General features: G+C 35.2%; 2 protein-coding genes, 1 long non-coding RNA gene and 2 pseudogenes across 5 annotated transcripts; 2 read left to right on the forward strand and 3 right to left on the reverse strand.

Annotated features, from left to right (window-relative positions):
- Positions 1–2,082: 2,082 nt before the first annotated feature.
- LOC143630809 (protein Brevis radix-like 2) lies at positions 2,083–6,987 on the reverse strand. The gene is made up of 4 exons (XM_077099720.1): positions 6,827–6,987; positions 2,596–2,877; positions 2,304–2,441; positions 2,083–2,197 (listed from the first exon to the last, which is right to left on the reverse strand). The coding sequence occupies exons 1-4, from the start codon at positions 6,985–6,987 to the stop codon at positions 2,083–2,085; spliced, it is 696 nt and encodes a 231-aa protein (XP_076955835.1).
- A 14,661-nt stretch (positions 6,988–21,648) lies between these two features.
- On the reverse strand, positions 21,649–22,412 carry LOC143630810 (putative receptor-like protein kinase At5g39000 pseudogene; annotated as a pseudogene).
- Positions 22,413–44,032: 21,620 nt separating this feature from the next.
- Positions 44,033–44,679, forward strand: LOC143630811 (receptor-like protein kinase HERK 1 pseudogene; annotated as a pseudogene).
- A 7,195-nt stretch (positions 44,680–51,874) lies between these two features.
- LOC143630791 (putative serine/threonine-protein kinase PBL28) lies at positions 51,875–54,898 on the forward strand. Of its 2 annotated transcripts, XR_013153239.1 has the most exons (4): positions 51,875–53,138; positions 53,363–53,460; positions 53,555–53,907; positions 54,082–54,898. XR_013153239.1 is itself a non-coding variant. In XM_077099707.1 (3 exons), the coding sequence occupies exons 1-3, from the start codon at positions 52,026–52,028 to the stop codon at positions 53,667–53,669; spliced, it is 1,326 nt and encodes a 441-aa protein (XP_076955822.1). In that variant the 5' UTR covers positions 51,875–52,025; the 3' UTR covers positions 53,670–54,898. The 2 variants fall into 2 exon arrangements, 1 of the variants encoding a protein (XP_076955822.1); XM_077099707.1 differs by having other exon boundaries at positions 53,555–54,898.
- A 243-nt stretch (positions 54,899–55,141) lies between these two features.
- Positions 55,142–58,298, reverse strand: LOC143630774 (uncharacterized). 2 transcript variants are annotated; one of them, XR_013153238.1, is made up of 8 exons: positions 58,185–58,298; positions 56,819–56,891; positions 56,563–56,721; positions 56,154–56,332; positions 55,993–56,070; positions 55,827–55,879; positions 55,672–55,738; positions 55,142–55,498 (listed from the first exon to the last, which is right to left on the reverse strand). It is a non-coding gene; the product is annotated as an uncharacterized LOC143630774 (long non-coding RNA). The 2 variants fall into 2 exon arrangements; XR_013153237.1 differs by having other exon boundaries at positions 55,993–56,332.
- Between the last annotated feature and the right edge of the window lie 13,791 nt (positions 58,299–72,089).

Raw genomic sequence — 72,089 nt, forward strand, 5'->3', positions numbered from 1 at the left:
TTTGTACACCAAGTATTTAGAAAGACTATAATGCCACACTTGAAGCAACCAAAGAAGATGAGGAAGGAACTAAAGCAGGTTCCCCTAGTCATCGGAAGAAACATACATAAGAAGATGTGTATAAACAAACTGAAGATCACTTTGTGCTTTATTTTCATATGAAATGAACGACTAGAAGCTCACGAATTTGAGAAAAGAAGACGCTTTGATTTTGACAAATTAAAGCCAATCTCAATTTATTAATTTATGTATTCTATGAACTCTCGTATTAAGAACACCAAGTTAACAATTACAATTTGTCATTTAACCCTTACTTTGCATTTTTGATATTTCACATTCACTTTATTATATCAACTTAAAAACCATCACTTATTACGTTCCTTCTCTTCAAACCCTCAAATTCCGACATTAGGGATTGAAGCCTTGCCTCGATTACATGTTAAACTCCTTGATGACGTGATCTTATTGCGCCCAACATCTCTTTTATTGTGGTACAACTAGGTATGTACACACTGAGACGCGGTGGTACATTAACATGCATGCAGTTGGTAGAAGTTCATTATGATCACGGTGGGTACATTAAAGTGGATTCGACGCGAGTTAGGTTGATTCTGGTTACGTTCGTTATGACACATAAACTAACAAACAAAACATTGGTTGGTACTCAGTCGTTACGGCGTCGAGTAGGCATAAATTAGGTCGGTTTCGGTTACGTTCGTTACTATACTTAACTAAAAAATAATCAAAATATTGTATGACGCGTCACAAGCTTGTGTTACCACATGACCGGTGATGTTTGTTACTGTTCATCATCATCTGGGTATTACGGCGGAGAGTCGATTCGAATTGGATTGGTTTCGGTTACGTTCGATACGATTTTGAAATTGAAACTAAAAAAATTGGATGATGCGTTAGAAGCTGGTGCCACCACGTGGACCAATTACGGTCTTGCGGCACCAAGCTTCTCAAATATTATATATAATAATTGCATATTTACAAAACTTGCTCCTCAAGTAAACCCAATTATACATAATTCGTGCATCTTTTTAATTTAATGAACCCTAAATTGTTTGCATCTATTTATAATGTTAGATTTAACTTAATAAGAAACATAATAACCCTAACTTGGTCATTAAACAACCAATTAAATAACCCCTATTAATTCTTAGGTCACCATATTCTCGGGCCAACCAACAATTTAGGCATGATTTTATATTCGATTATTTTATATAGATGTCCACGACCACGTTTTTATATTTGAGATAGATTTTTAGATTAAGATTTGGATCGAATGTTCACATCCGTCGCATCCTTTTTTTTTGTTCAAATCGTATGTTCCACTCCATTTAGATGATCCTGGGTTATTAAATCAATGATTGGAGTGATAATGTATTCGAATTTCAATGGAAACATAAGTTGATTTGAATAATTGAATACTGGCAATGCAAATGAAAAATGATTGCATTAACTGACATGGATAATAAAATTGATTTGGAAGTGGATCGAAATTTAACAAAAAAATGATTTATGAAGTGGAATTAAAATTGAGTTAAATGATTTGCAGGTTACTAACGACAATCGGAGGTGAGTGTTTATGTCCATGGGTATTTTGGTAATGTATAAACATTACATTCCAAAAAGGAAGGAATTTTAAGTCATTTGATTAAGGGAATTCATTGGAAGGAATTCCAATTCCTTTCTTAGTCAACCAATCACGTTTTTGGACGGAATGCGCTCGGATTCCAATTCCAATTCCTTGTGTTGTCGAATGTGTTCGTCAAACCTGAACTTTCGCACACAGTGACCAATTAATGATGATCGCACCCTACCTGGACTTGTACACTCTCTCGATCAAGCTTCCTTAATCTCTCATACCAATTGAAAGATAACTGACACTAAGATTTAACGTTAACGAACAACAGAAAATAACTCAAAAACTTCGATTATTATTGATCGTTTTTATCATAATGAATAAGTTTACAATGTCCCTTTATTTTACATGCCAAGGAAACTTAGTCAACAAACAATCCTATTTAAATAAACTAAAGTAAAAGCTAACAACCTCTCGACTTTTAAGCCCGGTCACTTTTCACCCGAACTTGATAAATTAGGCAAACAAATATTATATCTTTTATAAACCTTATCAAAGTTTTCTGACCACCATCTCTCTGCTTTGTGCTCGCTAAATATACTACTCCTGCACATACACACAATATTAAAACTTGGTATTACAAATATCGGTCAAGTGTCTTTGTAATGCATAATCATTTTGGAAAGGGAATAAGATTATCAAAGAAATATACCTGAAGCGAACTCTTTTGAGAACATTAATTCCATTGGGTAAAGCCGAAAGGTTTATATACACGCCAGCCTCATATTGTTCAACCCATTCAGCCTCAACATCAACAGTGACATTATTAGCACTATCGTATGCTTCCTTGCTGTATCGGGCCCATTATTTTTCCCTTCTTGTGAAGGCACATGCCCCAACATATACGTATATCCCAATTCTACCCCTTTGTCAAGAGAACTTGAAACTGAGCGTCCATCATCCCTATTAGAAATTCATATTAATTTCTTAATTTCAGGAGTTACAGATGGTCCAATGTAGAAGGAGATGATAACATGTCAATTAGAGAGATTATGTAAGGAGTGATGACTTGGTTTGATTTTGGCTGAATGTCATCTTGACCTTGAAGTTTAACTTCATTTACATTAGCTGGAACCGGTATGCTAACATTCTCACTGATGGTTGTTATTTCTTTACTTTCAGGTGGTGATAGCGGCAAACGACCATAAATATTATATCTTTTATAAACCTTTTCACGTTTTTTCGACCACAATCTGCCATCTTCGTGCTCACTAAATCTCCTACATCTGCACATAAGATAAGCACAATATTGAATGTTTAGTATTGCAAATTAGCTTAGGTGTGTTTATAATGGATAACATCTCTTAAATCATTTTGGGAAGGAAATAAGATTATTAATGTGGAAGGGGTGTTTTACTCGCACCCATTGGGAGTAGCCAAGTAGACCTGACATACCGCCCCAGGTGTGATGAGTTCCCTAAGCGAGTTAAGAATCCGGGTAGTGGAACTTTGAATGTGGTTGACGAATTTGAATGTTTACCAATAGATTTACTAGGGTTTTGTGTTGAGTTTGCTTGTTTTAATCTTCATGTTTGCAACTAATTTCATTAAGTTGTTACTGTTAAACATGATTGTTGGCTAAAACCCTAGTTATCTAGGCTTGGATGATGCTTTGTTGATTGTTTGGTGTTTTAACGGGTTTTCAGGAATTATTTAAGGGAGTTTTGATTAATTAAAAATTTTAATCAGCTTGTTGGATGTTATTGATGCTTATTTACTAATGATTTGTTATTTGAATGAACGTTTCACATGTTGCTTGATTGAATGTCGTTTTATTATAGGTTCATGTTAGGTTATTGATGGTGTGTTTAGCATTCAATTGGGAGTTTATATTATTACTTGATTAGGTATCCGACGGGTGATAAGTTGTCAGGTTAATTTGTCCGTGTTGTTTGGATTTTAGGTTATACAATCTGATATGATGTTTGCCTATTGATGTATATAAATTTATACATCTTTTCTGCATTAAAATATCTCCAAACAAGCATAATATCAATAATAATACCAGAATAAATAAAAAGTAATGCTTAAATTTCTATCTCTAGGTAATTATAGCCTTAAAAAAATAAAACAAGCTGATATACGAAGAAAAAAAGGAAAAAACTGTGAAAACAAACTCAACTCATCCGATGTTGAAGTAAGGCATGACCTATGTTGCAAGCTTACATCCCCCCCGTGTAGCTCAGCTAGTTAAGGAGGCGTAAGACTTGGAACAATGTTGCAAGCTTACGAGGAAAAGACAAAATTCAGAAGTCCGAATGATGCCACCACACCCCATGGTGAAAGTACAAGAGAAAAAAAACAAAAACTGATGAAAACACGGGCCATGTTGATACCAATACGCCCCATGGTGATAGTACAAGAGAAAAGTCAAATGGAAGCTTCTGAAACTTACTACGGGCCGTGCCCAGACCCAACGTGGGCCGTGTTCTCTCCCCTGACTTACTTTCCGATAGCAGACAATTAACGTTATCCAACAAAACCCTCAACAAGGGTCGTGTTCACTCAACACAGGTCGTGAAGAGACGCCCTGATCAACCTATAAATACATTGTCTTTCTTCATTGAATGAAGAGGCTTGAACACCATAGATACTCAATTAATTCACTTCACCCATCTCCTTCCACCACCATTAATAAGAGAATTATCTCATTCATCCATCTTTTGAAGATCAAGGAGATTACGCTCTTGGAATAAGTCATTAACATAAAAGATTAGTCATCCAAATTGGTTAGATTGTTTCAATTTGATCATGTTTGTATCTATTACTTTAATGTATAACACTATGCATATTATTGGCTAAACTTTAATGGTACTATCTTGGTTTATAATGATTCTTAACTAAGGTTTAATAATATTGGTTAAACATGTGATTGGTTTATAAAAAGTAAAGATTATGTTGTAATTATCACTTGATGAGGAATGTTATATCACCCTTAAAAGATACACCAAGTGCCGATCTTGATGATAAGCCGGGGAATTTCCATTCTTGTGAGGCATTTGTTGATAAAACATAAATCATAATATGAACATGGACCAAACTAAGTATTGCTAGTAATTAATTATTTTTAAAATGGCAACGCTAACAATGATTTGAAAACGGGTTGTTAAGGTTAATCCACTAAAGTTGGTTAGTTACTTGTCAAGTGAGTGTACAACATAATCTATTTTAAACAACTCGTGGGTGGTTATTACAAAGTTTAATAATTGTCCAAGAGTTGTGCGGGTTAATACTTGGTAACTAAAGGTTAATTCTTTACAACTTAACTAATCTTAATTGGTATTTAAAGTATAATACAAATGTTATGTTTCCTAAAGTATGAAGGAAAATTCACTTAGTAATTTAAGGGGTTGTCTCATCTTTTAAGTAAGTTATCTTATAAATACTTAATATAAACCAATTGCTTACATAATATAATGTTTTAGTATGAATTTATGCATATCTCTTTCTTTAACTATCATGAAATAATATGACTTATGAATAAGGTGTTATTCCCACATTTAATTACGAAATTAAGAAAGTTTATATCACATGTTTACTAACTAATTGTTAAACCAAGTTAAGATGAGTTTTAACCCTAATGGTACACTTTTATCCTTGATCATCTCTATAAAAATATAAAATCAAAAAATATTGTCTTTAATTTATGCTTTTATATTCCTTTGAAATTTACTTGTTAAACCAAAACCACTATGATGTTTACTTCCGGTTAACATAAATACGACGATTTAGTAGTAAAAATTAAACAATTGTGTACGTGAATCGATACTTGGTTTTTACCCATACTATACTACATATACGATAAGTACACTTGCCTATTTGTGTGTTATATAGTTAAGATAAAAATTATTTTTTAAATTTAAAACTCAATTTTGTGTGAAACAAAACCCTCTTGAAAAATTAACACTTTTTCTGCCACTCCACTACCGCATCACCTGTTTTTGCCTTTTTCATTGTTTACCCAGTCCTTTAGACTGTTTATAGACCACCTCGTGTACTTAGGTGCATCGAGATAATGAAATCGACGGGTTATCTATATGATTTTCTCTTAGGTGACACATTGAGAGTGATTGAGGATCCATTAGGTTTCTTAGGATTTCGTTTCTTTAGATCTCGATTCCCGTTGCAGTTTCCCGTAAGCGATAGAAGCCCGAGCCGTCACAATTCGGATTCTTTGCCTAGGTGACCTTTTCCTACATTTGAATTTGTTAAAGTCTTATATTCGGTAATTTATTTTTCTAGTGTAATTAATTATTAGTTTAAATAAAATATATACAAATCAAAATATAATATTTTTCTCAATTATTAGTTAGCTTTTAGATATAGTTCTCTACGGTTCGATACTTCCGACTTCCCATAGTTATTCAGCACCCTATAGGTTCACTTGTCTGTTGCTAGTGGTTTATTTTAGGGTGGTATTCTAGGTTTTTATTACTCGTTGGGTTTGGCTATATATAAATCAATTTTTATTTATCACTTTGTGCAGATCATATTTTTACACGACGAGTAGTCATGTGTCCACATGAGTAAGCTTTTAAATATGTGAGATGTTGGAATATTACAAATGTGACACTAAAATTTAGCATGTGTTATTTCACCTCCACCATTAATTTAGAGCTAAACATGTGTACTTCTCATGATTATAGGAGAATATATATTTTCTTGTAATGATCTTTTCATAATATAATCTCTTGGTTAAATATCTCATAACTTTGAACGATCATTTTTCCATCAAGAAGATTATTTAACCAAAATATTTTTATTTTTATATTATGAAACAACCATATCTTATATTTACACTTTAGCCCCTCAACTTTTAAAAGTTGGCATTTCAACACGAAAACTTGACGGGTGTTAAAGGATGATGTTTAACAAGCAGATTAAAATATTAAAGATAGTAAAAATTGCATTGACCCTCATTTAAGGTTAGAAAGTTAATGTAATTAGTGGAAAAATGAAAATGGCAGATTTAGAAACTTCAAAAAATAATAATAATAATAATAATAATAATAATAATAATAATAATAATTTGTAACTAGTAACTACTGTAATTGTTTTTTTATTGTTTTCTTTTTTAATTAGTGAAAATGTGTTTTTATTATTTATCTTAATTAAAAATGATTTTGTAAGTAAGGTAGAGCTAAATTGGATGTTAACCATCCATGGAAATAATACCTTAAGCGAATTCTTGTGATGCCATTGGTTCCATTCTCGTATTGTTTTACCCGGTCAACCTCAACATCATCGGTGGCACTATTATTAGCACTCTCGTATGCTTCCTTTCTGGTATCGGGCCAGTTATTTTCCCCTTCTTGTGAAGGCACATGATTCGACATATACTTATTTCCCAATTCTACCCCTCTGTCAAGAGAACTTGAACTTGAACATCAATCATCTTTATTAGAAATCCAGATTGATTCCTTAATTTCATGAGTTGCAAATGTGTCCAATGTAGAAGGAGATGTTAACATATCAATTTGAGAGATTATGTAAGGAGGGATGACTTGGTTTGGTTTTGGTTGAATGTCATCTTGACCTTCTGGTTCAACTTCAGTTACAATATCTGGAACTGGTATGTTAACATTCTCACTGATAGTTATAATTTCTTTACTTTCACGCAGTGGTAGCGGCGAACGAGAATAAATATTATATCTTTTATAAACTTTTTCGCGGTTTTCTGAACTGCATAAATCAGCTTCGTGCTCACTAAATCTCCTATGTCTGTACATAAAACAAGCACAATATTGCATGGTTAGTATTGCAAGTTAGATCAAGTGTGTTTATTATGAATAACATTTGTTGAATCATTTTGGTAAGGGAATAAGATTATTAGGGTGGGAGGGGTGTTTTACTGCCAACCATCGGTAGTGGCAGAGTAGACCTAGCATACCGCCCCGAGTGTGGTGAGTTCCCCAAGCGAGTAAAGCATCTGGGTAGTGGAACCCTGAATAAGGTCGAGGAATTTGAATATTTACCAATTGATTTACTACCGTTTAGTTTAAAAAAGATGTAGTAAATACCTCTTTTTTATTATACACATAATCACATACATATTTTACAATTTTTACCGCTATCATATTTCTCATCTTCAAACCATTTAGGGCGAAGGTTCAAAGTAGCAAATCATCAACCCAACCAACGCAATATACAAAATACTACCCACAACCTCCATGGCTCCACCTATGCACAACATTCCATCCTGAATCGCACCAGGTAATTTCACATATGTGTGTCGTGATCAAGCAAACCTACAATATGAACACCAATAATACACGTACCCAAGACATGTCGATGCTAACTTGGATGACAAAGAAGAACAAGAAGCAGAAGAACAAGAAGATGGCGAGACCCCATCTCAAATAGAAGAATTAGACCCACTTGGATGAAAAATGTAGAAATCAACAAATAACGACTTGTTTTGGCTGGTCGTCAATCATTTTAACTATATACTTGGTGAAACCAACCAAAAAATGGACCAAGTCAACCGGAAATGAAAAGATTTAAATAAAAAAAAATGATCCAATTCAATGGAATCCACCTTCAAGCGTATATTTTTATCTAAGTTATTAAATTTTATTATTTATATCTAATATTGATACTTAACATTAAATAGTGGCACTGTTAACCAAGTGGAAGTTTGGAATTTGGATGCAGATACTATCAGGTCGGCCCTAAGTAAATGTACAAAAAGTATACACCGAGAAAGGTTTCACCAACTACAACGTATGAGAGATTGTAAGAAACCATACCAAATGAAGGTCGTCCTAAAAATAGAACTAAATATTCATGTTAGGGAAGTACAAAAGTTGAACGGATGGTTTAACCAACAATTTTCCCAACCTCAACAAACATACTAACATACTGTAACAGCCTAGCTATCGCCGAACAATATTATTGTCCACTTTAGCCAGGACGTACCACCAACGACTCACGGATTTACTTTTGGTTGCCCATGTGAGGATTTCCCAAGAGATCACTAATCCTGATACTACTTCCACCTGAGCACACTTAATTGTGGAGTTCAACACTTATCCACTACATTAAGCGACCAAAACGCGTTATGATAAAGAATGTATCTACCTCCCTATAAACAAGGTTTCATTCTCCTCCCCAACCGATGTGGATGTAATAACTCACCCCCTTAGGGGTCCAGCGTCCACGTGAGACTTGGCACCACCGGTCTGACCCTGGATTTGATACCATTTGTAACAGCCCAGCTACCACTGCACCATCATATTGTCCGCTTTGACAGGGCCGTACAACCATCGCCTCACAAATTTTCTTTTCGTTGACCATTTGAAGTTTCTGATGGTTTAACCAACAATTTTCCCAACCTCAACAAACATACTAACATACTGTAACAGCCTAGCTACCGCCACACCATAATATTGTCCACCTTGGCCAGGACGTACCACCAACCCCTCACGGATTTGCTTTTGGTTGCCCAGGTGAGGATTTCCCAAGAGATCACTAATCCTGATACTACTTCCACCTGAGCACACTAAAATGTGGAGTTCTCCACTTATCCACTACATTAAGCGACCAAAACGCTTATGATGAAGAATGTATCTACCTCCCTATAAACAAGGTTTCATTCTCCTCCCCAACCGATGTGGATGTCACAACTCACCCCTTGGGCGTCCAGCGTCCTCGCGAGACTTGGCACCACCGGTCTGACCCTGGATTTGATACCATCTGTAACAGCCCAGCTAACCCTGCACCATCATATTGTCCGCTTTGACAAGGACGTACAACCATCGCCTCACAATTTTCTTTTGGTTGACCATGTGAAGTTTCCGATGGTTTAACCAACAATTTTCCCAACCTCAACAAACATACTAACATACTATAACAGCATAGCTACCGCCACACCATAATGTTGTCCAATTTGGCCAGGACGTATCACAAACGCCGCACGGATTTGCTTTTGGTTGCCCAGGTGAGGATTTCCCAAGAGATCACTCATCATGATACTACTTCCACCTGAGCACACTTAATTGTGGAGTTCTCCACTTATCCACTACATTAAGCGACCAAAACGCTTATGATGAAAAATGTATCTACCTCCCTATAAACAAGGTTTCATTCTCCTCCCCAACCAATGTGGATGTCACAACTCACCCCTTAGGCGTCCAGCGTCCTCGCGAGACTTGGCACCACCGGTCTGACCCTGAATTTGATACCATCTGTAACAGCCCAGCTACCACTGCACCATCATATTGTCCGCTTTGACAAGGACGTACAACCATCGTCTCACAAATTTTCTTTTGGTTGACCATGTGAAGTTTCCGATGGTTTAACCAACAATTTTCCCAACCTCAACAAACATACTAACATACTGTAACAGCATAGCTACCGCCGCACCATAATATTGTCCACTTTGGCCAGGACGTACCACAAACGCCTCACGGATTTGCTTTTGGTTGCCCAGGTGAGGATTTCCCAAGAGTTAACTCATCCTGATACTACTTCCACCTGAGCACACTTAATAGTGGAGTTCTCCACTTATCCACTACATTAAGAGACCAAAACGCGTTATGATAAAGAATGTATCTACCGACCTATAAACAAGGTTTCATTCTCATCCCCAACCGATGTGGATGTCATAACTCACCCCCTTAGGGGTCCAGCGTTCTCGCGAGACTTGGTACCACCGGTCTGACTCTTGATTTGGTACCATCTATAACAGCCCAGCTACCGCTGCACTATCATATTGTCCGCTTTGACAGGGACGTATAACCATCGCCTCACAAATTTTCTTTTCGTTAACTATGTGAAGTTTCCGATGGTTTAACCAACAATATTCCCAACCTCAACAAACATACTAACATACTGTGACAGCCTAGCTACCGCCGCACCATAATATTGTACACCTTGGCCAGGACGTACCACCAACCCCTCACGGATTTGCTTTTGGTTGCCCAGGTGAGGATTTCCCAAGAGATCACTAATCCTTATACTACTTCCACCTGAGCAAACTTAATTGTGGAGTTCTCCACTTATACACTACTTTAGGCGACCAAAACGCATTAGATAAAGAATGTATCTACCGACCTATAAACAAGGTTTCATTCTCCTCCCCAACCGATGTGGATGTCATAACTCACCCCCTTAGGGGTCCAGCGTCCTCACGAGACTTGGCACCACCGGTATGACTCTTGATTTGGTACCATATGTAACAGCCCAGCTACCGCTGCACCATCATATTTTCCGCTTTGACATGGACGTACAACCATCGCCTCACAAATTATCTTTTGGTTGACCATGTTATGTTTCCGATGGTTTAACCAACAATTTTCCCAACCTCAACAAACATACTAACATACTGTAATAGCATAGCTACCGCCGCACCATAATATTGTCCACTTTGGCCAGGACGTACCACCAACCCCTCTCGGATTTGCTTTTGGTTGCCCAGGTGAGGATTTCCCAAGAGATCACTAATCCTGATACTACTTCCACCTGAGCACACTTAATTGTGGAGTTTTCCACTTATCCACTACATTAAGCGACCATAACGCTTATGATGAATAATGTATCTACCTCCGTATAAACAAGGTTTCATTCTCCTCCCCAACCAATGTGGATGTCATAACTCACCCCTTAGGCGTCCAGTGTCCTCGCGAGACTTGGCACCACCGGTCTGACCCTAGATTTGATACCATCTGTAACAGCCCAGCTACCACTGCACCATCATATTGTCCGCTTTGACAAGGACGCACAACCATCGCCTCACAAATTTTCTTTTGGTTGACCATGTGAAGTTTTCGATGGTTTAACCAACAATTTTCCCAACCTCAACAAACATACTAACATACTGTAACAGCATAGCTACCGTCGCACCATAATATTGTCTATTTTGGCCAAGACGTACCACAAACGCCTCACGGATTAGCTTTTGGTTGCCCAAGAGAGGATTTCCCAAGAGATCACTCATCCTTATACTACTTCCACATGAGTACACTTAATTGTGGAGTTCTCCACTTATCCAATAAATTAAGCGACCAAAACGCGTTACGATAAAGAATGTATCTACCGACCTATAAATAAGGTTTCATTCTCCTCCCCAACCGATGTGGATGTCATAACTCACCCTTTTAGGGGTCCAGAGTCCTCGCGAGACTAGGCACCACCGGTCTGACTCTTGATTTGGTACCATCTGTAACAGCCCAGCTACCGCTGCAGTATCATATTAACCGCTTTGACAGGGACGTACAACCTTCGCCTCAAAAATTTTCTTTTCGTTGACTATGTGTAGTTTCCGATTGTTTAACCAACAATATTCCCAACCTCAACAAACATACTAACATACTGTGACAGCCTAGCTACCGCCGCACCATAATATTGTCCACCTTGGCCAGGACGTACCACCAACCCCTCACGGATTTGATTTGGTTGCGCAGGTGAGGATTTCCCAAAAGATCAATAATCCTGATACTACTTCCACCTGAGCACACTTAATTGTGGAATTCTCCACTTATCAACTATATTAAGCGACCAAAACGCGTTATGATGAAGAATGTATCTACCTCCCTATAAACAAGGTTTCATTCTCCTCCCCAACCGATGTGGATGTCATAACTCACCCCCTAAGGGGTCCAGCGTCCTCTCGAGACTTGGCACCACCGGTCTGACTCTGGATTTGATACCATCTGTAACAGCCCAGCTAACGCTGCACCATCATATTTTCCGCTTTGACAGGGACGTACAACCATCGCCTCACAAATTTTCTTTTAGTTGACCATGTGAAGTTTCCGATGGTTTAACCAACAATTTTCCCAACCTCAACAAACATACTAACATACTATAACAGCTTAGCTACCGCCGCACCATAATATTGTCCACTTTGGCCAGGACGTACCACCAACGCCTCACGGATTTGCTTTTAGTTGCCCAGGTGAGGATTTCCCAATAGATCACTCATCCTGATACAACTTCCACCTGAGCACACTTAATTGTGGTGTTCTCCACTTATCCACTACATTAAGCGACAAGAACGCTTATGATGAAGAATGTATCGACCTCCCTATAAAGAAGGTTCCATTCTCCTCCCCAACCGATGTGGATGTCATAACTCACCCCTTAGGCGTCCAACGTCCTCGCGAGATTTGGCACCACCGGTCTGACCATGGATTTGATACCATCTGTAACAGCCCAGCTACCACTGCTCCATCATATTGTCCGCTTTGACACGGACGTACAACCATCGCCTCACAAATTTTCTTTTGGTTGACCATGTGAAGTTTCTGATGGTTTAACCAATAATTTTCCCACCCTCAACAAACATACTAACATACTGTAACAACATAGCTACCGCCGCACCAAAATATTGTCCACTTTGGCCATGACGTACCACAAACGCCTCACGGATTTGCTTTTGGTTGCCCAGGTGAGGATTCCCCAACAGATCACTAATCCTGATACTACTTCCACCTGAGCACACTTAATTGTGGAGTTCTCCACTTATCCACTACTTTAAGCGACCAGAACGCGTTACGATAAAGAATGTATCTACCGACCAATAAACAAGGTTTCATTCTCCTCCCCAACCGATGTGGATGTCATAACTCACCCCCTTAGGGGTCCAGCGTCCTCGCGAGACTTGGCACCACCGGTCGGACTCTTGATTTGGTACCATATGTAACAGGCCAGCTACCGCTGCACTATCATATTGACCACTTTGACAGGGACGTACAACCTTCGCCTCAAAAATTTTCTTTTCGTTGACTATGTGTAGTTTCCGATGGTTTAACCAACAATATTCCCAACCTCAACAAACATACAAACATAATGTGACAGCCTAGCTACCGCCGCACCATAATATTGTCCACCTTGGCCAGGACGTACCACCAACCCCTCACGGATTTGATTTGGTTGCGCAGGTGAGGATTTCCCAAGAGATCACTAATCCTGATACTACTTCCACCTGAGCACACTTAATTGTGGAGTTCTCCACTTATCAACTATATTAAGCGACCAAAACGCGTTATAATGAAGAATGTATATACCTCCCTATAAACAATGTTTCATTATCCTCCCCAACCGATGTGGATGTCATAACTCACCCCCTTAGGGGTCCAGCGTCCTCGCGAGACTTGGCACCACCGGTCTGACTCTTGATTTGATACCATCTATAACAGCCCAGCTACCCCTGCACCATCATATTGTCCGCTTTGACAAGGACGTACAACCATCGGCTCACAAATTTTCTTTTGGTTGACCGTGTGAAGTTTCCGATGGTTTAACTAACAATTTTCCCAACCTCAACAAACATACTAACATATTGTAACATCCTAGCTCCGCCGCACCATAATATTGTCCACCTTGGCCAGGACGTACCACCAACCCCTCACGAATTTGCTTTTGGTTGCCCAGGTGAGGATTTCCCAAGAGATCACTCATCCTGATACTACTTCCACCTGAGCACACTTAATTGTGGAGTTCTCCACTTATCAACTACATTAAGCGACCAAAACGCGATATGATGAAGGTCTGTCTCTTAATTTGGTACCATCTGTAACAGCCCAGCTACCACTGCAATATTATATTGTCCGCTTTGACAGTGGGGTACAACCGTCGCCTCACAAATTTTCTTTTGGTTGACCATATGATGTTTCCGATGATTTAACCAACAATTTTCCCAACCTCAACAAACATACTAACATACTGTAACAGCATAGCTACCTACGCACCATAATATTGTCCACTTTGGCCAGGACGTACCACAAACGCCTCACATATTTGCTTTTGGTTGCCCAGGAGAGGATTTCCCAAGAAATAACTCATCCAGATACTACTTCCACCTGAGCACACTTAATTATGGAGTTCTCCACTTATCCACTACATTAAGCGACCAAAACGCGTTATGATAAAGAATGTATCTATCGACCTATAAACAAGGTTTCATTCTCCTCCCCAACCGATGTGGATGTCATAACTCACCCACTTAGGGGTCCAGCGTCCTCGCGAGACTTCGCACCACCGGTCTGACTCTTGATTTGGTAACATCTGTAACAGCCCAGCTACCGCTGCACTATCATATTGTCCGCTTTGACAGGGACGTACAACCATCGCCTCACAAATTTTCTTTTTGTTGACTATGTGAAGTTTCCGATGGTTTAACCAACAATATTCCCAACCTCAACAAACATACTAACATACTGTGACAACCTAGCTACCGCCGCACCATAATATTGTCCACCTTGGCCAGGACGTACCACCAACCCCTCACGGATTTGCCTTTGGTTGCCCAGGTGAGGATTTACCAAGAGATCACTAATCCTGATACTACTTCCTCCTGAGCACACTTAATTGTGGAGTTCTCCACTTATCAACTACATTAAGCGACCAAAACGCGTTATGATGAAGAATGTATCTTCCTCCATATAAAGAGGGTTCCATTCTCCTCCCCAACCGATGTGGATGTCATAACTCACCCCCGTAGGGATCCAACGTTCTCGCGAGACTTGGTACCACCGGTCTGACCTTGGATTTGATACCATTTGTACCAGCCCAGCTACCGCTGCACCATCATATTGTCTGCTTTGATAGGGACGTACAACCATCGCCTCACAAATTTTCTTTTGGTTGACCATGTGATGTTTCCGATGGTTTAACCAACAATTTTCCCAACCTCAACAAAAATACTAACTTACTGTACTAGTCTAGCTACCGCCGCACCATAATGTTGTCCACCTTGGCCAGGACGTACCACCAATGCCTCGCGGATTTGCTTTTGGTTGTCCAGGTGAGGATTTCCCACGAGATAACTCATCCTGATACTACTTCCACCTGAGCACACTTAATTGTGGAGTTCTCCACTTATCCACTACATTAAGCGACCAAAACGCTTATGATGAAGAATGTATCTACCTCCCTAAAAACAAGGTTTCATTCTCCTCCCCAACCGATGTGGATGTCATAACTCACCTCCATAGGGGTCCAGCGTCCTCGCGAGACTTGGCACCACCGGTCTGAATCTTGATTTGGTACCATCTGTAACAGCCCAGCTACCGCTGCACTACCATATTGTCCGCTTTGACAGGGACGTACAACCATCGCCTCACAAATTTTCTTTTCGTTGACTATGTGAAGTTTCCGATGGTTTAACCAACAATATTCCCAAACTTAACAAACATACTCACATACTGTGACAGCCTAACTACCGCCGCACCATAATATTGTCCACCTTGGCCAGGACGTACCACCTACCCCTCACGGATTTGCTTTTGGTTGCCCAGGTGAGGATTTCCCAAGAGATCACTAATCCTGATACTACTTCCACCTAAGCACACTTAATTGGAGTTCTACACTTATCTACTACATTAAGCGACCAAAACGTGTTATGATGAAGAATGTATCTACCTCCCTATAAAGAGGGTTCCATTCTCCTCCCCAACCGATGTGGATGTCATAACTCACCCCCTTAGGGATCCAACGTCCTCGCGAGACTTGGCACCACCGGTCTGGCCCTGGATTTGATACCATCTGTAACAGCCCAGCTACCGCTGCACCATCATATTGTCCGCTTTGACAGGGACGTACAACCATCACCTCACAAATTTTCTTTTGGTTGACCATGTGAAGTTTCCGATGGTTTAACCAACAATATTCCCAACCTTAACAAACATACAAACATACTGCGACAGCCTAGCTACCGCCGCACCATAATATTGTCCACCTTGGCCAGGACGTACCACCAACCCCTCACGGATTTGCTTTTGGTTGTCTAGGTGAGGATTTCCCAAGAGATCACTAATCCTGATATTACTTCCACCTGAGCACACTTAATTCTGGAGTTCTACACTTATCCTCTACATTAAGCGACCAAAACACGTTATGATGAAGAATGTATCTACCTCCCTATAAAGAAGGTTTCATTCTCCTCCCCAACCGATGTGGATGTCATAACTCACCCCCTTAGGGGTCCAGCGTCCTCGCGAGACTTGGCACCACCGGTCTGACCCTGGATTTGATACCATCTGTAACAGTCCAGCTACCGCTGCACCATCATATTGTCCGCTTTGACAGGGACGTACAACCATCGGCTCACAAATTTTCTTTTGGTTGACCATGTGAAGTTTCCGATGGTTTAACCAACAATTTTCCCAACCTCAACAAACATACTAACTTATTGTAACAGTCTTGCTACCATCGCACCATAATATTGTCCACCATGGCCAGGACGTACCACCAATGCCTCACGGATTTGCTTTTGGTTGCCTAGGTGAGGATTTCTCAAGAGATCACTCATCCTGATACTACTTCCACCTGAGCACACTTAAATGCGGAGTTCTCCATTTATCCACTACATTAAGCGACCAAAACGCTGATGATGAAGAATGTATCTACCTCCCTGTTAACAAGGTTTCATTCTCCTCCCCAACCGATGTGGATGTCATAACTCACCCCTTAGGCGTCCAGCGTCCTCGCGAGACTTGGCACCACCGGTCTTACCCTAGATTTGATACCATCTGTAACAGCCCAGCTACCGCTGCACCATCATATTGTCCGCTTTGACAGGGAGGTACACAATCGCCTCACAAATTTTCTTTTCGTTGACCATGTGATGTTTCCGATGGTTTAACCAACAATTTTCCCAACCTTAACAAACATACTAACATACTGTAATAGCCTAGCCACCGCCGCACCATAATAATGTCCACTTTGGCTAGGACGTACCACCAACGCCTCACGAATTTGCTTTTAGTTGCCCAGGTGAGGATTTCCCAAGAGATCACTCATCCTGATACTACTTCCACCTGAGCACACTTAATTGTTGAGTTCTACACTTATCCACTACATTGAGCGACTAAAACACGTTATGATGAAGAATGTATCTACCTCCCTATAAAGAAGGTTTCATTCTCCTCCCCAACCTATGTGGATATCATAACTCACCCCCTTAGGGATCCAGCGTCCTCGCTAGACTTGGCACCACCGGTCGGACCCTGGATTTGATACCATCTGTAACAGCCCAGCTACGCTGCACCATCATATTGTCCGCTTTGACAGGGAGGTACAACCATCGCCTCACAAATTTTCTTTTCGTTGACCATGTGAAGTTTTCGATGGTTTAACCAACAATTTTCCCCACCTCAACAGACATACTAACATACTGTAACAGCCTAGCTACCGCCGGACCATAATATTGTCCACTTTGGCCAGGACGTACCACCAAACCCTCACGGATTTGCTTTTGGTTGCCCAGATGAGGATTTCCCAAGAGATCACTCATCCTGATACAACTTCCACCTGAGCACACTTAATTGTGGAGTTCTCCACTTATCCACTATATTAAGCGACCAAAACGCGTTATGATGAAGAATGTATCTACCTCCCTATAAAGAAGGTTTCGTTCTCCTCCCCAACCGATATGGATGTCATAACTCACCCCCTTAGGGATCCAGCGTCCTCGCGAGACATGGCACCACCGGTCCGACCCTGGATTTGATACCATCTAATAGCCCAGCTACCGCTGCACCATCATATTGTCCGCTTTGACAGGTACGTACAACCATCGCCTCACAAATTTTCTTTTGGTTGACCATGTGAAGTTTCCGATGGTTTAATCAACAATTTTCCCAACCTCAACAAACATACTAACTTACTGTAATAGTCTAACTACTGCCGCACCATAATGTTGTCCACTTTGGCAAGGACGTACCACCAACGCCTCACGGATTTGCTTTTGGTTGCACAGGTGAGGATTTCTCAAGAGATCACTCATCCTGATACTACTTCCACCTGAGCACACTTAATTGTGGAGTTCTTCACTTATCCACTACATTAAGCGACTAAAACTCTTATGATGAAGAATGTATCTACCTCCTTATAAACATGGTTCCATTCTCCTCCCCAACCGATGTGGATGTCATAACTCAACCCCTTAGGGGTCCAGCGTCCTCGCGAGACATGGCACCACTTGTCCGACCCTGGATTTGATACCATCTAACAGCCCAGCTACCAATGTACCATCATATTGTCCGCTTTGACAGGGACGTACAACCATCGCCTCATAAATTTTCTTTCGGTTGACCATGTGAAGTTTCCGATGGTTTAACCAACAATTTTCCCAACCTCAACATACATACTAACATACTGTAACAGCCTAGCTACCGCCGCACCATAATATTGTCCACATTGGCCAGGAAGTACCACCAATGCCTCACGGATTTGCTTTTGGTTGCCCAGGTGAGGGTTTCCAAAGAGATCACTCATCCTGATACTACTTCCACCTGAGCACACTTAATTGTGTAGTTCTCCACTTATCCACTACATTAAGCGACCAAAACGCGTTATGATGAAGAATGTATCTACCTCCCTATATACAAGGTTTCATTCTCCTCCCCAACCGATGTGGATGTCATAACTCACCCCCTTAGGGGTCCAGCGTCCTCGCGAGACTTGGCACCACCGGTCTTACCATGGATTTGATACCATTTGTAACAGCCCAGCTACCGATGCACCATGATATTGTCCGCTTTGACAGGGACGTATAACCATCGCCTCACAAATTTTCTTTTCGTTAACTATGTGAAGTTTCCGATGGTTTAACCAACAATATTCCCAACCTCAACAAACATACTAACATACTGTGACAGCCTAGCTACCGCCGCACCATAATATTGTCCACTTTGGCCATAACGTACCACCAACGCCTCACGGATTTGATTTTGGTTGCCCATGTGAGGATTTCTCAAGAGATCACTCATCCTGATACTACTTCCACCTGAGCACACCTAATTATGGAGTTCTCCACTTATCCACTACATTAAGCGACCAAAACTTGTTATGATGAAGAATGTATCTACCTTCCTATAAAGAAGGTTTCATTCTCCTCCCCAACCGATGTGGATGTCATAACTCACCCCCTTAGGGGTCCAGCGTCCTCGCGAGACTTGGCACCACCGGTCTGACCCTGGATTTGAAACCATCTGTAACAGCCTAGCTACCGCTGCACCATCATATTGTCCGCTTTGACAGGGATGTACAACCATCTCCTCACAAATTTTCTTTTGGTTGACCATGTGAAGTTTCTGATGGTTTAACCAACAATTTTCCCAACCTCAACAAACATACTAACATACCGTAACAACCTAGATACCGCCGCACCATAATATTGTCCACTTTGGCCAGGACGTACCACCAATGCCTCACGGATTTGCTTTTGGTTGGCTAGGTGAGGATTTCCCAAGAGATCACTAATCCTGATACTACTTCCTCCTGAGAACACTTGATTGTGGAGTTCTCCACTTATCCACTACATTAAGTGACCAAAACGCGTAATGATGAAGAATGTATCTACCTCCCTATAAAGAAGGGTTCATTCTCCTTCCCAACCGATGTGGATGTCATAACTCACCCCCTTAGGGGTCCAACGCCCTCGCGAGACTTGGCACCACCGGTCTGACCCTGAATTTGATACCATCTGTAACTGCCTAGCTACCGTTGCACCATCATATTGTCCGCTTTGACAGGGACGTACCACCATCGCCTCACAAATTTTCTTTTGGTTGACCGATCATCATATTACTTCCACATGAGTGCTTTTAACTGTGGAGTTCTCCTCTCATCCACTACCATTAAGGGCTCCAAACGCGTAATGATGGGGAAGATACCTACCTCATTATAAAGTATGTTTCATCCTCCTCCCAAATGATGTGGGAAGTCACAAAATAGTAAGGCAAAATTGAAGAACATAAAATCGTTGATGGTAGAAACGAATTTCAAAATCACAAACGAAATTATGGTGAACAATGAACCAGATGTGTCCGGCGAGGATACCGAACTATCTATTCCCTACATGGGTGAACCTATGCACACCCTTACCGTTTTTTTGCTCATTTGTATAAATTTACCCATTTTGGTCTGAAAATTTTTATACGTAGTGTAATTTTACAAGTTTTCAACTGAAAATTTGTGCCACCTCCCTTCCTAGTTTATGATACTTTTTATACGTATTAAGTCCCCCCTCCCTCCACGATTTTTCGTTCAAGCTTCGTCACTTCTCTCTGTCAATCTATTATCATCTCCCCCTCTCACCAATAGAATCCAATTTTGTCAGTTTCTGTTGCCGAAAACTTAGATGTCGTCGACGATGGTAAGTGGTGGTGGTGGTAATTGGCTCAACTTGCATATTCGATGTGGCAAGCTGCTTAACGATGAAGATGGCGATAGTGAAATAGGGGTTGGGAGGTAAGGAGTGAAGAGGGAAGCTTGGGTAGCCTTGGCTATGGAAGAAATGCGGAGGAGGGTGAGGTTTAACAGGCAGAAAAAAGTATTAAAGATAGTAAAAAAAATTGTATTGCCCCTCATTTAACACGTAATTTGTGAAATGAACGAAAATGGCATATTTAGAAACCTCAAGGAGTAAAAGAAAAAATTTTAACTATTGTAATTGTTTCTTTTTTTATTAATTAGTGAAAATGTGTTTTTAGTTATTCTTTATTTCAATTAAAAAAGGTTTTATAAGCAAGGTAGAGCTAAATTGGATGCCAACCGACCATGGAAATAATACCTTATGTGAACTCTTGTCATTGGTTCCATTCTCGTGTTGTTCAGCCCATTCAGCCTCAACATCACCAGTGGCATTATTAGCACTATCGTATGCTTCCTTTCTAGTATCGGGCCCACTAATTTCCCCTTCTTGTGAAGGCACATGATCCAACATATACTTACTTCCCAGTTCTACCCCTCTATCAAGAGAACTTGAACCTGAGAATCCTTCATCTCTATTAGAAATCCAGATTGATTTCTTAATATCAGGAGCTACAGATGTTGAAGCATATGACTTGGTTTGATTTTGGCTGAAGGTCAGGTTCAACTTCAGTTGCAATTGCTGGAACTGGTATTCTAACATTCTCACTGACAGTTATTATTTCTTTACTTTCAGGTGTAACTGAGCTTCCAATTTTGAAATGTTCTTTAAGTGAAAACAATGACCTTACATTCTTGATGGTGAGCCCTCCCTAGGAAGAATCAGTCTCTCTTTCTTGTTATAACAATGCCTGTTCAAGACTGCCTACAACCTGAGTCATTGTTGGCCGCTGTTTTCGATGACTAAACAAACATTGAACTGCAATTTGTGTGAACTCCTTCAAAGAGCTCTTTGAAATGCGGTTCCTTAATCTAGAATCAATAATCTGAGTGAATTTTCCTTGTTTAATCAGTTTTCGAGACCATATTGCTAAACCATCATCCAGACTCTCTTCCAAAACAGGTTTACCACACAACACCTCAAGCAATACGACCCCATAGGAATAAACATCCGATTTTCTTGTCAATTTGGCAGTGTAAAGATAACTAGGATCCATATACCCAAAGGAGCCCTTGACCTCGGTTCTAACATGTGTATGTGTCAGATTTATCGGCCCTAGTTTAGCCAATCCAAAGTCTGTAATCTTTGCATCATAATTCTGGTCCAACAAAATGTTGGTGCTTTAACATCACGATGTATAACTCCTTGTCGTGTGCCAGTACCAGTGTGTAAGTAGTCCAAACCACGTGCAACTCCTAAGCATATATTGAGCCACTAAGACCAAGTCAGAACCGTACCTTTCTTGTGAAGATGATCATAAAGGGTTCCATTTGGCATGTACTCATAAACAAGGGCCATATCTTTCACCTCTTTGCAATAACCAATCAAAGGCACAATGTTACAATGCCGCAGCCTTGAAAACGTCTCGACTTCAACCCAAAACTCAGGTGCTCCTTGACCGGACATGGAATACAGCCACTTAACCGCGTAGATATTGGCCATTGGAGATCATTCCTTTGTACACCTTACCAGACCCCCCCCCCCCCCCCCCCGTGACTAATGCACCATTTATCATCAAAGTTATCAGTTGCCAAACTAAGCTCAGACATTGAAAAGCAGCGGCATGGTTGCTCCAGGGCAGGTGGTAATATCTTCGTTTCTTTAGTAGTTGTGTTTAACATCATATTGAATACTTATTCACAAATATGAATATAGTTGATCGATCTCTCAGCCTGGAAAGGATCAAAGAATGTTCACTACTAGAAAATAGACCTTTAATGACGCGCCATGCGCGTCATGAAAGGGGTAGATGACACGATATCACGTGTCAAGTAAGGTCATGTCATAAAGAAAAAATGACGCAAATTCGTGTGTCATCTTTTTATTACAAACATTTATGACACATTATTGACAACTTTATTTTACACGCTTTTGCGTGTCATGGTTTTAAGTATTATAAAAAAGAAATTTTTTGATAGATTTATAATTTCCACATTAAATAATGACAATTAACATCTCATAATAAAACTAAAATTCATATATAGCAAAATAATCTATTTCATATAATATTACATAACATACTAACAAACATTCAAAATTAACAATATTTCAAAGTTAACATTTCATTAACATCGATACGAACATTCACGGGTAAATAAAAAATGTCACAAAAGTCAACCATTCTTCACGAATTCCATCAATATCAGCATCCGTGTGTTCATTATTCTCTCCCTCAACATGAGAAAAAAATTAGATTACTTAAACATCAAGTTCAAATTATTTGTCAACAAAAAATTATATTTTGAATGATAATCTGATTTTTTTGAATTAAAGGGTTTAAGAAGTTTCAGAAAGAATACAATTCATGCAGCTTCTAGTTTGTTTCTAAGATAGTGCTTTTTAACCGGTTTGAACTATTATATATAAAAACATAACCTGAATTTGATTACCTCTAAAGTGCCATCTTCTTTATAAAGAGAATCATTTTGCCCGTTTTCATTAATCTTGTCTGATACAATAGGATATTTTGTCACAGGTATGAGAACAATGTCCTTAGCATCATAATATGATATATATATATATATATATATATATATATATATATATATATATATATATATTCTTCCAACATGCCATGTAAACTGATTTTTTAACAAAAGGAAAGAGTATATAAAACCGGCAATGTAGATTCTTTTGAGACATATGTTGACTGTTGCAAAAAAAAGGCAGTTACCCGAAAGGATGAAAACTCAACTGCCCATGAAGAATTTAACTCGATGAGACTATATGCAATCACATCACCTTCCTGCAAATTATTGAGAATATTATAATCATCCATTTGTGTGTGTGTGCGCGTGTGTGCGTGATTAATTACTTACTAGTCCCTTTGACTGATCTTTAGCCCATTTATTTTTAGGCTAATTAGTTGTTTCGGGCTTTGAATAGGCTTTTGCTTCTCTAAGTTACGTGCGCAGTGAGCATAGTGCAGATCGATATTTGAAGACGGGATATCTCTCTCACTGCAAACACAACCACTCAAAAATAAAAAACTTTAAAGTAATATGCAGCAGGGTCTATAAACTGGAAAACATTATGTGAAAAAAGAAACCAATAAAGGCCATATGATATAAGATTGACCGTAAAAATATACGCTAGATTCATACTGAAAAGAACACATATCAATATATAAATAATATACGCTACTTTTAAGAATTAATTGAACAGTAATCACTAGAATGCGACTGTGCCTATATGAAGGAGATGGTTCCTCACAATATGCATGCAAATTTATTTGACTTGTAGAGTACAAATGAATAGCTAATTTAATCATGAAACACAGCTATTAATATAATACGAGGACGTTAGTTTTGTATTTATCAAATGAACAAATAACAAAATTAATTCATAGCACCATTTCGTATGTTCCGAGTTTCCAGGGGCGAATCTTCATTGGGGCCAGGGCCCTGCCCCTGTTTTTTTGCGCAGTAGTGTAAATTTACCCGTTTTCGGCCGAAAATTTTTATACGTAGTGTAAATTTAGCCTTTTTTGATCGAAAATTTGAGTCCAACCCCCACGTTTGTGAATTTTTGTATACATTTTGAGCTCGTTCCCCCGGTGCCTCAGTCCACGTTTCGCCACTGCGAGTTTCTTTTATTTTTTAATGAAATTTTATGTAAAACAGAACACCTTATTGTAGTACCTGTAAACGGGGTACTTAAGCCGACCAGGTGAAAATAATATTACTATGATCAAGTAAAGGTTGTAGCAAAACATGTTAAGATAAACCAAGAGGAAAATCGAAGCTCTATATTTTCGTGGTACATTTGCTGTTTGCACGGCTGATATAACAATTTCATGTTTTTATACATTTATTCAGAAACCTAGATCAAAATTATGCCACTGATCTGATCACATGAAATCAACTAATTAGAGTCAAAGTTGACTTGATTAATTTGGTGATTGCATCATGAGAGAGATTATGGAATTTATATTAACAATAATAATAGATATGAGTGACTAGGAGGACTAAGTATCGAAAAACGTACCGAGTGTAGATTATGAAGGGAGACCAAATACTAAGAAACAAAAGCAGTTCTTTTCCATTTATTTTCCCTCCATGTTAGTTTGTTGACTTTCCAATGGTGAGTGTGCCAATAACCATATCTACTATCATCATTACACTTTGTTACTGGTTGGGTGTCCGCGTAATGCGGCGGTGTGCGGCCGCAACTCGACATTGAATGCATGATTAGTGTAGGTATATACGTCACCTGATGACAGTGAGCACATAACCGGAAACTGGACGTGTAACTCGTGTAAAGCTAGTACGCGTGTAACCGAAGATTGAACACGCGTAACTGGCACCGGAATGCACGTTACCAACATTAAACATGCTTAGCTGACTCGACAGTGTTCTAACTTGACTCTTTCGACTCGAACCCGAACCGACTTGAACTAAATTAACCATTTTTTTGTATAGACTCGTTCTACTTCTAATCCAGTATTACAGATGACCCAAGCTTGCCCGACTCGACCCGTCACCGGTTCGAACTGACATTCTTGTTAAATATTAACTGTTTAAAACTAAAAAAATATAGCAATATCATACTCAAATTAAAGAGAATAAAATGCCCGTTTTATAGTGCAATTTAAAAATATATACATACATATTAACGTGCGAAAAAGTTATGACCGTTAAAAAATGGTGGGGGTAGTTGGTTTTGAATTATGGGATATGTGTAAATATTCTTTAAATTAACAATAAGGGAGTGAAGTTGAGGAACCAAAGTTGTAACTGTGTTTTGAAAAAATGAAATGACTTAATTACCCTAAAAATTTATATTTTGGATGCATTATATGTTGTAACTAAAGCATTAAGTATTGTACCTCTTAAAATTAAGAGGTCCCTAACTAATGCTTTATATATATAGTATAGATATAGATATAATCATTTACCAAGAACCAATCTCAAACATCACAACTGCTCAAAACGAAGAGAGTGAGGGTATGTTTGGTTGAAAAGGATGGAATGAAGGGGGAATGGAATGGGAGGAGGAATAGAATGGACAAAGGAATGAAATGGATCATTACCATTCCTTTGTCTTGTTTGGTTAACATATGGGAATGAAATGAATAATTACTTTATGTTGTTTGGTATCCGAAAAAAATTTTAGAAATGAAATAGAAATAACAAAAATATTCTTATCCCAAAATATATATTTCTTTACAAAAAAAATAAAAAATAAAAAAACTGAAATGGCGACGGTGGTGGTAGCTCTGGAGATGAAAATGGTGGCGACGGTGGTGGTGGTGGTGGTGGCGGTCAGGCGGCGTGGGTGGTGGTTGTGGTGGTGGTGGTCAAGCGATGGTAGCATTGGTAGTGATGGCGGTGGTAGGGTGGTGATGACGGTGGTGGTTGCCAGACAGTGATAATGGTGGTGACGGTTATAGTCGGGTGGCGATGGTGACAATGGTTGTCGTGGTTATGACGACGATGGTGGCGGTGATAGCTTTAGTGGTAAGGTGGCGATCAGGTGGTGGTGGCGGCAACGGTGATGGCGGCGGAGGTGGTGGTGGTGACGGTGGCTGTCAGGTGGTGGTGGCGGCGACGGTGGTGGCAGCGGAGGTGGTGGTGGTCACGGTGGCGGTCAGGTGGTGGTGGCGGCGACGGAGGTGGTGGTGGTGACGATGGCGGTAATGGTCAGATGATGGTGGTGGCTATGGTAGTGGTGGTGGTGGTGGTGTTGGCGATGGTTGTTGTTAGATGATGGTGTTGTTGAGAAAGTAGGTTGAAGGAGGAATTGAATGAAAAAAAAAAAAGAAGGGAGGTGGGAAGGAATGGTTTTGATGGAATGGGATTCCATGTGTAATGAATGATTCCATTCTATTGTGTAACCAAACACCTCTTATTTCATTCCTACATAATGAACCATTCCATTTCGCCTGTCAGTACTGCATAACAAACGCTACCTGACTGTTTTTGTTTATTAAACTCTCAAAAATAAACGAACTCTAAAAATAAATCAAGTACATAATCTCCAAAAAGAATAAGTGTTAATATAGGCCCGTTATTTGAATTTAATGAATAAAATTAATTGTAAAAATTAAAGGAAATATATATAGTACTAACGATAAGAAGTCTAGACACTCAAATTTATTGTTTTTACAAGTATAACCATCGTCACCAAATATTAGCAATTTTAGATCATGTATGTTAGTTAGCATGGATAACACAATATATAAGCGGTGTTTGTTTTCTGAAAAAGCTCTACGGGAGCTATTCTGTCTGCACCGCGCATACCACGCCCGTAAAAGAGCTTATGCAAAGTGTTTGTTTTCTCGCAGATGTTCATTAAAAAACATCTACTCGGGCTCTTTGAGGTGCAGATATAACATAGCCTTTTCTTTTAACGTCTTTCTAACATCATAAACCACCATTCTCCTTCACAAACTCTCAACCCTAGCCACCACCCTCGCTCCAGCACCGTTTGTCGTACCTCCACCGCCTCTACTCTACCGATCAAAATCCAGAACTCGAGTTACAAAATTATGATACCCTGCTTCGCTAGCTCTCATCCCTGATGTCCTCGGCCACCACCACCGCCACCGCCACCGCCTGTCGTCTCTTCAAACTTCAACGTCAACTATAAGTGAAATTAACAGCCTTCAAATTTTTTATTTGCAAAAAATTATCGTGATGAGATTGAAATTAGTCATTTGGTTTTCGTGTATTTGAAAGTTGAAATCAATGTAAATAGAATTTGATAACTTATATTAAAATTACCTATGTATATTTTTGCTTGAGGAGATTGAATAATTAACCCTAAACTAGAGAAGTTTAAGCCAAAAGGAATTGCCATATTAGATGACGGTCAATGTGAGCATTTATTGATTTTATCTTTAAATAATATTAAATCAATACAATGTGGACACATGGCCTTCTTCTAGGCTATCCACATGTGCAATCCAATCACCATATTTCCATTCTCATGTGCTCTAATATTATGCCATGTGTCATGTTGACCATACACAAAAAAACTTATTTAAACCTTAATATTTTCCATAAAAAACATTTTAATCTCTCTCTCTTTCTCTCTCTCTCTCGACTTACTAACTCCACCATCCACCATCTTCTATATTCTGATAATGTAGATCGGGATTAATCGTTTTCCGGTAAGGTTATATATTATACTCTAATGGCCAACAATGTTATTTGATTTTCCGGCAAGGTAATATCTTTTTCCGATATGGTTTTATATTTATTTTAATTGTTATATGATTTTGTAATAATCTCTTTAGGTTGTATATCAAAATCCAAGATTGAATTGATATTTTGAAGTTATTACGGTTTTCCGGTAAGATTTTTGTTTTCCGTTTTTGTTTGTATTTAATCTCTCTCTCTCTCTCTCTTTAACTCCACCATCCACCATCTTCTATATTCCGGTAATGTAGATCGAGATTAATCGTTTTCCGGTAAGGTTATATATTATACTTTAATGGCCAACAATGTTATAATATTTTTCCGGCAAAGTTATATCTTTTTCCGGCAACATCATATTTTCTTCCGGTTATTGTAGATCTAACCTTTTTATCTTTATTTTCGTTGTTAACTGATTTTTGTAAAATCAGTTTAGGTTCTAAATCAAAAACGGCGATTAAGCTAATATTTCTACGTTTTTACGTTTTTCCGGTAAGTTTTTCGGTTCATGTGTTATACCTATAATAATGGTTGTTTTATATTTATTTGAAGTTTTATATTTTTTCTGTATTTTTCTTTTACATGTTGTTCTTCTAGGTTCTACATTAAAAGTTTCATCCATGGACATTATCATTATTCTTTTTCCGGTAAGTCCAATGATAAATTGTAAATCAGTGGTTTAACATTCCATAACATGTAGCATTAACGCGATTAAATTTTTTTTTCTAAAACGATTACAATTACGAATTTTAAATTCCAAATTTAAGTTAAATTTGAAATTTGTAAATGGTAAGTCAATATTCCATAACGTCTAAACTTACCATCATTACAATTTATTATTTTCTAAAACGATTTGATTTAAAAAGTTTAAATTTCCAAATTTAAATTAAAGTTGATTTTTTTATTTAATTGTTGGTCAAACGTTTAAGTTGGTAAGTTAAACGATTTGATTTAAAAAGTCTAAATTTCGAAACGATTTGATTTAAAAAGTTTAAAGTTCCAAATTTAAATTAAAGTTGATTTTTTTATTTAACTGTTGGTCAAACGTTTAAGTTGGTAAGTTAAACGATTTGATTTAAAAAGTTTAAATTTCCAAATTTAAATTAAAGTTGATTTTTTTATTTAATTGCTGGTCAAACGTTTAAGTTGGTAAGTTAAACGATTTGATTTAAAAAGTTTAAATTTCTAAACGATTTAATTTAAAAAGTTTAAATTTCCAAATTTAAATAAAAGTTGATTTTTTTATTTAATTGCTGGTCAAACGTTTAAGTTGGTAAGTTAAACGACTTGATTTAAAAAGTTTAAATTTCCAAAAGATTTGATTTAAGAAGTTTAAATTTCCAAATTTAAATTAAAGTTGATTTTTTTATTTAATTTCTGGTCAAACGTTTAAGTTAGTAAGTTAAACGATTTGATTTAAAAAGTTTAAATTTTCAAATTTAAATTAAAGTTGATTTTTTTATATAATTGCTGGTCATACGTTTAAGTTGGTCAAACATTTTTAAATTGTCTGGTCAAACATTAAAGTTGAATTTAACTTTTAGTTGAACTTTTTAAATGGCTGATTAAACAAACATTCATAATGTCTAAAATTACCATCACTAAAATTTATTATTTCTAAAACGATGTAATTTAAAATTTATAAATTTCCAAATTTAAATTAAAGTTGAATTTTATGAATTACTGGGTAAATATTTCATAACATGTAACATTACCACGACTAAAATTTATTATTTGTAAAATGAATATTAATATTTAATTTTCTCATTTCATGTTATGTTCCCAATTTGATATAGCTAATTTCATGGGTTGAAGATTTATTGAAAAGATATCTTGTTTTTTGTTTAATATTGATGTATATTTTTGTTATTATTCATATATTTATGTATTTTTCACAATTCATGTAATTTATTTGATTTTTATATAATCAATCATATATAGTTGTTGGTTTTGTCTATTTAATATATTTTAATCAGAACCGATGTATTAAAGAAAATTTTATTTTTGTATCTTATATTTATCTATTTATTAATGATAATCTCTATAATTTATAATAATTATTATAATTTTAGTAATTTTGTTATTATTAATTTAATACATTTTCTAATTAGTTGTTACATCTTATTTTGATAGAAATAATAACATTTACTCCTTACCATTTTTATATTTCAATATATTTGACTTAAAACATTATTATTTTATTATATTGTAAGATACATTATATTTTCTATATATAACCAATTACATTATATATGGAAAACCCAATATACAAGTTAAAGTTTTCATGAGTTTAATTACAAGATATGTAAACTTCTTTTAAATTTGGAAATTGACCAATATTTCAACAAATTTTTAAAGGTTTTAATACTCTCCATAATTTTAAACTCATTTCAAAATCTTTCCATAATTTTTTGAGGTTTTCAAATTAACCGAATTAATTTGACTTTCCTTATTTGTTAAAAAAAACCGTAAGTTATAATTTAAGTATCCCATTAATACAATTTATTGAGTTTGACTATCCTTATTTGTTTAAATAACTAATAAGGATACTTAAACTCAATAAATTGTATTAATGGTTTTAATACAATTTAATTAACATATTTAAACTCCTTTTAAATTCGAAATTTGACCAATCTTTCAACAAAGTTTTAAAGCTTTTAATACTCTCCATAATTTTAAACTCATTTCAAAATTTTTTCATAATTTTTTGAAGTTTTCAAATTAACCGATTTGATTTTCATTTTTGTAATTATTTCTAAATTAATTAGTTATATTTTTTCACCTTTAATTATTTTCAAAGTCAACATAAAATTTTTTAATCTTTCCAAATTTATTTGAAAATTCATTTATTGTAAAATGTTTTCAAGTTTTCCAATTTTAACAATATATTAATGTCAGCGATTTAAAAGTTTGTTGCAAGATTGGTCAAAAATCAAACAAAATTTCATAATTTTTTAAAGTTGACTAATTCCAATTTTTTTATATTTTGTAACTATTTTGAAAATATTTCAAAACAATTTGTTTTAAAAGAGTATAAAATTTGTTAGGTATAAAATGACGGCCAAAAAAGGTTTTTATTGATATATCTTTTTGGTTTAATGGTTTAAGTTAAAGATATTTTATGTTGTCATTTTACTTTGTTTGTTGTTGTATGTTATTTTGTTTAAATAAAAACAAAAATTTAATAAAAATAAGTTTATTAATGTTCAAATGTTACTCATTATTAAATATGTTATTATGGTATATTTAATTGGATACTATTGTTTTATTATATTTTTCAGGTGGTGAAACAACATGAGTTTCTTTTGATAGAATGTTTGAAGAAGTTGATGGTGGTTTAATATGAAAGTACATGTTTATGTGTTTTGTTGATGTTTTTTGGTTGTTCGATGTACATTAACTTATTGTAACTTTTAACTTTTAAGATCTAAACAATGTAAATGGTTAATGTTTTGGTCCGAAAGTTTGAAGAAGTATTGTGTTGTTTGAATTTGTTATTTAAATTAATTATGTTTGTTATGTTCAAATTAACTTCCTGTAATTTGGAAGTTTTAATATTAAGACAACGTAAATCTATTACTTTTTTGTTGGTATGGTGATGTGTTAAGTGACAATATAAATGTATCAAGTTTTAATAGTTAAAGAAATATTATGTTTATTTAAATTGATATTTAAGTTAATTATATTTAGTGACAAGTTATTCCACCCACGTGTCATGCGGGCATATACCCTAGTTTTGCACTATTGTAGTGCAAAATAGAGTTTAGACTAAAGGGTTCATGCGGTGATGGTTAATGTAAGCATTTGTTGATTTCTTGTGGCTGGTGCAAAATACAGTTTATCTTGCTTCTTGACTTTGGTCAAGTTCATTTAAATCTTAATTTGTTTTAGCAGGTCAATGTGAGCATTTATTGATTTTATTTTGCACTATTGTAGTGCAAAATAGAGTTTAGACTAAAGGTTTCATGCGGTGATGGTTAATGTAAGCATTTGTTGATTTCTTGTTGCTTGTGCAAAATACAGTTTCTCTTGCTTCTTGATTTTGGTCAAGTTCATTTAAATCTTAATTTGTTTTAGCAGTCTGCAAAAATAAAAAAATAAACAGTCTTTTAATTAGGACTGCAGAGCTTTAGTCCACATCTTCTTCTACAGAGGTCTGTAGATGTGAAATGCAGATTGTAGACATTTTACATTTTAAAAAACAAACGGCACCAGAGTATGCGGGCTGGAAAAAAACTAAAAATCAAAGGAACAAACCTACCCTAGAAAAAGATTGTTCATGACTATTTTCTACTTGTTTAGCTTTCATATTTCTAATTGTTTGATTTCCAATCAATATTTACTTTTAATTGCATGACTATTTTTAAACCCAATTTTTAAAATGGTTTTAACCCATTATCCATAGATAGCTATGATGAATGAAATGAAAGATTATAAGATTAGGAGAAAATTAATTATGTTATAACCTAGCTAATAGTCAAAATGGTTTTAGCATGACGTCGTATATGTGTGTGTATGTATTAAAGCTAATTGCTTTTCACACTAGATTGGGTTTAAATTCAATAAAATGGTGCTCATTCGTGATGTTGAACGAATCACTGGTCATTCGTTAGAAAACCATAGCGAATAGGATACATTCGCGTGTCTTCATGACGAATGAACCCTTCATTCATCTTAATGAATTCACGAATGGCACTCATCATTCGTTATTACCCATTCTCCATAATTAGGACAACGAATCAAGTCATTCGTTACATCCGTATGCTCCAGTAACGAATGAGCCTCCCATTCGTTGTATGGTAAGAACGAATGGCCTTAGCCATTCGTTGTGCACTCATTCGTCCCACGTCAACCATTCGTTATAACGAATGGAACCAGTTATCATAGCGAATGGGATAACGAATGAGGCTTAATCAGAGGTCATTCGTTATAATGAATGAGTTAGCGAATAATAATAATTTAAGAATTTGTTATAACCATTCGACCCCAGCCAGGGGCTCTGCTCCTTGGACCCTGCTATAAGGGGCGCTGCCCCCGGACCCCTGTTTGTTGAGGGTTATATTAAACTAGAAGTATGATATGGATAGTGACATTAAATTGATACGTGTAATTGTTATACAGTTAGCCGCCCCCAGTTAAAAAGGAGTTACTATTAACTCAGAAAGGAACCGAGCTCAAGTGAGTTTCAAGCCTCATTTCCTTGTTATGTTTTTGGGGCTGTGTGCATACTCAATGTGATTAGTTAATACACTTACCTTGAGTGCTAAGTGTATGCATGGATGATATATGTGATAGATATTATATTAAGAATATGAATGAAAGATTGTCGGTACGTGAACGATCTTCGGATATTGCACATATCGCCAAGGAAGGTAAGTGTTAGAATATATAATTGTGTATGTATGAATGATAAAGTAGGGTATGCAGGACATTGTATGAATGATAGCATGAAAATATGGTAGAGAGAATGTAGGGAACATACCCTAATAATATCTGCGAATGTAGGGAACAGACCCTAATAATGTCTGCAAATGTAGGGAAAAGACCTTAATAATATATGCGAATGTAGAGAACAAATCCTAATAATATCTGCGAAGGTTATAGGACGAAATGTATGTATATATGTATATATGAAAGAAAGAATGAAAGTATGAAAGTACGAAGGAAGGTAAAAATCTAAGTATGTATATATGTATCTTCAGACACGTATATAAGTATGCATATGGATGTATTGTATGTTACCTGTATTAACTAGAATTCACTCAGCGTAACTGACTTTTAGTATCTAAGTATGTATATGTATCTTCGGACCCCGCTGCCAGAGACGCTGCCCCCGGACCCCCGTTCGTTGAGGGTTATATTAAACTAAAATATGATATGCGTAGTGATAGTAAATTGATACGTGTAATTGTTATACAGTTAGCACCGCCCCCCCCCCCCCCCCGCCTAGTTAAAAAAAAAGGAGTTACTATTAACTTAGAAAGAAACCGAGCTTAGGTGAGTTTCTAGCCCCATTTCCTTGTTATGTTTTCGGGGCTGTGTGCATACTCAATGTGATTAGTTAATACACTTACCTTGAGTGGTAAGTGTATGATATATGATTGTTTCATGAATGGTGTATGAAGGATATATGAAAGTTATATAAAAAAGTAACTGTATGTGTGAAATTACATAAATATAAATGTAAAGAAGATAAGGTATGGTGGTATGGTTGTATGGCGGAAGGTTACCGGGTGGCAAACCCTAATAATATCTGCGAAGGTTACCGGGTTGCAGACCTTACTAATATCTGCGAAGGTTACCGGGTTGCATACCCTAATAATATTTGCGAAGGTTAAGGGTTGCAGGCCCTAATAATATATGCGAAGGTTACAGGGTTGCAGACCCTAATAATATCTACGAAGGTTATAGGGCGAAATGCTCTTTAAAACGTATAAGTAAATAAGTAAAGAAAGATTAAAATATGATAGTATGAAAGAAAGAAAGAAGGAAGAAAAGAAAGAATGAAAGTATATACTTATGTATGTACGAAAGAAAGATGAACAGGTTAAGTATGTATTATGTATCTTCGGATACGTATAAGTAAGTATGTGAATGTATTGTATGTTGCCTAATTAACTAGAAGTCACTCAGCGTAGCTGACTTCTAGTATTCACGCATGGTAATAGACTGAAGCAGCTAGCTTGAGGGAGACACATTGCAGGATCTGAAGAAGCTGGCATCTGCAGAAGGATTCGTCATGATGTTAAATAAGATGTTTTATGTTATGTTTCTAAAAACAAGTTTGAATGTTTGTAACGAATGATTGAAGTTTTATTTATTCCGCGAATGTTTTAATTAACTCTGATATTTAGAATTGTGTTTATGAGTAAATCCAACGCAAATGTAGGGCACCGGGATCAGAGGCGTACATCGATCCACCTTCAAATTGCATTGCTACGTGTCTACGCTCTGATACCAATAGTTGGATTTGGTTGGATTGAGCAACACGAACAACACCGATATTTTTGTGAGAACTCCACACAACTCTTTCAATATTATTAAGAACGAAAACCACACAAAATATAATGACCCTAAACCATCTATTCATAGTATAACTATGACTTGCAAACCAATAAACCTAATTAGAGAAATCACAATACTCCTCTATAATTTTGTGAGAGGGATTTAGGGCTGTCACTTTTACCCGAAACCCGAAACCCAACCCGAGAAAACTGTACCTGAACTCGAACTAACCCGACCCGAGAAACTATAATCCGTTAAAAGCCTAACCCGAACTTGAACCAAAGTAATTTGGGTTGGTTCTTAGGTCCAGATTCTAGGTTTCGGTTCAACCCGAAAGACCCGAATGAACTTTTAATTTTAAAACCATGTATATTTTTAGGATTATAGGCTAAGCCTTAGCCGCCAACGTTATTAGAATTTAGTCCAAATCGACTATTCTCATTCACATATTATAAATCGATTGTTTATTGTTTATTAATGCATCAATTTATGACTAAAAGTAACTAAAACTAATCACGACATATTGAAGACGATTATGTCGGTGATGTTCTTATGATGGTTGAACTTTGTTAAACTTTACCTTTTTAGGATGTTTTATCGGTTTATTTTGTTTTGTTATTGATTTATTTACATTAGGAGTAAAAAAGAATATACAACAACAACAACAAACATAACTAGTAGAAATCCCACAAATAGCAGGGTATGGGGAGGGTGAGATGTAGGTAAACCTTACCTTTATCTCGAAAAATAAAGAGGTTACTTGCAGAAAGACCCCCAGCTCAAAACCAAAAGAAATGTCACATTCAACCACTATGCATCTAAGCAGTAGAAAAAACAAAACAAAATAATATAATAAAAATGGGTAGTATTAATAATAATAATAATAATAACGACAACAACAATAGTCATAGAAATAAGTAGATAAATAAATTAGTGATAATAGTAATGAATAATCAGGAATAAAATAATCATTTAGTTCTAAAGAAACGGTTGAGACAAGTCCCTTAGACCCAATTTTAACGAAGAACTATGTATTTCCTCTAAAAGTCATTAACTTTAATTATACGTCTCCAATAATTCATATTCTCAACCATGTCCTCAGAGACGGACAGTCTATCAAATCATGACTTATCCTTTCATCCCAAGTCAATTTAGGTCGGCTTCTACCGCTCCCCCTATATAGTAATGTTTTCTACACATCTACATGTGTCGTAGTATGTCTTCTCTTAACATGTTCAAACCATCTCAATCTCCCCTCTCTAATCTTATCTGAAATGCAAGCCACTCCTAATCTCTCCCGGAAAACATAATGTCTCTATGAATGTAGTTTTTTCCTCTACGATCCTCGAAACATGGTTAAACCAACCCGAAAAAACCCGAACCCAAATTACCCGAATCCGAACAAACCGTGAGAGATTTGGGGTGGTTTTCGGGTCAGCATTTAAAACTTTGAAATCCCAAAAAACCGAAACCCGAAAAACTAACCCGAAGAACACTCCTATAGAGATCTTTAAATTTTTATAGAGGGTTGTAAGTGGAGGAGAGAAAATTTTTTAAACAGATGAGTATATTTGGAGTAAGTTTGAAGGAACACTGTTTATCATATATTCATTTTTTAATATATTTAAAAGTGGTTGTGAGTGAATGAGAGAAAAAAATAATAGTAAAGATGTAAAAATAATATTATCTTAAATATATATAAACGAAACCTCCCTACATTCTCTCAAGCCATCAGATTGCTTTATTTGTAAATTGAGGATTCTTATGCATTTGACTCGAATTCACGGGTATGAGTCTCATCAAATCCAGATTGCCCTTAAACAGGTTTTAACATCCTATTAAATTAAAAAGTTATCTCCCCAAATAATTGATATAAAAATCCTACAAAATAGAGAAATACTAAAAATTAATATCCAATTAAAAAAAATATATTATTTATAATTAAGAAACAATTTTATACTACAAAAAAGGGTTCATGGGTCTCACCAAACCCTAATAGCTTTTAAACCGAGTTATAACATCTCTTTTATCTGTGAAACTATTAATCATGAAATCCTAAGTATATTATTAACTTTTTTACAATAATAAAATTAAAATCCAAAACAATTATATAAATATTATAAACGAATAATGTAAAACAACCCCCGTAATACGGGGGATAAAAACTAGTATATATATATGATAATTAATATAATTTTATCATAATTATATATAATAACTGTTAATATATATGTGTGTGTGTGTGTGTGTGTGTAGTTACTATACTAAGTTATAGAATAATAATAATAATAATAATAATAATAATAATTAATAAGCCGGTTTAGGAACACGCGCCAACTAGATTTTTCGAGATTTTTTTAAGAAATAGGAAGACGGTGGAAATATTTTTGTATATTTTACATTTTTTATTAGAATTTGAGTTATGATGTTTTTTTATTAGCTTTTTATTATTTTTAGGGGATTTTTTTGTGGCTACAAATCCTTCTTATCCTTCTCATTTTTGTTCCTTTATGTTAAGCAGTGTATTAGGAATGTGGTCGATGGGCACTTCACGACCGCTCTTAAATTTTACACCCCCTCATTCATCGGGTTCGAGATGGTACAAGCTACTTTTTCCATGCACGGTACTTAGATGATGACACAATTATAGGAGATCCATTGATGTGGGTAAAGCCTTGGATATTATTAAGTCCGAGGGGCGATGTTTGGGGCTCGAGCTCAATATTGAAAAAACTGAAGTTTTTTAGCCCTTTTGCAATGGGATAAAAACAAAAAAAAGTTTATTTCCTAGCAAGATTGGGAGGCCAAAGCTGAGTGTGAAACTCCTTGGGTGCGGTTAGCCGGGATGTCGATTTTATCACTAGATTGGCATTTAATAGAGCTTCAAATGCAATGGACCTACTGAGATGTATTACTTGTCTGCGTGACCCTCAATGTGAGCTCCTCTTGCTTCGCTCCTGTATGGGGGTTGCTAAATTGTTATTTGGTCTCCGAACATGCCAGCCTAGGTTTGTTAAGGATGCCATCTCGATTTTTGATAACGGGCTCCGAGAGGTGATCGAGTACATTGTGGTATATATGTGGGGGGTCCATTTTTTTAGGATTTTCAATGGAGGCTAGACTCTCTCCCGATCTGTTTTGAGGGCTTATGTTTATATTTAGCTGAGGATGTTTTCACATATTCTTTCATAGACTCGATAGCACAATCTTGGAAGTTACAGGACCACATTTTGCGGGATTGTGGTATAGTTCAATTCCCGATCTTGATCTTGGCGGGTTCGCTAATGAGCACCCCCCCCCCCCCCTAAAGTCCAACATGCTTTGGCAAGTGCCCTTTATAGTAAAATCGTCCAAATTTTAGGAGAGGAGTTTAAGTTATCAACTCGCCAAAGAGCGGTGTTAGAATGCTTTCAGGCTCCCCATGCTCAAGATTTCTTGAACGTCATCCCCTTCGAAGGGTTAGGGCAACACATGTCAGTAGTGGAGTATCGAGCCATTCTTAAATATCGTTTAATGATCCCATTGTTCCCAGTTGATGAGTCATGTCCTGTGTGCCGTAGAGTTTGTTTGGATAATTTAGGTGAACATGTCGTTCATTGCAATGAGCTTTCGGGTTTGAAATATATACATAATTTGGTCAGAGGTGTCCTTTATGATGTGATAAAACGAACAGGAATCTCAGAAAAAAAGAAGTTCCTGTTAATTTCCTGTCGGATCCCCTTGAAGGTGGTCTACTCTCCGGCCAGCATATGCTCTTGTGTTTGGATGCGCAGGGGAAGCACGCTTGTATAGACCTTACTGGAGTATCCCCTTGTTGGGCTTATGGATATCGGGTTTGTTGTTTAGCAGGCTGTGTTGAAGGCGGAATCAGGAAAAATTGCTAAGCATGAGAAAACATGTACCGCGAATCTACACGTCTTAATTCCTTTTTCTTTTGATATATTTGGGTCTCTTGCCCCCGAAGCTATTACGTTTCTTAAAAGAGTTCAACAGGTCGTGTACAGTAACTTATTAATGCCAAAGAACTTTAACTTTGTTTTCAGTAGGATCGAGTTTGTTATTCAAAAGGGCGTGGCGGCGCAACATGTTGCCTGCTTACCCACCTATCTATTGTAATTGGATCTTTTTATTTAATATATGAAGACAAGTTTATTTAAAAAATTAATTTAATTGTATATAAATGAGAAAATATAGTATTTTTGGGTAATTATAGAAATAGAGAAGCTGCCAGAAATGCTCTTACACTCATACTAAGAAACCAAATAAATTAATAATAATAATCAAAATTTATTCTTAATTAATAAAATTAACCGACTTAAATTCAAACACTTAAAACTTTAAACATTTATAAAGGTTAATACTTGTAAGTGATAACCACTTGCATCCTTTTTATGCTATAACAGCCTGAACTTCTTATTTTATTTATATACGACATGTGATTATGGGCTGGTGCACATGTCGAGAGGGTTGACTTTGCTTAGACTAAGGGGTGTGGGGGGCTTTAGTGGGGGTTCCAACCAATAATATTATGACGTGTGGCAGAGAGAGAAACTGGATAAGGGGGGTGTTGGAGCCCTAGCCCCTGGTGTGGAGGGGCTCCAGCAGGGGCTCCAGCGAAATTTTTTTTTAATTTTTTTATAAATATATTCAAACAACGTATTATTAAAAAAACCCATAAATTATTAAAAAAAACACATATTAATAAAAAAACACATTAATATCTAAAAATAAAATAAAAATTAAAGTACTAAAAAGAAACATTCTTTTTATTCTTCGGCTTGGTCTTCTTCGATCAACCTCTTTCGGATACGTTCCTTTTGCTTTTCCATTAGCATTTGATCGACCGGATTTAGGTTAATGAAGTCTCTAGTAAGAAACTCCAAATCTCTCATTCGACTTTTTTCCTTTTTGTCATAAGAGACCACCTCCATGGTTTTGTTGAATTTATTGAGGGATTCAACAAGATTGGTGATGTTTACGGCTTCCCCCTCAGCCGGTTTTTTCCCCTTGGCGTCCCTTCCCAATGGCCGCCTCCTCGGTGGTGAAGACGTTTCCTCCTCTGCAATGTTTAGGTCGAATCTAACGCGGCAATCCGACCCAGTTGAAGTGCTATACGCTCAAGACGAACTAGTTTTAGTTCGTTTCGGCCCTACTTCCGCATCAAAGTCCGGCGCCACCAGCTCAACCCACTTGGAACACCTTTTCAACCTGTCCCACAACTTTAAATCGTCCCACGTCTTCACCATCCCATACCTCCGCAAACACTCCTGCTTCCACTCTTCGACCGTGAAATTGTAAACCGCCAAATCATCACTGCCACTTGGTCTCATACGACCGCTGTTCCTGTTGAAAAGATTAGTAAACAAGCCGACAAATTTTCTGATTTCGGACCACCGACCCGAAATCATATCGGGGTTCCGCTCTGTACTCCCAACGAGCATGTAGAACGTCTCCCTAACCTTTGTCCAAAAAATCTTTCTCTGTTGGTAGTCGGCTGCAAAATGAATAAATAAATTAGATTTCCATTTAACTTTTTTATTTAACTTTTTTATTAAAAATCTTTTTTAAAAACGTTAAAACAATTACCGCAACGCCGATCCTCAGAAATGACTATCCAAGCCCGACACAAGGCTTCCTTCTCATCCGATGACCACGGAGTGGCTTTCCGTTTCGTCCTCAGAGTCGAAGCCGGTCCCGACCCGTCCGTTGCAACTGGTTTTTTCCGGTGGACGCGTCTTTTTGGTCCCGTAGCTTCACCGTGTGATTCTTGTGTCTCCGGAACAACAAAGTTGGGAGACGGTTGTGTGTTGGATGGTTGAAAGCCGGATGATTCTTGCGGCTCCGAATAAAACATCGGTTGGTGCGGTGACGACCATAAATCGTCATCAAGATAATCTGAATCAAGGTTTGGGAACCAATTTCCAGCCATTTTTTTAAAAAAAAGTTGAAAAGATGAATTGATTTTGGGTGAAGGTTTGAAGTTTTGGTATAAAAATGGGTGAAATGGGGTATAATTATATAGGAAAAATATTTTTTTTTGTTTGTTCGGCTCCCAACGGTCAAAAAATCAACAAAAGTTGTGCAGCTCTCTCTCTTCTCCCGCTAACCGGCTCACGCCTGCCTTGTTTTTCGCGTTACGCCCCGTTAGCGCCCTGGTGGTGTGGTGTTAGCGCCTGGGGGCGCGAGCGGAGGGGCTCTAGCGCCCCCGTTGAAGCCCACACCCCTCAGTCTTATTACATTGTAACTTCAACTGGTGGGCTGGTGCACATGTTTCAGAGGGTTGACTTTGCTCATTTTGCTTCTTTTTTTTTGAAAAAATAACTTACATTTAACATAAAAAGTACATACATAAGATTGCTTGGAATACTAGTTAAAAGTGTCAGCATGCCTTATGTCAATCAAGAATCATGTGATGAGGGGCGTTTGGGCCGGTACAAATAGATGGTTGACTATGAAACCTTTATAATATAAAAAGATAATTTAGTAGACCACTTGAACAAAATAAAAGAAGTTTAATTTAAATGATAAATTTAAAGGGATTAAAAAAAAGAAACATGGCTACATAGAAAATTTAATTAGTAGACCACTTGAAAAAAAAAAGAAGTTTAGTATACCACTTGAACCAAAAAAAAAAAAAAGAGAAGTTAAACTTAACGTCTTTTTCTTGAGCTTTTTCAACCAACGAAAGAATATGAAAGTAGAGAGAAGGATAAGAAAGGGAAAAGAAGTGAATGAATTTTTTTTAATCATGTGTGTTCCTGTATTGGAAGGAAATTAGAGGAAATGAAAGGATAACCGTAATCAGCCCATTTTTTAGAGGATAATTTATTGGGAAAAAACATCAATTTAATCCCTCCTAACTTCTCCGACTCATTTCCTTTCCATCCTAAAAAAAACTTAAAAACATCCATTTTTTAACTATACTTAGTTTTCCTTTTCCTCCTTCAAAGAAACTCAAGAACAGTGCAAAGGGATTAATAAAGAGAAACATATCTACATTGATAATTTAATAGACCACTTGGAAAAAAAAAAGTTACACTTAACTATCTGGGCCGGTATAAATAGACGGTTGACTTCAAATCTTTATAATATAAAAAGAAGTGACTGCAGTTTTAAAATATATGGTTTTAGTCAAATAGTTTTAAATTGCGATTTTCGTCCCCGTGGTTTCATTTCACTTGCAATTAAACTTGAATTCACTAATTCCGTTAAGTCTGGTCGTTAAACCAATCAACGTGCCATTCACGTGAGGGCAGTTTGTCCTTTTTTTCCCCCTAAATACAGGGGGTTTGCGAATTAGGAGTGTGGTTATTTATGAGGAGAAAAAGGACAAAAATGCCCCTTCATGTGAGGGGCACGCTGATTGGTTTAATGACCAGACTTTACAAGGTTAATGAATTCGGGTCTAATTGTAAGTGAAATGAAACCAGAAACGAAAACCGTAAATTTGAAACTATTTGATTAAAACCGCAGATTTATACAAATCATATGGGCGAAAACCTCAGTTTACTCTGTAAAATAATAATTTAGTAGACCACATAAACAAAACAAAAAAGATGTTAAACTTAAATGATAAATTTAAATGGATTAAAAAAGAGAAACATGGCTAAATAGATAATTTAGTAGACCATTTGAAAAAAAAAAAGAAGTTAAACTTAAATGACAAATTTAAATGGATTAAAAAAGAGAAACATGGCTACATAGATAATTTAATAAACCACTTGAACAACAATGAAGTTAAACTTAAATGACAAATTTAAAGGGATTAAAAAACAGAAAACATGGCTACATACACAAACATGTGATTAAAAATAGATGATATATTATGCTATTGAAATTGCATCCAATAAAAATGAAATTTAGAGTTATTATTGATCAAAATGTATGTACACGGTCAATAGGTCATGGTTAAAATTGTTAAATACTATAAAAGAAGAGATAAAAGTTTATAAAATATAATAATACAATATTCAAATAAAAATAAAAAAAAAGCTCTGTTTTGTGGGTTTTTTTTACATGAAGTTAAAAGAAAAATGGAATTTATTCAAACGTAGTACACCTTCTGTGCATTTTAAGGTAATGTTTGACGACTGACTTAATCACGTTTTATTTTTAATTAATTAATATAATGTAACTATTAAAGTGGAGTAGGGTCGTTCAAAATTTGATTCGAATTCGAAACATTTGAAATTCGACTCGATTCGAATTCGAATATGAAGATTCGAATTCGATTTCAATATATTCGAATTCGATTCGATTCGTATTCGAGTATAGTAATCGAATACGAATTCATGATTTTTTATTCTATTCGATTCGAAATTCGAATTCAAATTATATAATATATTAATATATATTTAATTATTAATTTTGATCAAATTCGTAATAATAAATGTCCAAAACATAATAATTAATCCCAATAACCCATACTGGTATTTCTTAATTTTTTCAGAACTTAATTTTGAACTTATTATCATGTGGTATTATAGCTACTTCAAACTTATAATTATGTGCTTTACATTGATGCTTATGGTTTTTGAAGTTTTTGACATAGGTAAACTTGAATCAATTCGAATTCGATTCGAATTCGAGTTTCAAATACGAATATAATCGAATTTCGAATATTGTATATAATACGAATACGAATACAAATCGAATAATCCAACTTTTAAATGAATACGAATCGAATACGAATACCAACAAAAAAAAATAAATTATTCGAATTATTCGATTCGATTAACTTGAAAATTCGTTATTCGATTTGATGAACACCCTAAAGTGGAGTAATCCTCTCCATTCCTATAAAAAGGCAATGCTTTTCATTCTTAACCATACATATCTTTCAATTCCATTATTGAAATTACAATCATCTTTTTGTCTTGGTTCTTTACACATATCCTCTCAAGCTGTGCACTTGCAAACATGGATAAAGTCTTGCAGAGGTTTCAAAATCTTAAAATCCAACTGGAAGAAATTAAATCAGCCACCAACAACTTCGACCATAAGAATTATATTGGAGTTGGTGGCTTTGGGGAAGTCTATAAAGGAGAAATGTCTCTCTCCGAGGGCCTACGCATGGTTGCAATTAAGCGGGACCAAGGAGACGCTGAGTTCTTGAAAGAGATAACAGCGCTTTCCCGTTACAATCATGAAAATCTTATCTCTCTTCTGGGATTTTGTTACCAAGAGGATGAGGCAATCCTGGTGTACCAGTTTGCATCTCGTGGAAGCCTTGAGGAACATTTAGGTTCCCGTGATCTCACGTGGTCAAGACGTATCAAGATATGCCTTGATGCGGCGAAGGGACTAAGATACCTTCATGATCCAAGGGGCACACATCAGAGACTTATCCACTGTGATGTGAAAAGTGGCAACATCCTACTTGATGACCAGTGGGATGCTAAGGTTGCTGACTTCGGGTTCTCAATAATGGGCCAGGCTAATGAGCTGCAGTCGACTGTTATCAACTTAGCAGCCGGTACTCGTGGGTACTGTGATCCGCAGTACTCAATGACGAACACCTTGACGAAAGAGTCGGACGTGTACTCTTTTGGTGTGGTGTTAGTTGAAGTTTTATGTGGGGCACTATGCTATACATATACCAATAACTTAGTGGCCACATGGATTAAAAGCTACGAAGAGAAGAAGTTAAATGATATCATCTTTAAAAGTCCAACCACTCAACCACTGTATCAGAGCTCTTTAGAAACGTTTTCAGCAATTGCATATCGATGTTTGAAGGAATCTCGTGAAGATCGCCCTAAGATGTCTGAGGTTGTGACAGAACTTGAGACTGCATTTGAAATTCAAGAGTTTAAAAGTTCTAGCTACGACGATGTATTAAAAAGTGCAGAAACTCCTCTGAACTACAAATCCGAAGATCAATTTATGATGCTTTTGTCCAAAGGGGTCCTTCTTAATGGCGGCAAAACGGTAATTTGCTGCTGCATATGCCTATTTTAAATTATATACACGGCCTGATCAGTCTTTGAACTTGTATATGCTCAAGTGAAGCATATTCATTAGTAATTTGATCAACCAAGCTTGAATCGAGCCAAGGGTCTCACCCTCTCTACTCTACATCTTACCTTCCTCATATCCTACCATAGCCTTTTGCTATTTATGGGATTTACCGAGTAAGATAATGATGATAACGATGATCAACCAATTTCTTGGAAATATGATATAATTAACATGCAGGAACTAACTTGAATTTGTTTGCTGGCCATACAGTGGTTTTCATTAAATAAGAAGGGAGAACACTGTGAGATGATATCTATTGCAGAGTGTTCAGGTTCAGAATTTGAGAGTGGAGAATATAGTTCAAGGTGACTATTCTTGTTTGTACCTAGCTTTTGAGAATATATATATATATATATATATATATATATATATATATATATATATATATTTGATAAATATATAAAAAGCAATGCATTATTCTTTGCTACCTACTAATCATGCAGATTTCCTAAAGGCACCTACCATTCAGAAAATGGAATATTCAAAACACGTGTAAGAACTCAATTCTTGTCACTTGGAATTACATACACAGTCAACCTTGTGTTCAAGTTTAGGTGCAATGAGAAGGTGAGAAGACGTGTAGATATATACCTCAAATACAAATTACAAAGAGTGACAGAAACTTCAATTTCAAACCATGCATATGAGAGAGAGGATGGATGGCTAAATTGCATCAGTTTACTTGTGACCACAAAACTGTTGATCTTCAATTATTGTTTGACGGCTTCCAAAGTGATACTAGGATAGAAGCAGAGGGCATTGAATTTCGGCCCTTGGAGAAAGTAAGACGACAAATAAAAGTTCAATTACTCATGTACATGTACATTGTTAATTAATTATATACACCTGTTGAACTTGCATATGTTCAATAAAAGCATATTAATTAGTAATTTGATCAAACAAGATTGAACTAACTTGAATTTGTTTAATGGACACACAGTGGTTTTCAGTAAATAAGAAGGGGAAAACTGTGAAATGATATCTATTGCAGAATGTAAAGGTAGATTGTGGGCTAAAGATAATTCAAGGTTATATGACTAAACCTGTATGTAGCTTTTGAGAATATATATTTGATTAGTATATATAACGCAATGTATCATTCTTTGTTATGTAATTCACGCAGACTTCCTGAAGACACCTACCTTTCAAGTGATGGAATATTCAAAACACATGTAAAAACTCAATTCTTGTCACCCGGAATCACATACACCGTGAACCTTGTGTTCAAATTTATAAACAGAAAGATGGTGAGAAGATGTGAGCCGATATCCATTAAATACAAATTACAAGGGGAGGCAGAAACTTCAGTTTCATACCTTGCATATGAGAGAGAAGATGGATGGTTTATGGCTGAATTGTACCAGTTTACTTGTGACAATGCAATTGTTCATCTTAAAATTATGTTTGAGGGCTTTGTACTTCGTCGTTATGGTACCATAGAAGTTGAAGGCATTGAATTCTTGCCCTTGGAGAACGTAAGATTACAAATAAAAGTTTATTTATTCATGTACATTTACATCATTAATTAATTAATATCCTTTAGTGTTCTTTTTGTGTTGTAAATTAACTTTCTAGGAAAGAGATCAGCCACAATAACGTTATGTATTCTCAACGTTAGATAAACAATATTAGTCATTATTATGGTTGTTTTCTTTTATAGGTGGAGCATAAAGAAGATGAGAAGCAACCCATATCAGATGCAAATTGGGAAGAAAATTTGCCAGTTGATTATGAAGACATTATGAAAAGGTCAAAAAAACAGTGGACAACCAAGGAGGAAGCGTACCCAATAATGCGCAATGGGTTCTTATTCAATGATGACAAGACGAAGAGAGGCATTGTAAGTCCACTTTTTTTTCTCATATTGTGTTGTCGTGGAGCCTATGGATATGGTTCAAAGGGAGGGAAGAATTACGTAACAAGGGATGTTGGGTATTATTTTTAATCACAAGAGGGGTTTTCGGGATCACTATTGGCGAAATATGGGAACACATAGGGGTGTAGGAGAGATAAAAATTGTAAACCACTTATTCGCCATTACCATTGACAATTTAACTCTTATTAACCTCTAACAATGGCATTTTAACTCTTATCCGCCACTATCAATGACAATTAACTCTTATTTGTCACTAGCGATGACAAGTTTAGTCTTACTTTTACATAAAACTTTTCCATTATCTGATTACTCTCTTATTCGACAATACTAACCCCAAAAACCTCTCTTGTGATTGAAACCCAACACTTGTTATCAAATGTTTGAAAGAAGCCCCACTACTAAAAAAAATTCCGTAATAAGTACTAATTACATGTTTGTATTATTGTTTGATAGTGGTTTTCTCTTGACAAAAATGGAAAGAAATGTCATATGCCATCAACGACTTGCAGACAGAATATGTCCCCTCTCATATCTTTACCAGAATCAAGGTTCTTTTATATCTTCCTGTTAGCTTTCTTGCAGAAATTACCACCTATTGCAAATCTGTGCAACATATGTGAATAAACAAATTTATAAATTCTTTCACATGAGAGATGACTTTCTAAGATTTTTCAGATTTGGAGAAGCCTTTCTGATTGATCGTTGGAAAGTCATACTTGAAAATAATGTCCAGCCCCAACTAGTATCCTCTCAAACAACGTACGCAGTTTACCTTGTCTACAAAGTATCAAAAGACCAATCCGGATTTGAGGCTCCCATGGAAGTGGTGAATTTACGCTCGGAAGATATTAAGTATTGGTATATCTATTTAGTAAGTCCTTATCAAATCCCAGTTATCAAACCAAAGGCTGATCAAAACACTCACAACACACCTACACCTAATAAGCTGATACAAACAAGCCTTCCACAACAGAGAAACGATGGTTGGATGGAGGTACAACTTTTGGAATTCTCGCCTGTTACAACCACCGAAGTGATTAGCATGCATCTTTTGATGAAAACTACTGATGACTATAAGAATAAGATGTTTAGGGGGCTTATTGTTGAAGGCTTTGAGTTTAGACCCATATAATTCTCTATTTGTTTTTTTTACAACGAGAACAAAACTGTTAACCCGATATTTGTTTCTTTTTCTATTTATTTGAAGCACATTTTGAATCCTATTTTGATTGAAACAAGTCTTTTTCTACACTCTCATTTCGCTTTGTCTGATGTAGTAACTATTTGTAATGCTACTCTATAATAACAAAATAATGATAAAAATTATAACGACTATCACTTTGATACAAAAATGATAAAAATTAATGTAAATATAAAAAAAACTTGGTTGATATCGGTTCGGCTCATTACGGATGTGCTAATGCACTTCCTATATAACTTACAATACAAAAATATATTCTTTTGTGAATACAATTACGTTTTCAACTAAATTTATATACTTTATTGCGAATACACCTTCGTTTTAAAAGCGCGGCGTATATAAAATGAATATGTCGTAATGGCATACTAAAAAATCTAAAAAACTTCATATGGTGATCATTAAAAACATGCCATAACGACATACTAAAAAACTTCGTATGGTGGTCGTTAAAAAAGATCAGTAACTTAAATATAAATATAAACGTATATAATAACAAATTAGAGAACATATTAAAACCATGAATACTTTAAGGGGGAAATTGTAAAGTAGACAATGTTTTGCAAAAGAGATTGTTTGAGAATCAAATGAAAACAATTTAGAATTTTGAAGTGACTAATTTGGAAGAATTTAAAAGTTAAGGGAGTAAATTTACAAGAGAGTTTACTTCATTGTAGCAATTCAGCTTTATTTTAATACTAGGTTATTGACCTGTGGGCGTCACGGGTGGAAAAATATAAATCATGTAACATCCACACGTTTCTAGCATCACCTGATATATAAATCATATAAGAACATAACATTCAACTAAAATAACATCCATTTTACAATTATAAATTAGTAAATAATTCTTTATAAACATTTGTAGTTTTATTTGTAATTTTACCTTCCTTGTCTTGTATAAGTATTTTAACACCGTCTCTACTCTTCACTCATGATAAAGCCACATATAGTAGACCATGTGTAGATACCGGTTCTCGCAGGTATATGCCAACTTTTGCTAATGATTGGCCTTGACTTTTATTAATAGCCATTGCAAAACAAACCACAACAGAAAACTGTCTCTCGTTTCAATATGAATGGCAGTTTCTTATCTGAAGGAGCTAGACCACTACAAGTTATATAAGTGCGAAAGCCAATGTTAGTACTTGAAATAACCTTTACTTCGATAAAACGCCTCCCCAGGTTAATTACTTGTAATCTGGTTCCGTTGCATAACCGTTCTTCTGTCAATATTCCTTAGTAACATTACTGGCACACCAACTTTCAGAACCAATCTATGATTAGGCATCCCAGACATCTTTAAACCATTTAGAAAATCCGGTGAGTGTAATGCTGGATCGAAACCAGGACCAACACTATCATACTTGTCTATACTATCATAATTGAGATATTCAACTTCTTCTTCGGGAAACAAAGACAAAAATTTGTCATTAATATCTTGGACAACCTCATTTAAAGGTGCAAGTATGACCCTTTCTTGAAAATATGAAATGTGATTAAAATTTTTCAATAATGTTGGATATACAAAAGCAGCAATCAGATCAGAAGTAGAATCGGATGAATCACCAATCAAAAGATCATCTGGTATATCTATAATAACGTTGTTGTGTTTATAAATAATGAAATGAAAATATTGTATTTATAAATAAATGATAATTTACATTAATTATAAGACATCATAACTTATTTGAATCAAATACAAAAACATACAAAGACTAACAAAGATAAATAAAAATTTAAAATATTTTATAACTTATATCAAAAGTATAATAATAAGCAAATAAAGAAATTAATCTTCAAATCAACATAACAATTTTACAATTTTGTATCAACAAAACTTCTATCTCAATGTTGATTCCAAAGATGAACTTTATCTAAGACATTTATTACACATCAGTAACCTTAATGTTTATTACTCTAAGATAGTACCCCTATTTATTTACATATCAATTTAAATATTTGTTGCACATCAATGTTAAAAGATGAATAATATTTAAGACATTTCTTTTTATAAGTATATTTTAAATTTATGTTACAAAACAAACTGTTATGACAATCTAAAACCTAAATTTAGTCTTTTATAATACTATAATTATTTGATCTTCAAAATAAAGTCTTAATCAATATTCAATAACATATTAATTTTTATTCAAGTACAATTGACATATAGTTGATTCCTAATATATATCATTTAAGAAATTAGGCAAAGCTTTCTCATCCATTTTTTTATAACTTCTTTATTGATAAATTATGTTAAATAATTATTAAATATATATAATAATAATAATAATCTAATATTGTTTTAATAGATTGTGCTCTTTAGCTTTTAAGCTTCTTTCATTGTGTATCCGTTTAGTTTTGTTAAAACTTGAACATAGAAATAATTAGAAATTGTTTTTTTCATTATGGGAATAATATGAATAAACTAAGAAAACATTTCATGTTCACTAATGGTTATTTACGAAGAAAAATGTATAAATTAAGGAGAAAACGTGTTTTAATTTTTAGCAACCACTATTTGTTCGACAATTATGTTAAAATCATTTTATGCATTACTTTTAGGTGTTTAAAAATATAAGATTTAATGTAAATTAATGTTTGTCAACTTAGGAATTGATTTAAAATCAAAACTTATATTGGGTCAAAAAAGTATTATAATTTTGTACAATAAAAATAGTGATTGTAATACGAATTAAAACATAAATTAGTAGATTATGTATATAAATATGGTTGATGACTATTAAATAAACTTTATAATTAATTTTATTTAAACGAATATAAGTTGAAGTTACAAATACGTTTTATTTCTAGTTAGGAATAAGGTATTGATATATTTTGATACCATAATTAAAAGTGTAACAAGTACAAAATAAATAATTAATTAATACCAATCAATAAGTAAGTGTATTCAATAACATATTATTTTTACCTATATACTAAAAAAAGTAAATTCCGATAGCAAAACAAACCGACTCGCTACTGACCAAATTCTCGTTGCATCCCGTCGCATCTCGCGGGCTCTTTTACAGTTATATTTTAATTGGGTTTTTAAATAGTAGTCCAGCCAGCCCATTTTTAACGTGTTTTTTGTTTATAATTTTATTTAAGTTAATACGGTCAAAAGTCGTCTTTGACAACTATTAATCGATCAAGTTCAATGTAAAGAATAGCCGACGGCCTTACCGTCATATTTGCAATTTGCAAGCATTTCAAGGTTTCACCTCAAAAGCCCGTCAACTATAAAGACATAAAAAATGTACCACCCCTAAAGAAATAGCTCGTGGTTTTTCAAAGACCATGACTTTCCTTGTAGGCGTCTAGGCATTTGCTGTTAATAATAAAGAAAGACTACTTTTTGATATTTTCTCATTAAACAAAGTGTCTCCGAATGCAAGTTGCTGAGTATTTAATTTGTACTAATAGAGACATGATAACCATCCCTAATTTATTTATTCAGAATATTATTATATGCAATAATAGAGGCTTGACTTTTATCTAACTACATGCTCGAATGTACGTACAACACCTTTATGCCTTTGTGGTAGATGTTGACTGCTAATCAGTTGGTACGTTTAATTATATTTCATTTCAGAGTAACAAAAAGTAATTGTTGAAGTGGTATATATGATAAATTCTAATTTCTACTCTTCTAATCCTATATAAAGTCATTGCTTTTCATTGAGCTCGTTAAAACAAATTAATCTTCATTCTTAACCATCTTTCATTCCACTGATCACACCAAATTAATCTCGTGTGTCCTTCCATTCATTCTTATCCCATCTTTCAGTATTATAGTTATTACTTAATCCACAAATATGAAGACTAGTTATATGCAGGCAAATATTGATGCATTCTTGCAACAGTTTCAACATCTTCATATCCAACTGGAAGAGATAAAATCCGCCACCAACAACTTTGACGATGACAAGTGTATTGGAGGTGGTGGTTTTGGGAAAGTTTATATAGGAGAAGTGTCTCACTCTAAAGGCCGAAGCACGGCTGCTATTAAGCGCCTGGATCGTAGGTATGGACAAGGAACACCTGAGTTCTTGAAAGAGATCACCATGCTTTACCATTACAGGCATGAAAATCTTATATCTCTTCTAGGATTTTGTTACCAAGGGGATGAGATGATAATAGTTTACGAGCATGCATCTCATGGAAGCCTTGACCGCCAATTAAATTCACGTGATCTCACATGGCCACAGCGTCTGAAGATATGCATTGATGCAGCGAAGGGACTTAGCTACCTTCATGATCCAAAGGAGACACACCAGCGACTTATCCACTGTGATATGAAAAGCGCCAACATCCTACTTGATGACCAATGGAATGCTAAAGTTTCTGACTTTGGGTTATCAATAATGGGTCCAGCTAATGAGCAATATTCGGTTATTATAACCTTTGCAGCAGGTACCCTTGGGTACTGTGATCCACAGTACGCGATGATGCACACCCTAACAAAGGAGTCGGACGTTTACTCTTTTGGCGTGGTACTTTTCGAAGTTTTATGTGGGACGTTATGCATTACTGGTGATGTTGAGAAGAATTTAGTGCCCACATGGATAAAAAGCTATGAAGAGAAGAAGTTACCTGATATTATCTTTAAAAGCCCGGCCATTGAGCCATTGGAACAAAGTGCTTTAGAAATATTTTCAGACATTGCGTATCGATGTTTGAAGGAATCTCGTGGAGATCGGCCAGAACTGGCAGAGGTTGTGGCAGAACTTGAAAGTGCACTCGAAAGTCAAGAGTTCCACGAAAGTCAAAAGCTACAAGAAAATCAAGAGTTTAAACGTGAATGGAACAAACAACGTTCTTACTACGAAAAGATATCTAAGACTGCAGAACCTCCTCTTAACTACAGATCCGAAGTTGAGTTGATGAAGCTTTTCTCCAAAGGGGTCCTCCTTAATGGCGGCAAAATGGTAAATAGCTCTTCTATATATGTTTATATTACTTATAATCATAACCCATGCCGTCGTCAATTACTCTCACAAGTAACACTTACATACACCTTAGTTCTTGAACCGGTGTATGTTCAGTTAAAGCATTGTGTTTAGTAATTTGATCAACCAATTTAGATTGAAAAGATGTTATAATTTGAACACACATGACCTAACTTGAATTTGTTTATGGGATCGATGTACAGTGGTTTTCATTAAATAAGAAGGGGGAACATTGTGAGATGATATCTTTTGCAGAATGTTTGGGTTCAAAATTCCCTCGTACATCTGAATTCAATTCAAGGTGACTATTCTTGTTTCTAGGTTTTGAGAATATTTGATAAGTATATACTTTTATAAAGCAATGTATCATTTTTTGCTATGTACTATTCACACAGATTTCCTAAAGGGACCATCAGTTCATGGTATAAGACAGTACGTTCAAGCACATGTAAACACTCAATTCTTGTCACCAGGAGTCACATACACAGTGAACCTTGTGTTCAAACTTAGACCATACGGGCACACCCTTGGGGAGCTAACTACTTATCCTGTAGTCCTTAAATACAAATTACCAGGGGAGACTGAGAGTTCAATTACATACCTTGCATACAAGAGAGAAGACGAATGGTGGATGTGTGAATTGTATCAGTATTCTAGTGACCGCAAAATTGTTGATTTTCAAATTCTGTTTGTCGAGGCTTTTCGTGACACAGAAGTTGAAGGCATCGAGTTTCGGCCGTTGGAGAAAGTAAGACGACAAACAAAGGTTTAAGTATTCATGTACATCAATAAATATATATGTCCTTTATTTTGCTTTAATTCCTGGATAATAGGTGATCTGCATTATTTTCAATCTAAGAAAACCGAATCCATATTGGTGATTAGATCAAAGTCTTACTAATATGGTTATGTTCTTCAATAGGTGGATGAAAAGCAACCCATATCATATTCAGATTCAGATGCAAATTGGAATGGAAAATTGCCAACTGATTATGAAAACATTATGAAAAGGTCTAGAAATAGCTTGCAATGGACAACCAAGGAGGAGGCGTACTTAATTATGAGTAAAGGGTTCTTAATTGGTGATAAAATGATGAAGAGAGGCTATGTAAGCCATTTGTATTTTCTATGTTTTTAAATCTTATAATAATTAGCATGGTCGTTCGAAGGAAGGGAATAGCAGATACTAATTGCATTATTATTGTTTGATAGTGGGTTTTCGTTGACAAAAACGGGAAGCAATGCCTTACGCTATCAGCTGTTGATATATCATCTCAAGAGTATTCGGGCGTGATAGGTGGAGGGTATCGGGGCGCGTTGCCTTTACCTGAATCAAGGTTCTTGTATATCTTGTCATCAACTTTCTTGTAGAAGTTACTATCTATGGAAAATCTGTGCACCATATTTGAATTTAACAAACTTATAAAATCTTTTCAGATTTGGAGAAGCCTATCAATGTAATGATTATGAGACTATTGCATTCAAAAAGGAAGTGTCCCACCTAGTATCCTCTCAAACAACATATGCAGTTTACCTTGTCTACAAGTTACCAGAAGACCTATCCAAATTTATGGTTCCTGTGAAAAGGAAAGATTATAATTATCATTATGCCTCACCAGATTATCATCAGTATATCCATTTAGTAGTTCCTCAAACCCCAGTTCTTAAACCAAAGGCTGCTCAAAACACCCACAACCCACACAGTAAGGAGATAAAAAAAAGCCTTCCACAACAGAGAAAGGATGCACTACAAATAAAAAGTCATTTAATGGCACACACAAAAAAACAAAGAAGTGTCACTAAAGAATCATGTTGGAATGAATGACACACAAAAAAAGTGTCACTAGAAGCACTACCACTAAAACCTATTAGTGACACTTTTTTTGACTGCCACTACAAACTTTTGGGCGTTTTGCGGCACTTTCTTGTATTTTGTATGCCATTAATTTTTTTTTACTTTTAGTGGCACATTTTTCGTCTGCCGCTACAAACCTTTGGATTTTTAGTGACACATTTTTCATCTGCCAATACAACTTTTGACTTTTGGTGGCATTTTTTTGTGCTGCCGCTACAAACTTTTAAACTTTTAGTGGCACTTTTTTTTACTACCATAACTTTTGGGCTTAGTAACGATTTTTTTCAACTACCAGTAAAAACTTTGAATATAGAAATCATAATATCTTCACCATAATTAAAAGCTCGATCGCATTCCAAACACATACCGAATATCTAGTAACTCTAAAATCAAGATAAATATATAAAGAAAAGTTGAATAAAAACTATAAACATCTCCGTGCCCATTAACCTCTTTCACCATCTTCAATTTTCATGCAAGGTACCTAATAAGAAAACAAAGAGTTTTCAATATGTAAACAATATGACCACTAACTTTAGTAACCGGCTTAATTTATTAACCTAAAACCGTTCATAACCAATTGAAATAAACCATATTAACACTAGCTATATTTAAGGAAACAAACGAGCTGAGTGGTTTTATTATTTTAACACTTACATGTAACGTCATGAGGCTTTTTCTTTTGTAATTTTTCCAGAATCAGCCCGCAAAATAGTCCTGTTTTCTAACTCACATAAAAAAGAAAGTAGTTAGTAATTATGATGAATAAACTCATAAACAAAGTTCGCACATTTGAATTTTGTAGAACTTACAACATCCCAGTGAATATTCCGGCTCTAGTTCATGGAAATAGTTCATTCCCGTACTAACATGACAACAGTTTAGATTTAAGAATCATGACTTCAATTCTAATTATGTCTAGATACTAAGTATTGAACATTAGTATTTATATTAGCAAACATGGAAATTTATAAGTACCTTGCTATATCCATGGAAAATTTCAAAGCTGTTATTGGCTTTTAGTGCTTCTTTCCGCTTTAAAATTTAAAACGCACCCTAAAATATACATAAACTTATATGAATGAAAATAATGCCAACTTAAAAAATTAACCTAGAAAGTAATGGTCACAGTTTATAACCTTTGGCCAATACTCTTTTATTATTATTGGAATACTTTGAGTCAAAGCACCCAAAAATTGGACCGCATTCAGATGTCGGCAATCAAACAACCAACACGTTTTCCTTATCTGTAAAAAGATCGTCTCCAAGTTTTTTAACCACGAATTTTTCCAGGTTATGAAGCTATCGTAAAGGTACCCTGAAACATTCCAACAAAATGATTCATTTAGCAGTATACTTTTAGACAGTTTAAAATGATTCATATGATATCTTATTAAATCTTAAAGAAACAATTAGTTTAACATTCTTACCTTGAGAGTTTTAGATGATTGACCGACTAAAACAACCAAACAATCCAAATTGCATGATATTATAAACAAAACAAGCTAAAAGATATTACAATTCAATAAAAAAGATTAAAATACTCACTTTAGGAGCTCAAAAATCTTGGTGACACATTCGCTTCAATTACAGCTTTGATTTTTATCATTTGTACCATCTGAAATATACGAAAGTGCCCAACAAGCATCGGCTAAAACTTATTCATCGTTTGAATGATTAAGTTGTTGAATATCCAGAAACGCAGGTCTTGTATGTTGAAACAAATGAAAATTAGTATTAACAATTTAAGTTAGTGAAACGGAAGCCTATAGGGATAATAAAATACAGTTTTTTAAAGACCAACCTAATCAAAAGAAACTCCAATCTCAACAAAGCGAGTAACAACACCAGCTTGAAAAATTTCTTTTATGGGCGGGCTGTAATTATATCTAGAAACTCAAATTAAAACCGTCAATTTCATATCAACAAATATGAATATTCATAAATTCATAATCTAACATGTTTTAGTGAAATTGGGGAGATTAGTCTCTCACATTCGTAAGGATTCTTGACAACGTCCTCACACGAGTTGCAACATTCCCCATATGACTGTAAAAATCCGAGATGATTTTTACAAGAAATGAAAAAAATATATAAGTTTTTGAGCAAAATATAAACAGTTTATCTTTTTTTTTTTTGAATTAGCAATATTAGTTTATTAGCCGTGTATTATCTTTACAAGAAATGAACAAAATATATAAGTTTTTGAGCAAAATATAAACATTTTATCTTTTTTTTTGAATTAGCAATATTAGTTTATTAGTCATGTATTATCTTTACAAGAAATGAACGAGTTCATTTTTGTTTATCTTTGTTTTAACCGATATAAGCGAACGACTCACAAATATTATTGAACATAGATAAAGTTATAAAACTGAGCTAAAACCAATTATATGTAAATGTGAACAACAATGTGTTGGGCCTAAAAAGTTATTAAAAGTAGACTGAAATGTATATATTAACAAACTTAAACAAAAATAAACTAACGAACATAAATCCCCCCTCTCCAATTTCACTATGAGTGACAATTATATATCATAAATAAATATTACTATATGAAATAGGTTGTGCCTTCAAAATAACATATTTTAGTAAGTGCATTCACTAATTAATAAAGGCAACACGAACAAATATGTTAGTAATAAGTCAAAACATTTTGAGTTCTCCATAAACATAAATTAGGATCTTTATGGATTATCAATATGAGTAGTTGAGAACTACTAGAACTTGATCACAATATTTAAGTTTGCTACATGAATTAAGTGTAAAGTAATGTCTAAAATCATAAAATAACATATTATTATATGAATATATAGATATAGTGAATCAATAAATTCATTATATACTATTATTATTATTATTAGATCTGAGCTAACAACTTCAGTTGTCAGTTGTTAAAAGTCTAAGACATAATATGTAAATTATGAGGTTTGAACTCAAAATATGACGGGAATTTAAGCCAAAATCAACATTATCTGAACAATTTCTATGAACTTTCCATCATAAATCAAGTATTTTGTTATTAACAACGCTAATTATAATATATCAACAATAAACTAACCTAAACCCTAACTGTCATGAAATCAGGTTACGATTCAACAAATTTACAAATTGCAAAGACCATTAAACCAATCTAAACAAGCTGAAGTGAGATTAAAACAATGGCAGACCTTTGAATCGATCGAATTGAGATAGAAGTAGTCGGATAGCAACTATTGACCGACGGAGAAGAGAAGAGATGGAGGCGGAGGCGGTTGCGATGGTGCTCATATAGTTTGAGGCGGTTGTGGTTGCGGTGGTGGTTATCTGGTTTGAGGCGTAGGCGTAGGCGTAGGCGTAGGGAACAGGAATATTGAACGAGGAGGAAGTGGAGGCACAGTCGTAAAAAAGGGTTTGAGATATTGGGAATTTGGGAGAATATAAAATAACATTTTTTATATTGGTTTTGTAACCGAGTTTAATGGTGGCAAAGTTCTCGATTTTATTTTTGTTTTATATATGTTTTATTTTTCTCATATTAAAAATGCCATTAAATTTTAAATTAGTGGCATACACAAACTGCCACTAAGATCTTAAATTAGTGGCATTAAAACTAAGTGCCACTAAAAATATGTTATATTAAGATGACATACATAAAGTGTCATTATCAAACTAAATTAGTGACACAAAATCTAAATGTTATTAAAATCGCGTGACACTAGATTTAGTGGCATATGCAAAGTGTCACTAAAATCATAATTTAGTGGCACTAAAACTAAATGCCACTTAAAATGTGTTACAAGCAAAGATGACATACACAAAGTGCCATTAAAAACGTAAATTAGTGGCACAAAAGCTAAATGCCAGTAAAACGTGTGATAATGGATTTTTAGTGGCATACACAAAGTGCCACTAAAATCATATATTAGTGGCATTAAAATTATGTGCCACTAAACATGTGTTATAATCAAATGTGGCACACACAAAGTGCCATAAAAATCTAAATTAGTGACACAAAATCTAAATGTCATTAAAGATGTGTGCTACAAAATGGCTTTTTGTTTGTAGTGATGGTTGGATGGAAGTGCAACTCACTACTACCGAAAATAGAATTAATATTAAACTTAAACCGGATGTGGGTAGTATCTATTTCACTGGGAATTTTAAGGGTCTTATTATTGAAGGCATTGAGCTTAGGCCCCTATAGATTCTCTCTCTTTTTAATAACGGACAATTAGGACTATTTGTAAACATAAAATTAGTATTAGTTTTCTATTTGGGAGGTAGTACATTTATTAATCCTGTTTTCTTGACAAAAATTACTTATGATTCATGTGTATACGAAGTTGCTGGGATTTCATATGCTTAAAGAATAGGCTAAATTTTCTTTTGTATCATCTGTGTTTTTGGATATCAAGAACACATAAATTACAAAATAATTATTCATACACACATGATTATAATCAAGAAACAAGGGATCAGCTTTGGTTTGCCACACTAAGTCAAAGCAGACTCTTTGTATTGATAAAATTGGCCAACCTATTTTGTGCCTATGTATAGTCTATGAAATGGTCATGGATTCGGGTCAACAACAGATTAGGTTTAAATGGGTATTTAATCAGCCAAGGGTTAATGGAGAAATAGTTACCGAGTTTGTTGAAGGAGTTGAGAAGAAATACACATTGGGAACAAGTATGTTGCTTGAAAGTAGGAGTACATGGTTATTATGCACTAGGTTAGAACCCGTGTAACTACACGGGCTGGTAAGAAAACCAAAACGACAAAAGATATATACAATAATATAAATAACTACGACAATCTTACATTTAACGTTTGCATAATAACTTGAACCCAAAATAGTCAAGAATTAATCAGAAAGTGACAATTATCCAAATCTCTCACAAGTTGCCAACTATCAATAATGATCAAATTAACCTCGATGGATTCGAATTCCAATTCCATCTGTATTATGCAGAATTTGAAAAGTTATTAAAACCATTTAAAAAACAGAAAATGGATCAAACGTGCTAAAAACAAACCCCAAAATTCGGATCACACAAAAAACGTGCTAGAAAGAATTACACTGATGTTTGCTTGTTATAGTCAAGCAATTGTGTTGTCCATTATTAATTGCACCCGCCATTCACCTTCACATCATTCCATTTTCATCCTTGCAATCCTCCTCTGTACATCATTTGGCTATTCCCACATAATACTCAAATTAAAAATTATATCAGAGAAACAAAACCAATGGTATTTTTCTAATGAAAATCTTACTTGTATAATGATAAGTGCATAGATTATCAGTACGCGATGACGCACACCCTAACAAAAGAGTCGGACGTTTACTCTTTTGGCGTGGTACTTTTTAAAGTTTTATGTGGGACGTTATGCTGTACATATCGCGATAATGGTGATGTTGAGAAGAACTTAGTGCCAACGTGGATTAAAAGCTATGAAGAGAAGAAGTTACCTGATATTATCTTTAAAAGCCCGATGGTTGAGCCATTGGAACAAAGTGCCTTAGAAATATTTTCAAACATTGCGTATCGATGTTTGAAAGAATCTCGTGAAGATCGGCCAGAACTGGCAGAGGTTGTGGCAAAACTTGAAAGTGCACTCGAAAGTCAAGAGTTCCATGAAAGTCAAAAGCTACAAGAAAATCAAGAGTTTAAACGTGAATGGAACAGACAACGTTCTTACTATGAAAAGATATCTAAGACTGCAGAACCTCCTCTTAACTACAGATCCGAAGTTGAGTTGATGAAGCTTTTCTCCAAAGGGGTCCTCCTTAACGGCGGCAAAACGGTAATATATTACTTATAATTATACCACATGCCGTCATCAATTACTGCACAAGTAACAGTTACATACACCTGAGTCCTTGAACCAGTGTATGTTCAATTAAAACATTTTGTTTAGTAGTTCGATCAACCAATTTAGATTGAAAAGATGTTATAATTTTAACATACACGAACAAACTTGAATTTGTTGGATGTATAGTGGTTTTTTATAAATAAGAAGGGAGAACATTGTGAGATGATATCTTTTGCGGAATGTTTGGGTTCAAAATTCTATCCCATATCCAGCGATGAATCCAAATCAAGGTGATCATTCTTGTTTCAAGGTTTTGAGAATATTTGATTATAAGTAGAATTGTATAAAGCAATGTGCCATTTTTTGCTATGTACTATTCACACAGATTTCCAAAAGGCATGCACAATTCATCATGGTCTGAAAGTCCCAAAGCACATGTAAAAACTCAATTCTTGTCACCAGGAGTCACATACACAGTGAACCTTGTGTTCAAATTTGGAGACGAACAGACAATCAGCATTTGGAAGCAAATGTCTTATCCTCTGCACCTCAAATACAAATTAGCAGGGGAGACAGAGAGTTCAACTGCTTACCTTGCATACAAGAGAGAAGACGAATGGTGGATGTGTGAATTATGTCAGTTTACTAGTGACCGCAAAATTGTTGATTTTCAAATTCTGTTTGACAAGCACGCTCATTACATACAAGTAGAAGGCATCGAGTTTCGGCCATCGGAGAAAGTAAGATGACAAACAGAGGTTTAAGTATTCATGTACATCATTAAATATATATCCTTTATTTTGCTTTTAGTGTTTTAATATTTGGATAATAGGTGATCGGCAACATGAAAATTGCTTATTTTCAGTCTAAGAAAACCGAATATATATTAGTGATTAGATCAAAGTCTTACTAATATGGTTATGTTCTTCAATAGGTGGATGTGAAGCAACGCATATCATATTCCGATTCAGATGCAAATTGGAATGGAAAATTGCCAACTGATTATGAAAATATTATAAAAAGGTCTAGAGATAGCTTGCAATGGACAACCAAAGAGGAGGCATATTTAATTATGAGTAAAGGGTTCTTAATTGGTGATGACACGATGAGGAGAGGCTATGTAAGCCATTTGTATTTTCTATGTTTTTAAATCTTATGTAGTTGTTGTAAAGCCTGTAATTAGCATGGTTGTTCGGAGGAAGGGAATAACAGATACTAGTTGCATTATTATTGTTTGATATATAGTGGTTTTCTCTTGACAGAAATGGGAAGAAATGTCTTATGCTATCAGCTGTTGACCTATGTGGTTCATTTCGGGGCAGGTTGCCTTTACACGAATCAAGGTTCTTCTGTACTCTTGTTATCAACTTTCTTGTAGAAGTTACTATCTATGGCAAATATGTGCACCATATGTGAACAAACTTTATAATCTTTTCAGATTTGGAGAAGCCCATCAGTGTGATTCTAGTAGTATTGAATTCAGAAAAGAAGTCCCGTCCCACCTATTATCCTCTCAAACAACATATGCAGTTTATTTTGTCTACAAGTTACCAAAAGACCTAGCCAAATTTAAGGTTCCTGTGAGAACGAAAGATTATGGTTATTTGGATTTGGGTTCAGAAGATAATCGTCAGTATATCTATTTAGTAGTTTCTCCTCGAACTTCAGTTCTTAAACCAAAGGCTGGTCAAAATACCCACAACCCACCCAGTACGGTGATAAAAAAAAGCCTTCCACAACAGAGAAAGGATGGTTGGATGGAAGTACAACTCTTGGAATTCCGACTCAATACTACCATGAGTATAGTTCATATTCATCTTAATTTGGATGCGGATCGTACCTATTTCATTGAAGATTTTAAGGGGCTTATTGTTGAAGGCATCGAGTTTAGACCCATATATATTCTCTCTCTCTCTCTCTCTTTCTCTCTTTAATAACAGACAATTAGGAATATTTGTAAACCTAAATTTCTTTTAAATTTCTATTTGGGAGGTAGTACATTTTTAATCCTATTTTATTTTACTTATGATTCATGTCTATATGTACGAAGTTGCAGGGATTTAATATGCTTAAAAAATAGACTGAATTTTATTTTGTATCATCTATGTTGTCGGATATCAAGAACACATAATATCGAAATAATCATTAATACACACGATTATAATCAAGAAACAGGGGATCAGTTATGATGAATCTGGTCTGCCACACAAAGTCAAAGCAGACTCTTTGTATTGATAAAATTGACCAACCTTTCTTTACAATTTTGTGCCTATATCTAGTCTATGAAATGGTACTAACTGTTGGGTTGATCGAGTTGCTCACGAGTCACTGGTCAGCGGGTCAAACAGGTCATGGATTCAGGTCAACAACAGATTAGGTTTAAATGGGTATTTTAATCAGCCAAGGTTTATTAGAGAAATAGCTGGTGTTTACCGAGTCTATTGGAGGAATTCAGAAGAAATACACGTTGTGACTTTATTTGTTGTTTTTATTATAAATTAGTAAGAGAACCCCACATGTTGCTCTGGGGTTAAAATCTTGGTTCGACGGTTTATACAACAGTACTCATAAATGTGCACATTTGTCATATACAAAAACTTAAGATGACAAACGACAACATATCAGTACCAACTCCTCCGATTTCTGCAAACAGCAAACATGTCTACGTTATTTACCCTGTAAAAAAAGAAAAAAAAAAGCTAGATTTCTACTCCTAATTACAAATGACATAAAATTGAACTTAACTTCTAGCTGAAACCAACCCGTAAGCGCCCGGAAAAAAAAATTCTGACCTGCTACATGTGTCCTTTGGTTGATTGGCTTGTTTATGTTTGGCCAAACGAAAAAGTAACCCCGTTTTGTAGTGCAACTTTTGCCTTTCTGTTTCAGGTGATGTTCGGGTCTTATTGTGAACCTGTTTAAAAGCAAATTGAATTTCATCTCAATCGGTGTCCATATGAACTAGAACCACTTATTGATTTGGATGTTCCATATATCTAAATTGGCATCATGTCCAAGGCTTGATGCAAAACTACTATCGAGCAGGGGGTCTCACCGGAAGCAGCCTCTCTATCCCTACGGGGTAGAGGTAAGACTGTCTACATCTTACCCTCCTCAGACCCGCACTACCATAGCTTTTCTATTGGTGGGATATACTGAGTACGATGATGATCATGATGATGATGATATATCTAAATTGGAATCGTCTGTTTATAAGTCGCTTAACCACTTATTGATTTGATGAGTTTATATTATTAGGAGGAGGTCCAAATTTTACCTCGCACGAGGCAAAAAAATGTTTGACGGGCCTGATGGAATATGTTGAACACATATTACAGATGAACTTAACAAAGAATCAACAACTGAATTGCCAAAAAGGGTTGTGATTTCCGTTGAATTGATCTTATACATACATATATGAACGACATTATCTAATCAACACATCGGTTCTGTGATACTGATTCATTTAAAACATAAAACGACATCACATTAGGGTGGTGGGAGTAAGGTACTTTAGCAGTTGTGATACAAAGATTCGGTTCTGGTTTCTCGGTTCTGGCAGTTCCAAACCATTTCTTGCTCACCTCTAATTATATGCTATGGAGTATTAACTTTTAAATATATATGCAGAATTGCAGATCATGTGATTAAATTTATATGTTTCAAACAAGTTATGGTGTAAACAGTATGCAAGTAATTTACTCCTTTTAGATGTATATGTTTCAAACAATTTATTGTGTAAATAATATGCAAGTAATTTACTTTTTTTCAATTTTTGTTGTACAAACTAAATGGTATATCTCATTCCAGTGACTATGCACGGTATCCAAATAATATTAGACGAGTATTAGGCCAGGTTTGAGACATGTATTTACAATCATGTATGAGACGATAACTATGAATACACATCCCGTTACCATCTTGATAGATTCATGTGTGCTCAAACCTCGACTTATAGGTAAGTCTGAAAGATCCTTTAACAATGTTCAGCGGTCCTAGTGTGGTGGTGTGTGTGGGTGGGGGGGGGGGGGGGTTGTTCAACCACAACTTAATTGATGCAGAGAGACTAACATGTGTGGGGTTTCAACCCTGGTTCAATGGTGTTTTAAAATAGGGATGGTATTGGTATTCTAAAGGTACTAAAAATATCGATACAAAGTTCAAACAAAAGTGATTGGTATAGGTAGGGTACCCACTTTAATTTACTTTTCTAATCTTTACTGATCTTATGGGTAATCAAGAAACCAAAAATCTTATCAAATTCATTGTAATTAAGAAACATAATACCAAAATAAAAACTTACAAAATGTCAAAAAAAAATCGTGTTAATTTATGTAGAAAAAGAAGAAAAAAAGGGTATTTATAAGTTATAACTAGACCACTGTTCCATGAAGAACTATATAATTTTGAATTGGCGAATATCGAATTTGAGAATAATGGGTATCGAATATCATATTGTACGTATCGATTTGCTAGTATTCAATAAAAAATAAAACTTGTGACTCATCCCTATTCCAAATCACTTGCTACGATTGTGTTTCAGGATAACATATGTGTCACACCCCGACTAGGGGGCTGAACGTGACGATTGAATACCAACCTAAACACAGCGGAAATTAGATAATGAATTTATATTAAGACACTAGGTCAAGGTTACAATCAAATATAAATACAAATCTAGAAATTCAATTACCATCTAATAAGGGGATATGCTCTACTATCCATTATTGCTTCTTTGGGTTAAGCTATTTGGTTTGATGTAAATCTTTTATAAAAGGTCTTCTATCTCCAAACAATCTCATATCTAATTCTTTATATTTCCACATTTTGAAAAAGGTACCTGAACACATGCTTAAAGAAAATTGAATCAACTAAAAAGTTGGTGAGTTCATGAGTTTAATTTATGAAAACATATATATAAAAATGATCTAAATAGTATGGTGCACATTAAGCAAGTTCACAATCAAACCTGTGTCTACGACATGTGAACATCTAAAATATATAAACCCCTTACTCATATCCCTTATTGTTATGAGTCAAATTTACTTATCGTCAACATATCTAAAATATATAAACCCCTTACCCATACCCCTTATTGTTATGGGTCAAATTTACTTATGTCTGCCAACATAAGATACTAAACTGTGCTGATATATGTCACAAGATAACCATTATATCATTCATTGGGAGGTCATCCATGATATAGGCCCACTGTGTACGGGGTCTTCCTCAAATAGTACTACTCATATATCCCGTGGTTCATTAGGGATTAATGATTGTGCTACAAAGTCGGAGATTATTTATAGCAGCTAAATTCGCCTTGATTAATAATACACCACTAGTTTTAAAAACATATAGAAGCATGTATCCACCCAAAAGTTTTAGAAAAAGGGTAGTGCATGAACTCATAAACTTTTTAGTTACCCAATTATTTTTAAGCATGTGTTCAGGTACCTATTTTCAAGATGTGAAAATATAAAGAATTAGATATGAGCTTGTTTGGAGATAGAAGACCTATTCTAGAAGATTTACATCAAACCATAGAGCTTAACCGAAGAAGCAATGATGGATAGTAGAGTCTATCCCCTTATTAGATGGTAGTTAAATTTCTAGATTTGTATTTATATTTGATATATGATTGTAACCTTGACCTGGTGTTTTAATTTAATTTCGTTATCTTATTTCCGTTGTGTTTAGGTTGGTATTCAATCGTCACGTCCAGCCCTTAGTATCAGATCATGAAGTTATAGTGAATTAGGTTTCCTTAGATATTCATAGGCTTTAACCGACGACAACTTAGATACCCAGACTAATAAGACACTGACAATGCTTAGACGTTAGTGTATTCATCGAGTCATCGTTTAAAAAAAACAGAGAGGGGAAAAGAAAACCGAATTACTTCTTGCTCCCTATTTGTTAAATCTCAAGTCCTTCTTGTAATTTTAACTTCATATTCTTAGTTGATAACTTCTGATTCTTTCGTTGGCTAACTTCTATCACCATTCTTCCATACAACCTATGAACTGATTTTGTTTAGATACCAAAAATTAATTTTCGAGGACGAAATTTCTTTAACATGGGAAGAATGTAACAACCCATATTTTAGGCCAAATGTTTTTTACTTTTATTACTATTGACCGGCCCAAACTTCAAATTCAAATATGTTTTCACATTTTAACTAAAAAATTAGACCAAATGGGTTCAAACCTAAATTATTAAAACTTGATCCATCAATCTTCTTACAAAATAATTTCAACTAACCCATTATTACATAACCTAGAGCTACATAAACTTGTATATTATACCTAACTAATTTCTTTTAGAAATCACAACACAATCCATGGACAAGTTACCAATTTAATTTATGAAAATCATAATAGAGGAAATAGCAATATATAATAAAGATCTTATATTTATTTATATTTCCTTTTGCTTTTACGTAGCCTAGAGTTAGAGCATTCCCAACCAATCACTTATATTTATGTGTGGAGAGTTTGTAAATGATAGGGTGAGGCTTTGATTGGTTGTGAGTGTAAATTACAGGGGGGTGAGAGAAAATGTAGTGATTTTTTGTAAATTTGGGGAAACTTTTTTTGTCCCTATTTATTTTTTAATATTTTTTGAATTAATTATGAGTAAAGGAGAGAGAAAACTATAATGATAAATGTATAAAATAATATTAGTTAATTTAACAGAAAAGAGAAACGTAGTGTTTTATAGTGTAATTATAAGGATAAGGATAAGGAACGGGTTGGGAATGCTCTTACAATTAAGTTACGAATGGCAAGAATTATAACAATCAGTATACATGTAAACTTATCATTTAGCATAATAAAACATATTTACATATTATCATAAGATGTTTTGGCACATGCATACACACCTACTTGGTAATGGTGTACTTTTAAAACATCTTTTGCCTATGAATATAATTAATTCAATCACTTCTTAATATTTTGAAAGATTTACAAAGATCTCTCCTACCCTGTCTCTAAGTGTCGTCCACCCTCCCCTCCTCTACAAATTATTTTTATTTTCAATAAGAATATCTATGAATATCAAGTTAATCTCTTGCTTGCAAATCACAACTAAATAAACCCATATCTTTCCAAAATCTAAGGCCAAACTTTATTGTTTTCATGAAAAGATTTTGGAGATCAAAATTGCAGACTACAACAATCCCCATGATGTGGGCCTCAAGTGTAGAAGACCGGGCTATGATGTTTATGAGGCCAAGCTCGCGCTTCCAGAGGTGCTACACGAAAATGGGCATAACTTGGGCTACATGCCTCAGTTTCAAGCGTGCTACCTGTCAAAACAATCGTTAGAACGTAGGCCACGTTGTGGTAACTGCCAAGGTGGGTTATCCCGTTTATTTTTCCGAAATAAGCCTTCTATATACACTTTTAGGCCACTTTTATGTTGTTTGTCTACTTTTAGTGTTTTCTTTTGGGCTGTCGTTGGGACTGTGGCTGTTTGTCGGCCCAAACCCATTTTGGATGTTTATTTAATATGTTAACTTACTTTGCGACTAATCATTGATTAGAATTAAATAAAAGTAATTTGGCTTTTCAAGTTCTTGCCGTTTGGGGGTCGAATTTGGGGTTTGAGAAGGATCTTCAAGGGTATTCCAAGGATCAACGTGACTAGCCTTTGGTTTCTAATAGTAAGTTGTATCACCCCCTTTCTCTCTCCATAAATACAACTCATACATCAACCCAAAAATCCCACTTGAAGATATCATTAGAACTTTCGCACCTCATCAATTATCTCTAATTTCCAGCAATAATGTTATTATTCCAACCCCTACTCGATATCTTGAAGGTCTCCTAAACTGATTCCATGGGTTATTTAAGAGATCATCAACTGTCCATCAAATCCTGATCCTCTCTCGTTTGCTGTTGTGTTCGGCCAAGATGAAGACCTTAAGCACCCTTAAACCGGTTACCACGCCTACACACCATTCTTATAAGTTTCATGCTACTATGTGCACGTTTGGTTTCTAATAATCTTTTATCTTGTTTTCACAGAATGTAATCAGCCCCTTGTGTCCATAATCTCGATATGCTTCAGCTACAATTTGAGTACTTTAGCAGATCCCATCAAGGTAACCGAAAACCTTAAAGTGTTTCCTTACATTTCACATGTAAAGCAAGTAAATACTATAGGCATTTCACCTGAAGTTTATATGTTATTGTACCCATGTCTTTACCAGATCTTTGGACATTCTAAAGCTTTCTAACCATACTAAGTCTCAGCCCTAACTCAAGGTACATGAATCCTAAACGAAAACATTTGTTAAATACGTCTACTATTGAGTTTTACACATCATATAGGCACAGATGATATCCATAACAACCAAAACATTATAAACACTAAATTTCCAGTAAACTAATCACTCTAATATGTACCTAATGGTCCTTTTCTTGAAAACCTGTTTTACATAGCATTAAAACTGTAAAACCGACATTATGTACATATATAAAGCATTAAATTTGAACACCTTACATATTTTAATAAAAATACTAAAAGCACAATTCTTACAATAAACTTAAAGTACTTTATGGGTTTTAGAAATAAGAATCACTTTGATCATACTACGAGTCAACCACGCCTTAAAAACCAAGTAAACGAGTTAAAACTCCAAACCATATCAAACAATAATATTTTCAGACCTTCAGGTGTCCTAAACTTATTCTACTATAAATATACAAAAACAAAATGGATTATAAGTCGACCAAGTATTTGTATAATAATTATTATAACGTTTACCGATAAATATAACCGTACGAACACGTGTTTTGGGCTCAACTTAACCGTTGACCATTATAAGACCGAACTTAGTAATCGAAACTAAAACGTAAAATATCATCATCATTATTGTTATTATTATTATTAATTAATAATTAATTAATATATGTGAACTGTATATGTTGATATGTATCAACTTAGCGTGAACCTTAATTATATTCTCATAAGACAAAACTCGAACATTCAAATTAAAAAAACTTTGTTACTTCACATATTCTACTAGCAACCATAACCATTAATTATTTAAATAAACACATAACCTTAACCTACTTAGCTCACGAGCACATACAATATGATGCATATTACATTTAGTGACATGTTATATGCATTTAGGGATGCCTATCACTTGGAGATGTTTATGGCGTAGCATACAATATTTTTTTAGTATTTTTTTCTTCACACATAGAACCAGGTAAGTTCATGCACTACCCTTTTTCTTAAATTTTTGGGCGGATACATGCTTCTATATGTTTTTAAAATTACTGGTGTATTATTAATCAAAACAAATTTAGCTGCCAAAAACAATCCCCGACTATGTAGCACAATCATTAACACCATAAGGAGCCACGAGATATATGGGTAGTACTATATGGGTAATACCCCCCGCACACAGTGGGCCTATATTATGGACGTCCTCCCACTAAATGATATAATGGTTATCTTGTGACATATATCGACGCAATTTTATATCTTATGTTGGCAGACATAAGTAAATTTCACCCATAACAATAAGGAATGAGTAAGGGGTTTATATATTTTAGATGGACACAGGCTTGATTGTGAACTTGTTTAATATGCACCATACTATTTAGACCATTTTTATATAAATGTTTTCATAACTTAAACTCATGAACTCACCAACTTTTTAGATGACCCATTATTTTTATGCATGTGTTTTGGTACATATTCTGAATATATGAAAATTTATAGAATTAGATGTGAGCTTATTTGGAAATAGAAGATCATTTTAGAAGACTTATGCCGAGTTGTACAATCAAACCCGAAGAAGCCATGATGGATAGTAGAGCCTATCACCTTATTAGATGGTAGTTGAATTTCTAGCTTTGTAGTTGTAGTAGACATTTGATTGTAACTTTGATCTAGTGTCATAATATAAATGTGTTACCTAATTTCTGTTTTTTTAAGTTGTTATTCAATCGTCACATTCAACCCCTAGTCGGGGTGTGACACCACGTCTCCATAAAATTATGCAAATTAAAAAGGCCAATTGGATTTTAATAATCCAAACCAAATGATATTGACAGATAATAATCCTAACTAAGTTTTTTTAATCTCTATTAATCTTATCAAATTTATTTGTAACTATGGGTAATCAAGAAAACAAAAATCCTATCAAATTCATTGTAATCAAGAAACTTAATACCAAAATCAAAACTTACAAAATGTAAAAAAAAAAAAAACAGTATCAATTTCCGCAGAAAAACAAGAAAAAACAAGGTATTTATAAGTTATAACTAGACCACTATTCCATGAAGAACTATATACTTTTGAATTGGTAAGAATACCGAATTTGAGAAAAATGGGCATCAAATATCATATTGTACGTATCTATTTGCTTGCATTCAAGAAAAAATAAAACTCGTGACTCATCCGTATTCCAATTCACTTGCGACGATTTTGTTTCAGGATAACATACGTCCCCATAAAATTATAATTATGCAAATTAAAAAGGCTAATTCCCACCGGTGGTCCCAAATTTAAAAAAAATTGGCTATCAATTGTCTCTCGTTAAAAAAAAACATAATAGCGTTTAGTTTTTTCTGAATTTCAAACGTATTTGTTATGTAGGGCTCCATTTTGTTTAATAGTTTTTTGTATTGTTTCTTGGTTATCACACTGTTTTATCTTGACTTTTGGTTTTCTTAATTATGTTTGGGCCCGAGGCTTTATAATCAATAGCCCATTGGGCCGTAAATAATATATATGGACATAGCATTGCTTCACCTATAAAAGGTGATGCATGCTCATGCAATACCAACCTTTTGCAAAATCTTCATCTTATCTATCTTCCAACTCTCTCTACTCTCTCCATCTTCTTTTCAATTCAGGAAATACACCGAACACCAAAAGATCTGAGATCTTGGTTAACCACTAGTGATTTCCCCTATATAATGGTCCAGATTGATTCAAGAACTTGTTGTTTGATCCTTTCTTAGGACATATAATTGGTATGAGAGCTTTCGGCTCTACTAATTGTAGTTCTTGGGTCACAACCTTGGATTTTGGTCTTGTTTGAGTGTTTGAGACTTGTATTCAAATGGTTGAAGTGGGTTCGGGCTTACTATTGTGTTTACAAACTTGAAATCTTTTTGAAAGTGTTCAGGTTAGTTAAAAGGTGTTTGTGTTGGCTAGAAGTTTGTATTTGAAGATTGATAAAGCGTTCTTTGGGTTATTTGTGAGAATAATCGAGTTTCCTAAAATCGCAAAATGTATTTGGGTAAAGATCC

Source organism: Bidens hawaiensis, unplaced genomic scaffold (assembly GCF_021521415.1).
Source record: "Bidens hawaiensis isolate Kalapana, Puna unplaced genomic scaffold, B.hawaiensis_p1.1 tig00005823_1, whole genome shotgun sequence".
Lineage (NCBI taxonomy): Eukaryota > Viridiplantae > Streptophyta > Magnoliopsida > Asterales > Asteraceae > Bidens > Bidens hawaiensis.

Coding starts and splice junctions, on each gene's coding strand:
- LOC143630809 (XM_077099720.1), bottom strand. CDS start 6,987: ATGTCGAATCATGTGCCTTCACAAGAAGGGGAAAATAACTGGCCCGAT. Junction 2,878..6,826: donor ATCACAAGAATTCGCTTAAG/GTATTATTTCCA, acceptor TCTTATGTGCAG/ATGTAGGAGATTTAGTGAGC. Junction 2,198..2,303: donor CTCAAAAGAGTTCGCTTCAG/GTATATTTCTTT, acceptor GTGTATGTGCAG/GAGTAGTATATTTAGCGAGC.
- LOC143630791 (XM_077099707.1), top strand. CDS start 52,026: ATGAAGACTAGTTATATGCAGGCAAATATTGATGCATTCTTGCAACAG. Junction 53,139..53,362: donor TCCTTAATGGCGGCAAAATG/GTAAATAGCTCT, acceptor ATCGATGTACAG/TGGTTTTCATTAAATAAGAA. Junction 53,461..53,554: donor ACATCTGAATTCAATTCAAG/GTGACTATTCTT, acceptor CTATTCACACAG/ATTTCCTAAAGGGACCATCA.